Below are 72,089 nucleotides of genomic sequence, written 5' to 3'. Positions count from 1 at the left end.
TACTATAAATGTATACTATTTTGACGCTAGCATCGAAAATTAATAAAAATACATTTTTCTTTGAATGAAAATTGAAAATTGACTTACTTTAATTTTTTTTTTTTTTTTTTTAATTACAGGGGATGCTGGTTACCCTTGTTATGAATGGTTTTTGACACCCTATAATAACCCTCAACTCAGGAAACATATTCGGTTTAATGAAGCACACAAGACCACAAGGGGTGTCATTGAAAGGACTTATGGATTATTGAAAATGAGGTCGATGTCTGGACAGATCTGGTGGTGCAATGCAGTATTCTACTGAAAAAGTAGCTAGAATCATATTAGTTTGCTGTGTTTTGCATAATATTGCCACAAAAAGAAAATGCCCCATTGTGGAAGATATTGCCATGCCTTTCAATGATTTTCCCGAAGAAATTTGCAGAGAGAACACAAATAGACGTGGCATGGCCACAAGGGATATGGTTTTTTAGGGATTTCTAACCAATATTTTGATAATTGATCTTTATCAAAGAATTATTTATTTGTATGCAAATTGTGTGCGGCAGTTATGGGTTGTTTTTTTTTTCAAATAAAATATTTTAGAAAAATCATCATCTTGTTATTTCTTTTTAGTCCATTTTATAAACAACTGAGTTAACATTATTTGCATAGATCACACCCAAAAAAAACATGAAACAGACGTTTCTTTTCGTAACAATAATCTAATAACTATTTATTTAAAGAACAAAAAGCAACAATAATAAGATTTATAAACATTTCATCCTAATCAAACTAATATAGTTACATAACCAAAATAGTACAACATTTTTCTTTAAAACGGTTACATATTAGACATACTATTCTACATTTAACTAGTGATTTTGTAACATAGTAATGTGATGAAATATAAATAAATTACAATTTTTTAAAATATCTATATTAGTAGTGATGTTTTAAAAAATCAATTATCCATGACGATAAGTATTTCACATGTGCTCAGTCATCATGCAAAATGTATTGTTCCACCCAAAATAATATGTAATTGTTGTTAGTAATGGTTAGTTGGATAAACAATATTCTTCATTTTCAAAATATTTAAAAAAACAATAGAATTAACCAAAAATAGTGCGATATAGTAAAAATAGTCATGCGTCAAATTGATTGACAAGTATAGTTGTGATGTTAGATACTAAAATGTCGCTACAGGAGCCTTTCACTGCTGGAGAAATAGTCATCCTGGTATATGCTATGGAACACTATTTTCCTCATCGTATGGGAGGAGTTAGATTGGTAAAGCAGGACAGTCGTGATCATATTATATATGAAATGATAAGAAGGATGTATAGAGTATCAGAGATAAAAAGGACAAGATGTCAATGCCTACGAAAGTACAGCGATTTGAGGCGTAGAGAGACTAACTATTATAATTCAATTAAACGTCTAATAAGAAACTGTAAGTATAACTTTTAAGCGTTATTGATAGTATTCTTAATAACTGCGCCATCTTTTACCTTTCTCCCTTGATTTAATTGAAATAATAGTCTATTAAACTTAAAGGAACATGGAACACAACATTTGTCTTTCAGTATTCAGATAGAACATGAAATTTTAATCCACTTTCTAATTTGGTCCTATTATCAGATTTTATTCATAGAAACATAGATATTGACGGCAGATAAGAGCCATAGGCCCAGCAAGTCTGCCCGACCTTACCTAACAGTATAAACTTATCTAGTTCGTAGGATAGCCTTATGCTTGTCCCATGCATTTTTAAAGTCCCCCACAGTGTTTGTTGCTACTACCTCTTGAGGAAGTTTATTCCATACATCAATCACTCTTTCTGTAAAGAAGTGCTTCCTCAAATTACTCCTGAATCTACTACCCTTTAGCTTGAGCTCATGACCCCTTGTTCTTGAATTTTCCATTTTATGTAAAATACCCACAGCCTCAGTTTTACTAAACCCTTTAATGTACTTGAAAGTTGCTATCATATCACCTCTTTCCCTTCTCTCCTCTAAGCTATACATATTTAGGTCATTGAGCCTATCCTGGTAAGTTTTATTTTTTAGACCATGTACCATTTTGGTAGCCCTCCTTTGCACAGATTCAAGTTTGTTAATATCCTTCTGAAGGTATGGCCTCCAGAACTGCACACAATACTCAAGATGAGGCCTAACTAATGATCTATAAAGTGGCATAAGAACCTTACTATTTCTGCTGCAAATACCTCTACCAATACATCCAAGCATTCTGCTAGCCTTACTCGCTGCATTACTACATTGTTTACTAAGTTTTTTAAATCATCTGAAATAATAATTCCCAAGTCCTGTTCCTCGTCTGTAACAGTCAGTAAAGTGTCATTGAGTCTGTAATTAACATTTGGATTTTTCTTCCCTAAATGCATTATTTTACACTTTGCTGTGTTAAACTTTAGATCCCAGTCGTTTGTCCAATCCTCCAATTGTTGTATATCACTTCTCATTTTGTCTACCCCCCCTGGAACATCCACTCTGTTACAAATTTTTGTATCATCTGCAAAGAGACATACTTTCCCCTGTAGCCCTTTGCTGATATCGCAGATAAATATGTTAAACAAAACAGGCCCCAGAACTGACCCCTGAGGAACACCACTAGTAACAGCCCCCTCTGCTGAATGAACTCCATTTACTAAGACACTTTGTTTTCTGTCCTTAAGCCAGCATTCCACCCAGTTCACAATTTTTGAATCTAGACCAAGGAGATATAGTTTGTGAATAAGTTTATTGTGTGGGACGGTGTCAAATGCTTTGCTGAAATCTAGATATGCTACATCAACTGCTCCTCCCTTGTCTAATACTTTTGTTACATAATCAAAGAAGTCAATTAGATTACTCTGACATGATCTCACTGAAGTAAAACCATGCTGATTTTGGTCATCTAAATTGTTTGTCTTTATGTAAGTCATAATTCTTTCTTTTAAGAGGCTTTCCATTAATTTCCCTACTACTGAAGTTAAACTAACTGGCCTGTACTTGCCAGATTCTTCTCTACTGCCCTTTTTATGAAGAGGTATTACATTTGCTATTCTCCAATCATCTGGGACAGTTCCTGTTAATAGTGACTGATTAAACAGATCAGTTAATGGGACAGTTAGCACTGATCGAAGTTCTTTTAAAACCCTTGGATGAATATTATCAGGACCCACTGCCTTTGTAACATTTATTTTTGATAAGGCTAACAAAACCTCATCCTCTGTAAAAAGATTACTGTTACGGTTACCCTTAGTCTCGCTGAGAGATGGACCGCTTAGTAGCCTGGATCCCTATTGCTAAAGAGGGGAGAAGCTGCTTTCCATAGTATTCTATATGAGTCTCGCAAATATAGAATAATCTCCCTTAGCTGCAGTACAGCTAGGATACCCTTCTGCCCACAAAAACGAGTCAACGCTGCGATTGAGGGTCAAACAAGAACTCAGGACTGGGATGCCCAGCCTGCTTTTTATTAAGGTTACATGCACACAGGGCACTCCCAGGGGGAGAGGGGGGGGAAGCACAAAATCCCCCATCACACATTTAGATAGAGAGCACTGTCCTTTGACAGGCCACAATAGGATTACAGTACTTAAGATAACAAGTTTACAAGTTCATCTTATCAATTAGCAGTCTGGCTCCAGAGGTGATTAGACAATAGTTTCTAAAAGCTGAAAAAAAAGAGTTAACTCTTTATGAAATGATACTTGTTACGGTTTTCTTGGAGCCCTTCTTAGGCGCTGGCTTGCTGGTTCAGGCATTGCTGCTGGGAAATAAGCTCTTCACAACAAAATAACTAATGCTTCTGTAACAGTGCTCCCTTTCTGTGGAACACTCTGGCAGACACGGTCTGACCCCTTTTCGGGGCAGACTAAGGCTGTCCAGACCGCTGGTTATGCGGGGCTGAGGTTGGTTTGTCTGGACAACCCGTCGGCGTTGCCATTCTGTTTCCCAGGTCTGTAAGTAATGGTGAAATTGAAGGGTTGCAACGATAAGCTCCAACGTAATAGCCTGCCGTTATCTCCAGAGACCCGGTTCAGCCACACCAACGGGTTATGGTCGGTGACCAGAGTGAACTCCTGACCATATAAATAGGGAGTCAATTTCTTTAATGCCCACACCAAAGCCAAACACTCCTTTTCGACCGCTGCATAGCTGACTTCGCGGGGCAGGAGCTTCCGGCTGATGTAGGCAACTGGATGCTCCCCTCCATCTTCGCCTACTTGGCTGAGGACGGCTCCCAGCCCGAACATGGAAGCATCTGTATGGACGATAAAACGTTTGTTAAGGGCTGGGGCCGCCAGGACAGGAGCGTTAATTAGAGCATTTTTGAGAGCCTGGAAAGCCGTTTCACAGTGGGGAGACCACAGGACCTGTCGAGGTAAGTTCTTCTTGGTCAAGTCAGTCAGGGGTTTGGCAAGTGTGCTGTAGTCTGGTACGAACCGTCTATAGTACCCTGCCGTGCCCAGGAAGGCTAGGACCTGAGTCTTAGTGATGGGGGTGGGCCAATTGGCGACAGCTTCTATTTTGGCCGGCTCTGGTCGCTGTTTTCCACACCCCACCCGGTGACCCAGGTACTGTACCTCGGCCATCCCAAAGTGGCATTTCTCTGGCTTCAGAGTCAGGCCAGCAGCCCGGATCTGATCCAGAACCATTCCCACATGAGCTAAGTGGTCCTCCCAGGACTCACTGTGGATCGCTATGTCGTCCAGGTAGGCGCAAGCAAAACTCTGGAAGCCATCCAGGAGCCTATCCACCAAGCGCTGGAATGTAGCTGGGGCATTCTTCATCCCAAACGGCATTACCCTAAACTGATATAAGCCGAATGGGGTGACGAATGCCGACTTGGGGATAGCCTCCGGGGCCAGGGGAATCTGCCAGTAACCTTTGCAGAGGTCAATAGTGGTCAGGTAATTTCCCCTGGCTATACGATCGAGTAGCTCGTCTACCCTGGGCATAGGGTAAGCGTCCGTCACGGTATTTTCATTGAGCCTCCGATAGTCTACGCAGAACCGGGTGGTCCCATCTTTCTTGGGCACCAAGACAACTGGGGAGGCCCAGGGACTATCGGAGGGCTCAATTACCCTGAGCTGGAGCATCTCATCGATCTCCTTCTTCATTCCTGTCCTAACTGCTTCGGGGATTCGGTACGGAGCCTGTCGCAAGGGAGCTTGTCCCGGAGTATCTACCTGGTGGGTGGTTAAAGTAGTGTACCCTGGCTTCGGGGAGAAGGTGAGGTGTTTGGACTGGAGGAGTTGGTTGAGCTGCTCCCTTTCAGTGGGGCTAAGTCGGTCCCCTATCTGAACCTGTGCCACTATACCTGTGGGGAGGCTCTTTTCTAATAGGTCTGGAATGGGTAAACTGTCGGGGTCTTCCTGAGGGGAACAACATACGGCCGTCACGTTCTCTGGTCACTCAAAATATTCCTTGAGCATGTTTACATGGAATGTCTTTCTAAGATTGTTGTCGTGGCAGCTAGCTATCACATAAGTGGTGTCTCCCCTTTTCTCTACGATCTGGTAGGGACCCTGCCAGGACGCCTGCAATTTGTCTGTCTTCACCGGCTTAAGTACTAACACCTTTTGTCCTATGGTGAAGATTCTCTTTCGGGCCCCCCGATCGTACCATACTTTCTGTCTTCTCTGGGCCAACTGGAGATTAGCCCGCACGGATTTGGCTAATTGCTCCATTCGGTCCCTGAGTTCCAGCACGTATGGCACAATGGGGACACCGTCAGCCTCCATCTCTCCCTCCCAGTGCTCCCGGATCAGGTTTAGGGGTCCCCGTACCTTTCTTCCGTAGAGCAACTCGAAGGGAGAGAACCCTGTCGTTTCCTGGGGCACCTCCCGATAAGCAAATAGGAGGTGCGGCAGGAAGCGTTCCCAGTCTCGGTATTCCTGAGTGAACGTCTTGAGCATTTGCTTGAGGGTCCCATTGAACCTCTCACACAGCCCGTTCGTCTGGGGGTGGTATGGGGAGCTCAGGAGGGACTTAATTTTGCAAACCTGCCAGAGTTGTTGGGTCAATTCAGCCGTAAATTGGGTGCCTCGGTCGGATAGGATTTCTTTTGGAAATCCTACCCGGGAGAACACCTGTACTAGTGCATTCGCTACCGTATCCGCTTGTATGTTGGATAGGGCGACAGCCTCTGGGTACCTGGTAGCGTAGTCCACTACGGTAAGAATGTATCGCTTACCGGAGGGACTAGGGGTAGCCAGTGGTCCCACTAGGTCAATAGCAACCCGGCTGAAGGGTTCCTCTACAATGGGCATATTTACTAGCTGGGCTTTAGGGTGATCGCCTCGCCTTCCTACTCGTTGACACACATCGCAGGTGTTACAGTAAGTTCTAACGTCAGCGTGCACCCCTGGCCAAAAGGACGTGTGAGTAATGCGGTGTAGGGTACGGGTAACGGCTAGGTGGCCTGCTAAGGGGATGTCGTGGCCTATTTTGAGGATTTCTTGACGGTATTTGTGGGGCACTACCAGCTGTCGCCTACGCTGTCCCCTTTTCTCTGTCCAGCGGTATAGTTTCCCTTTTTCCCATAAGAATGTTTCGTTATCTGCCCCGCCCCCTCCGGTCTCTGCTCGTTCCCGGTACTTTTGTAAGGTCGGGTCAGTCTTAGACTCTGCCTCGAAAGCATCTGGGGTGTCCCAGGGTATGGGGCCTAACCTGTCAGGCAAGGTCGGGGTAGGTCTTACCTGTGTCTCCCGCACTGGTGAGAGCTCTCGCTCCGTCCGGGCTTGGGCCCGTGTAGTCACTGGGTCCGCCTCGTTGTTGCATACTGGAGCATAGGCAGAAGTCATGGGGCCCAAATCGTTGCCCAGTAGTACTTCGGCAGGTAAATTATCCATTAGGCCCACGTTCACAGCCCCCTTTCCCGCTCCCCAATCAAGATGTACTTTAGCTGTTGGAATTTTGTACACATCCCCCCCCGCCACTCTAACGGCCACAGTCTGTCCGGATCGCTTGTGCTCTGGCACCAAATGACTCTGTACCAGCGTGATAGTAGCCCCTGTGTCTCGCAATCCCTCGGTAGATCGCCCCTCGAGCCATACCCTCTGCCGATGGTGCTGGCGGTTATCTGAGGCAGCATATACAGGGTCTGCCTCGTGAAGCGGCCCCACATATCCCTCCATAGGGGCCTCTTGGTTAACACAGAGGGCCCGGGCCGGACGATAGGACCCAGAGGGGTAATTGTAATTCCTGGGTGTCTGGTGCGTATTAAGGGGGCAGCTAGCCATGAAATGCCCTGGTTGCTTGCATCGGTGGCAAGTCGGTCTGGGACGCTCAGAGCTGTTATTGGGTGGTCCTGAGTGTCGGACGGGCCCTGTGGGCACCGGGGCTCGGAATTCAGCACGAGGGGGTGTACGGTAAACCTCTCTGGGTTCGACCCGTGCTGGAGCTCGGTAGTTCATGGGTTCGTGAAGACGGGAGTCATAATGTTCATCGGCCAATTTGGCTGCTTCTTCTAAGGTAGAAGGCCGCCTGTCTCGCAGCCATTCCTTCCCTTGCTGTTCCATGCCATTATAAAAATGTTCTAAGAGAAACAATTGTAAAATTTCCTCCCCAGTCACCGCTTTACATCCGCTCAGCCAGTGATTTGCCGCTCTCCGCATTCGGTGCGCCCATTCCATATGGGTATCGTTAGGCTTCTTTTCCGTGCCCCGAAACTGTCGGCGATACGTGTCCGGAGTTACAGCGTACCGTCGCAACAGTGTCTCCTTAACTAGCTCATACTGTGTCACTTCCTCAGCACCCAGAGTACGAAAGGCTTCCAGGGCTCGCCCGGATAGTTTCCCAGACAATATCGTGGGCCACTCTCTGTTGGGAATCTGGTGCAGGGCACATTGCCTTTCGAAGTCCGCCAAATATTCATCAATCCCTGTCTCGCTCTCTAGGAAGGGTCGAAATGCCGCATAGGGTATCTTGGGCCTCCCAGCATTTTCGACAGGGATGATTACCTGCGGGGCTTCAGCATTGCGGTGTGCGTTCGCTAGGTTGAGTTCGTGGGCTCGAGTCTCTCGTATATCCTCGTCCGCCTCCGCCATCAACTGCTGTACCAATTCCATGGAGGGGTTCGGCCCGTATAATGAGAGCCTTTCCCGAACAATCCTGGTTTTTTCGTCACTAATCGTGGTCGGTGTTTCCGCCATTGTGAAGCTCTGATCCAGTTCGGTCAATTCTGCGATCAGCTCTCTCCTCGGCCGGTTGCTGGCGTACCCCCCTCTGCTTTCAAGTAAATCCTTTAGGGTTGTACGCTTCAATTTTTCGTAAGCGCTCTCCATCCGTTCTGTACCTCTCCTAGGAAATCCAGGAAAATCCCGCCGCTGCCGCCAAATGTTACGGTTACCCTTAGTCTCGCTGAGAGATGGACCGCTTAGTAGCCTGGATCCCTATTGCTAAAGAGGGGAGAAGCTGCTTTCCATAGTATTCTATATGAGTCTCGCAAATATAGAATAATCTCCCTTAGCTGCAGTACAGCTAGGATACCCTTCTGCCCACAAAAACGAGTCAACGCTGCGATTGAGGGTCAAACAAGAACTCAGGACTGGGATGCCCAGCCTGCTTTTTATTAAGGTTACATGCACACAGGGCACTCCCAGGGGGAGAGGGGGGGAAGCACAAAATCCCCCATCACACATTTAGATAGAGAGCACTGTCCTTTGACAGGCCACAATAGGATTACAGTACTTAAGATAACAAGTTTACAAGTTCATCTTATCAATTAGCAGTCTGGCTCCAGAGGTGATTAGACAATAGTTTCTAAAAGCTGAAAAAAAAGAGTTAACTCTTTATGAAATGATACTTGTTACGGTTTTCTTGGAGCCCTTCTTAGGCGCTGGCTTGCTGGTTCAGGCATTGCTGCTGGGAAATAAGCTCTTCACAACAAAATAACTAATGCTTCTGTAACAATTACTGTTAAGCTTGTTTCTATTTTTCGTAGCATCCCTTAATGTAGACATTGTATCTTCACAATCTTTAGTGAAAACAGAACAGACGTAATCATTGAGACAGTCTGCAATCTGCTTATCTCCTTCTATTATTCTACCATCAACTGATTTCAATTTTACTATTCCTACCTTATTTTTTCTTCTTTCACTGATATATCTAAAGAATGTTTTGTCCCCATGTTTTACTGACTGTGCTATCTTCTCTTCTGCATGAGCTTTAACCTTCCTAATTAACTGCTTAGTCTTTTTTTGTTGGAGTCTCCATATTTTCATATCATCATCTGCTTGTGTGTGTCTGTAATTTTTATAAGCTATCTTTTTTGTCTTTACAGCATGTGCTACTTCTTTGGAAAACCAAATTGGTTTCCGCTTTCTTTTATTTTTACAGACATGTCTAATACAGTGTGCGGTTGCATCTAAAATGGCACCTTTCACAAATTCCCACTGTTCTTGAACCCCTGTAATAAGAGTTTTCCCCTTTAAATAGTTTTTTAGGTATTCTCCCATTAATGAAAAATCTGCCGTCCTAAAGTCTAAAACTTTTGTTTTAGTCTGGGTGGACAGTTCCTGAACATGAATACTAAACCAAACAGAGTGATGATCACTGGATCCTAAGTTCTCACCTACAGACACATCTGAAACTGTATCACTGTTTGTAAGTATTAGATCTAATATAGCTTCCTTACGAGTTGGTTCCTTGACTAATTGCTCAAGTGATTCCCCTAGCAGAGATTCAAGAATATACCTGCTTCTAGCCGATCTAGCAAAAGGAATCTTCCAGTCTATATCTGGCAAATTAAAGTCCCCCAGTACTATAACCTTACCCTTCATGGTCATTTTGGTTATTTCATCTAATAACAGATTGTCCAGTTTTTCATCCTGCAATGGAGGCCTATATACAACCCCTATTCTAAAAACATTTTTATCTCCTATTTCCAAAGTCATTCTCTTGTTATCTTTATTTGAAAATCAATAATGCTAGTTTAGATGCTTGAACAATTTTGTTTTACAAAATGGGTTGTCCTTGATGATTGGTGGATAAATTCATCCACCAATGAAAAACTAATGTACAGAGTTGTGAATAAAAACAAATAAATATATGACTTATTTTTCAAATAAAGATATCAAGAGAATGAATATAAAATGATAATAGGAGTTAGATAGAAAGATGATTAAAATTTCATGTTCTATCTGAATACTGAAAGACAAATTTTGTGTTCAGTGTTCCTTTAAGTTTAATAGACTGTACATTTATTTTTTATAACCTTGTTTATAATAACTTATTGTTTTTCTAAATGTATCCACCAATAAGTAAGCTATATACTTGTTGATTAACCGAAAATGGACTGTCTACTAAGCTTTAAATTAATTATATTTACATAAAGATATCACAAGAGCAAATATAAATTGATAATAGCATTCAATAAGCGATTGAATCATATATTTTTATTATTATTAATCATGAAATAAAATGTTTGTGTTTAGTATACCTTCAACTTGCATATATGAAATGAAAATTAACATGCATTATTCTATAAAATAATAAAATGTAAATTTATTTTTATAAACAGATATGAAAAAATCAAAATCAAAGTCCAAAAAAATTCCACGTTATTTACGAGAAATAAGGATTGAAACTCCAAATAGTGGGATAACTTCACCACCCCTTCCTTTGACATTTATGGACGTACCTATGACTCCAAAAAATAGCAGAGCAGTGAAAACAATGTCTGTCAACACTCAAAAAGGTACATTACTATAGAACACAAGGTTTTAGAAATTGAAAATAAAAGAAGTAATAAATCAATAATTGCATCAAAATCATAATAAAATTTTTTAAATTATTAAATCTGTTCTATTTCATAATCTAATGCACATGTAGATATTCCGGGATGTTCTTATGAAGATAATCCATCGTTTGAACAACAACAAAATTATTACTTTGATCTTGATGTAGATGACACATGCCCAAACGATGATGATACTAATTTTGGAAGAGGTATTAGATATTTTTTCTTTAAATTTTTTTTATTACAAAACTGAAATATTCCAAAAATAATGTGATATTAATTTTCATGTTTTCTAAATTTATAAAAAGGTCAATTATTTGACAAAGCTGTACAAGTGGAAATCGAATTGGATGGCATGGGCTCACCAAAAAGTAATATGATGGAACAAAATATGGTTCCTCCTATAAAAAATATAATAGACAAAGGTATATTATTTATTTCCCATTGTCAAAAATCGAAAATATTTCAAAGCAATTACTGATAAATTAAAAAGTTTATTTATATTACTATAGCCTCTGGTTCAAGCGATGTTTACATATTAGATAAAAAAAATTGTGCAGACAGAAAATTATATGGATATCATACCTCCAAAAGAAAAAGAAGGTATATACAGATATCTATATAAAGTGTATATATTGTTTATATTTTGTTATGTGATTAATATGTAAATTTAATTTTTTTTATTTATTTGAAGGTATGGAATTTTTTGAAGTGAAAATAGATGAAAGCACACAAACTTTTATGGATGATAATTTCAAAATTAAATTGGCAAAAATAAGGTCAACAATGGGAATGTTGATGGAGCAAGTTGATTTTTTGTACAAAAAATATGGCATTTAAAAACTTTTTTTAAAATAATGCTTTCAATTATATTGTATATTTTGCTAAAACCTTTTACTTTATGAACCTTTTAAAAAAAAAAATTATGTGGATTGTATTTTTGAAAAAAAATTTGTTTACCACGTAATAAAAAAGAATTTTTTTTGAAAAAAATAATAAAAAATTATTTTCATTGAAAAAATAAATTGGATTCCTTGTATTTTTCAAACTTTATTAAAAAAAGTGCTCTTTAAATAACAAATGTAATTTTTTTTAATATATATTAATGGAACTCAAAAATAAAGATTTATATGTAACAAAAATAAAAAATTTATAAAAAAAAGTGCAAAATCACAAACAGTGTGAATTAAATGTATAAATATATAAAAAATTAAAGGCTAGCAATCATGTACTGGCCTATTGGGGTCTGAAGGACCCTCTCTTTCCCTAATAATGGACAGAAGAGCATTGAGTGTGTGTTCTGCGAGGTGTAAAGAACGATTTATCTGTTCATTGTGTTCCTCATCCATTCGCCTCTGCCAATCAAACCTCTCTCTGTCTAATTGCAATTGACTTTCTGCTAATGATGAACTTCGGTCCAGGTGTGTGATTATTACATTTTGTAACTCTCTATGATCCACCCTATATTGTCTAGCAAGAGAGATCATTTCATTGAGACATACATCCTCAAGCTGTCCATCGATTTCAGAGTTGCCAGGTACCACTGGTCTTTCCTGAGCTTGTGGTGGTGCTGACTGTACATTTTCTTGAAGTGTAGGTTCCTGAACTTCTGATTCATCAGGAACAAGTTGATGTATTTCCATCGTTTGTGCATCCAACATCTCATCCAAATATTCCGGGGTCTCACTTCCACAATTCCTGGATTGCTGTTCCTCCACTTCTGGTATTTCAGGTTCTACAGCAGCCATATTTAAAATTACCTTCCTTAATGATTCTTCTGTATCTGTGAAAATTTAAGTTATTGTAAATTTAGAATTATTTAAAAAAAAAAAATCAAATGTAGAGATATATATTTAACTACATACAAATGAAGAAATAAATATATATTAATATATTTAAAAATGTATATATATATATATATATATATATATACTGTATATATATATATATATATATTTATAATACATATATATATATATATATATATATATATATATATATATATATATATATACACATCAAACAGAATAGCACTCCAAAGGTGTTATATAAATTTTTTAAGTTTATTAATTAACGTTTTTGGGTCACAAACAACCCGTCCTCAGGCTTACACATGCGTCTTTGTAAGTCTGTGGATGGGTAGTTTGTGGCACGCAAATGTTGAATAATAAAGTTAACACTTGATATAAAACCTTTGTACTGCTACTCAGTTTGCTGTTTATACTTATACTTGATCAGCACCCAAGGCATTTTGTTACATATTATCCAGAGTGCACATTGTCTATATTAATATATATATATATATATATATATATATATATATTTTATTATATATCGATATATATATATAAATATATATATATATATATAGATATATATATATTTTTTATATATATAAATATATATATATATATATATAAAAAAAAAACATTGAAATATCTTTTAATATGTTTCATTGTCGATATAGATGCCTATAAAAAAAAATACAAAATTTGAAAAACATATTATTCTTATCTATTAAAAGTACAGATACTCACCATCAAACAACCGTGGAGAACTTCCCGTCATGGTCCTAAAAAGATGTCCAAGGTCAGCTGTGATTAAAAATAAAATAAAAATATATTAACATTTAATTTTTTTTTTTTTTAATACAAAAAATAAGACGGCAGTTATATCAATGTTATCTATATGGCCTACATGAGCTAGCTCTCCCCCGCTTTGAAAAAACTAAAAAAAATGAGGCCTTCAAGGGATTAGAAATTTTCATATAAACCTTATTAGGTTTGCTTTCCAATAGAATACCAATAACAGAAAAAAAAAACAAAGGTATTCAAGTGTCTAGAAAAATAGAGTTCAAACCTAAAATATGTCTATACAGCCTTTATAATAGAGTCAATTTAATGTAATCTCAAAATAATAAAAATTTCAGACATTAATGTTTAGACTACTTCTAAAAAAATAAAGTATGACCAGTGGAGAATTAAAAAAATTGTGCAATATTTTGAATTAAAAAAATTATGCACAATTGATAATTAATGTTTTACGCACCAAAAATTTACATGGCGGTGTTTTAAACATATATAAAAATAATGAATGTGTCTATAGTTATCAAATGAAAAATATGACAATTTAAAAAATTAAGAAATATTATAATCTTTTTTTTTTTACCTGTACCTCTACCAACACTTGTTTCAGGGGTGCTGGTCCTGATATCTGGAAGTGTATCAGCTCATAACAAGGTATGGCTAGATGTTGAAGTGCTGCGAATCAATTGTCCAGTAAGGACACCACCACTTGTCATCGACGTTCCAGAGGAGGTTGACGGAATGGCTGAAGCATGATCATCACCACAGGAACAGAGAGAAGCAGGCACTACATCCAGGTATCCATAAAACTGAAATCCTTTATTAGAGCAAGGTTAAAAAAGTTAACAGCTACATCTGCTGTATATCACGCATTAAGGTACAAGGTACAAGGCAGGAGTATGTGAGACATATAGGCTGTCTGACTAGTTTCGAGTCCCTACGGGACTCTTATTCATAGACATGTAGAGGAAATGGAGTGGCCAGTACTTAAAGGGGAGACTTGAATTTGATAGGCTTCTGTCTCTTGTTCAAATAATTGATTTAGCAGCCAAATCTCAGTTTGCTAAATCAATTATTTGAACAAGAGACAGCAGCCTATCAAATTCAAGTCTCCCCTTTAAGTACTGGCCACTCCATTTCCTCTACATGTCTATCTATGAATAAGAGTCCTGTAGGGACTAGAAACTAGTCAGACAGCCTATGTGTCTCACATACTCCTGCCTTATACCTTGTACCTTAATGCGTGATATACAGCGGATGTAGCTGTTAACTTTTTTAACCTTGATCTAATAACGGATTTCAGTTTTATGGATACCTGGATGTAGTGCCTGCTTCTCTCTGTTCCTGTTTGTACATAGTGGCTGGGTTTCGCCACTGCTACGGCACTCCGTTGGATCTCTATGGGAAGATTTTTTACAGACCGGCGTCACTTCCGGTTCCTTTGCCGGGCCCCTGGTAGTTGCTTGGAACGCCGCTTTTGTGTTTGTTACATCTCATGATCATCACCACCCCTAAATGTGACCGATTGCGGTTGAGCTGTTAAAAGATAAATGATAAATAAAATTATAAGTAATTCATGTTTATATAACTCCAAGAATAATACACAATTAAAATTTTAAATATTTATAGTGGTTATTGAAAGGGACAGTGTAGCACACACAAAATTATCCAGGTTGAATAAATTTAATTTAATAGTAAACAAAGGTTAATATCTTTATATTAACAAATGTATAATAGTAAACAAAGGTTAATCCTAATTTTATTTAAAGGCATTAAAACATTTTAAAGACACTCAAGGTTGTTTGTATTGAAAAGATTTGTAAAAGCTTGTTGACACATAATTGAATTTATTACCTTATTAAGAATTAATTGTAAAAGAAAGAGTTGTCTGCTCATTTGCTAATTAAATGACAAGTTCAAAGACTACTTATACCAGCTTGTTGATACATAATTGAATTTATTTCCTTATTAGGATAAATTGTTACAGAAAGAGTGCTTTCTTCATGTGCTAATGAAATGACAAGTTAAAAGACAGAATTCCATTCACTATAATTCTTTTGTTTTTTAAAAGATTACATAACCTCAGGACTATTCTTTTATGTAAAGCCGCCAAAGTCTAAACTATTGTTTTAATACTAGCATTGTAGACAAACACTGATTAATCCAATGTAACACCTGATGATAAAATTGTTTATTTTATATTTTGTGACAGTAATTACTGTGTGATCCCCTCTATGTACTTTGCTGCAGCATATGTAGGTACCATATATACAGCTATATATATAATATAAGGAGACCTGACTCTCATACACAGATATATATTTTATATTATGTGACAGTAATTACTGTGTGATTCCCTCTCTGTACTGCGCTGCAGCATATGTAGGTACCATATATACAGCTATATATATAATAAGGAGACCAGACTATCATACACAGATATTTATTTTATATTATGTGACAGTAATTACTGTGTGATCCCCTCTCTGTACTGCAGCATATGTAGGTACCATATATACAACTATATATATAATATAAGGAGACCAGACTCTCATACACAGATATTTATTTTATATTATGTGACAGTAATTACTGTGTGATCCCCTCTCTGTACTGTACTGCAGCATATGTAGGTACCATATATACAGCTATATATATAATATAAGGAGACCAGACTCTCATACACAGATATTTATTTTATATTATGTGACAGTAATTACTGTGTGATCCCCTCTCTCTACTGTACTGCAGCATATGTAGGTACCATATATACAGCTATATATATATAATATAAGGAGACCAGACTCTCATACACAGATATTTATTTTATATTATGTGACAGTAATTACTGTGTGATCCCCTCTCTGTACTGTGCTGCAGCATATGTAGGTACCATATATACAGCTATATATATAATATAAGGAGACCAGACTCTCATACATAGATATTTATTTTATATTATGTGACAGTAATTATTGTGTGATCCCCTCTCTGTACTGCACTGCAGCATATGTAGGTACCATATATACAGCTATATATAATAATATAAGGAGACCAGACTCTCATACAGATATTTATTTTATATTATGTGACAGTAATTACTGTGTGATCCCCTCTCTGTACTGCACTGCAGCATATGTAGGTACCATATATACAGCTATATATATATATATATATATATATATATATATATATATATATATATATATATATATATATATATATATATATAATATAAGGAGACCAGACTCTCATACTACACAGATATTTATTTTATATTATGTGACAGTAATTACTGTGTGATCCCCTCTCTGTACTGCACTGCAGCGTATGTAGGTACCATATATACAGCTATATATATAATACTATAAGGAGACCAGACTTTCATACACAGATATTTATTTTATATTATGTTACAGTAATAACTGTGCGATCCCCTCTCTGTACTGTGCTGCAGCATATGTAGGTATCATATATACAGCTATATATATAATATAAGGAGACCAGACTCATACACAGATATTTATTTTATATTATGTGACAGTAATTACTGTGTGATCCCCTCTCTGTACTGTGCTGCAGCATATGTAGGTACCATATATACAGCTATATATAAAATATAAGGAGACCAGACTCTCATACACATATATTTATTTTATATTATGTGACAGTAATTACTGTGTGATCCCCTCTCTGTACTGCGCTGCAGCATATGTAGGTACCATATATACAGCTATATATATAATATAAGGAGACCAGACTCTCATACACAGATATTTATTTTATATTATGTGACAGTAATTACTGTGTGATCCCCTCTATGTATTGTGCTGCAGCATATGTAGGTACCATATATACAGCTATATATATAATATAAGGGGACCAGACTCTCATACACAGATATTTATTTTATATTATGTGACAGTAATTACTGTGTGATCCCCTCTCTGTGCTGTAATGCAGCATATGTAGGTACCATATATACAGCTATATATATATAAGGAGACCAGACTCTCATACACAGATATTTATTTTATATTATGTGACAGTAATTACTGTGTGATCCCCTCTCTGTGCTGCAACATATGTAGGTACCATATACACAGCTATATATATAATATAATGAGACCAGACTCTCATACACAGATATTTATTTTATATTATGTGACAGTAATTACTGTGTGATCCCCTCTCTGTACTGCGCTGCAGCATATGTAGGTACCATATATACAGCTATATATATAATATAAGGAGACCAGACTCTCATACACAGATATTTATTTTATATTATGTGACAGTAATTACTGTGTGATCCCCTCTCTGTACTGTACTGCAGCATATGTAGGTACTATATATACAGCTATATATATAATATAAGGAGACCAGACTCTCATACACAGATATTTATTTTATATTATGTGACAGTAATTACTGTGTGATCCCCTCTCTGTATTGCAGCATATGTAGGTACCATATATACAGCTATATATATAATATAAGGGGACCAGACTCTCATACACAGATATTTATTTTATATTATGTGACAGTAATTACTGTGTGATCCCCTCTCTGTACTGTGCTGCAGCATATGTAGGTACCATATATACAGCTATATATATGATAACATAAGGAGACCAGACTCTTATATACAGATATTTATTTTATATTATGTGACAGTAATTACTGTGTGATCCCCTCTCTGTACTGTGCTGCCGCATATGTAGGTACCATATATACAGCTATATATATATAATATAAAGAGACCAGACTCTCATACACAGATATTTATTTTATATTATGTGACAGTAATTACTGTGTGATCCCCTCTCTGTACTGTGCTGCAGCATATGTAGGTACCATATATACAGCTATATATATAATATAAAGAGACCAGACTCTCATACACAGATATTTATTTTATATTATGTGACAGTAATTACTGTGTGATCCCCTCTCTTTACTGCAGCATATGTAGGTACCATATATACAGCTATATATATATATAATATAAGGAGACCAGACTCTCATACACAGATATTTATTTTATATTATGTGACAGTAATTACTGTGTGATCCCCTCTCTTTACTACACTGCAGCATATGTAGGTACCATATATACAGCTATATATATAATATAAGGAGACCAGACTCTCATACACAGATATTTATTTTATATTATGTGACAGTAATTACTGTGTGATCGCCTCTCTGTACTGTGCTGCAGCATATGTAGGTACCATATATACAGCTATTTATATAATATAAAGAGACCAGACTCTCATACACAGATATTTATTTTATATTATGTGACAGTAATTACTGTGTGATCCCCTCTCTTTACTGCAGCATATGTAGGTACCATATATACAGCTATATATATATATAATATAAGGAGACCAGACTCTCATACACAGATATTTATTTTATATTATGTGACAGTAATTACTGTGTGATCCCCTCTCTTTACTACACTGCAGCATATGTAGGTACCATATATACAGCTATATATAAATATAAGGAGACCAGACTCTCATACACAGATATTTATTTTATATTATGTGACAGTAATTACTGTGTGATCCCGTCTCTGTACTGTACTGCAGCATATGTAGGTACCATATATACAGCTATATATATAATATAAGGAGACCAGACTCTCATACACAGATATTTATTTTATATTATGTGACAGTACTGTGTGATCCCCTCTCTGTACTGTGCTGCAGCATATGTAGGTACCATATATACAGCTATATATATATATATATAATATAAGGAGACCAGACTCTCATACATAGATATTTATTTTATATTATGTGACAGTAATTACTGTGTGATCCCCTCTCTGTACTGCGCTGCAGCATATGTAGGTACCATATATACAGCTATATATATAATATAAGGAGACCAGACTCTCATACACAGATATTTATTTTATATTATGTGACAGTAATTACTGTGGGATCCCCTCTCTGTACTGTGCTGCAGCCTATGTAGGTACCATATATACAGCTATATATATAATATAAGGAGACCAGACTCTCATACACAGATATTTATTTTATGTTATGTGACAGTAATTACTGTGTGATCCCCTCTCTGTACTGCGCTGCAGCATATGTAGGTACCATATATACAGCTATATATATAATATAAGGAGACCAGACTCTCATACGCAGATATTTATTTTATATTATGTGACAGTAATTACTGTGTGATCCCCTCTCTGTACTGCGCTGCAGCATATGTAGGTACCATATATACAGCTATATATATATAATATAAGGAGACCAGACTCATACACAGATATTTATTTTATATTATGTGACAGTAATTACTGTGTGATCCCCTCTCTGTACTGTGCTGCAGCATATGTAGGTACCATATATACAGCTATATATATAATATAAGGAGACCAGACTCTCATACACAGATATTTATTTTATATTATGTGACAGTAATTACTGTGTGATCCCCTCTCTGTACTGCAGCATATGTAGGTACCATATATACAGCTATATATATAATATAAGGAGACCAGACTCTCATACACAGATATTTATTTTATATTATGTGACAGTAATTACTGTGTGATCCCCTCTCTATACTGCGCTGCAGCATATGTAGGTACCATATATACAGCTATATATAAATATAATATAAGGAGACCAGACTCTCATACACAGATATTTATTTTATATTATGTGACAGTAAGTACTGTGTGATCCCCTCTCTGTACTGTGCTGCAGCATATGTAGGTACCATATATACAGCTATATATATAATATAAGGAGACCAGACTCTCATACACAGATATTTATTTTATATTATGTGACAGTAATTACTGTGTGATCCCCTCTCTATACTGCGCTGCAGCATATGTAGGTACCATATATACAGCTATATATAAATATAATATAAGGAGACCAGACTCTCATACACAGATATTTATTTTATATTATGTGACAGTAATTACTGTGTGATCCCCTCTCTGTACTGCAGCATATGTAGGTACCATATATACAGCTATATATATAATATAAGGAGACCAGACTCTCATACACAGATATTTATTTTATATTATGTGACAGTAATTACTGTGTGATCCCCTCTCTGTACTGTGCTGCAGCATATGTAGGTACCATATATACAGCTATATATATAATATAAGGAGACCAGACTCTCATACACAGATATTTATTTTATATTATGTGACAGTAATTACTGTGTGATCCCCTCTCTGTACTGTACTGCAGCATATGTAGGTATCATATATACAGCTATATATATAATATAAGGAGACCAGACTCTCATACACAGATATTTATTTTATATTATGTGACAGTAATTACTGTGTGATTCCCTCTCTGTACTGCACTGCAGCATATGTAGGTACCATATATACAGCTATATATAATAATATAAGGAGACCAGACTTTCATACACAGATATTTATTTTATATTATGTGACAGTAATTACTGTGTGATCCCCTCTCTGTACTGCGCTGCAGCAAATGTAGGTACCATATATACAGCTATATATATAATATAAGGAGACCAGACTCTCATACACAGATATTTATTTTATATTATGTGACAGTAATTACTGTGTGATTCCCTCTCTGTACTGCGCTGCAGCATATGTAGGTACCATATATACAGCTATATATATATATAATATAAGGAGACCAGACTCTCATACACAGATATTTATTTTATATTATGTGACAGTAATTACTATGTGATCCCCTCTCTGTATTGTTGCATATGTAGGTACCATATATACAGCTATATATATAATATAAGGAGACCAGACATCCATACACAGATATTTATTTTATATTATGTGACAGTAATTACTGTGTGATCCCCTCTCTGTACTACAGCATATGTAGGTACCATACATACAGCTATATATATAATATAAGGAGACCAGACTCTCATACACAGATATTTATTTTATATTATGTGACAGTAATTACTGTGTGATCCCCTCTCTGTACTGCACTGCAGCATATGTAGGTACCATATATACAGCTATATATATAATATAAGGAGACCAGACTCTCATACACAGATATTTATTTTATATTATGTGACAGTAATTACTGTGTGATCCCCTCTCTGTACTGTGCTGTAGCATATGTAGGTACCATATATACAGCTATATATATAATATAAGGAGACCAGACTCATACACAGATATTTATTTTATATTATGTGACAGTAATTACTGTGTGATCCCCTCTCTGTACTACAGCATATGTAGGTACCATACATACAGCTATATATATAATATAAGGAGACCAGACTCTCATACACAGATATTTATTTTATATTATGTGACAGTAATTACTGTGTGATCCCCTCTCTGTACTGCACTGCAGCATATGTAGGTACCATATATACAGCTATATATAATAATATAAGGAGACCAGACTCATACACAGATATTTATTTTATATTATGTGACAGTAATTACTGTGTGATCCCCTCTCTGTGCTGCACTGCAGCATATGTAGGTACCATATATACAGCTATATATAATAATATAAGGAGACCAGACTCATACACAGATATTTATTTTATATTATGTGACAGTAATTACTGTGTGATCCCCTCTCTGTACTGTGCTGTAGCATATGTAGGTACCATATATACAGCTATATATATAATATAAGGAGACCAGACTCATACACAGATATTTATTTTATATTATGTGACAGTAATTACTGTGTGATCCCCTCTCTGTACTGCACTGCAGCATATGTAGGTACCATATATACAGCTATATATATAATATAAGGAGACCAGACTCTCATACACAGATATTTATTTTATATTATGTGACAGTAATTACTGTGTGATCCCCTCTCTGTACTGCACTGCAGCATATGTAGGTACCATATATACAGCTATATATATATAATATAAGGAGACCAGACTCTCATACACAGATATTTATTTTATATTATGTGACAGTAATTACTGTGTGATCCCCTCTCTGTACTGTGCTGCAGCATATGTAGGTACCATATATACAGCTATATATATAATATAAGGAGACCAGACTCTCATACACAGATATTTATTTTATATTATGTGACAGTAATTACTGTGTGATCCCCTCTCTGTACTGCACTGCAGCATATGTAGGTACCATATATACAGCTATATATATAATATAAGGAGACCAGACTCTCATACACAGATATTTATTTTATATTATGTGACAGTAATTACTGTGTGATTCCCCCCTCTGTACTGTAGCATATGTAGGTACCATATATACAGCTATATATATAATATAAGGAGACCAGACTCTCATACACAGATATTTATTTTATATTATGTGACAGTAATTACTGTGTGATCCCCTCTCTGTACTGCACTGCAGCATATGTAGGTACCATATATACAGCTATATATATATAATATAAGGAGACCAGACTCTCATACACAGATATTTATTTTATATTATGTGACAGTAATTACTGTGTGATCCCCTCTCTGTACTGCGCTGCAGCATATGTAGGTACCATATATACAGCTATATATATAATATAAGGAGACCAGACTCTCATACACAGATATTTATTTTATATTATGTGACAGTAATTACTGTGTGATCCCCTCTCTGTGCTGCAGCATATGTAGGTACCATATATACAGCTATATATATAATATAAGGAGACCAGACTCTCATACACAGATATTTATTTTATATTATGTGACAGTAATTACTGTGTGATCCCCTCTCTGTACTGCACTGCAGCATATGTAGGTACCATATATACAGCTATATATATAATATAAGGAGACCAGACTCTCATACACAGATATTTATTTTATATTATGTGACAGTAATTACTGTGTGATCCCCTCTCTGTACTGCGCTGCAGCATATGTAGGTACCATATATACAGCTATATATATATATATAATATAAGGAGACCAGACTCTCATACACAGATATTTATTTTATATTATGTGACAGTAATTACTGTGTGATCCCCTCTCTGTACTGCACTGCAGCATATGTAGGTACCATATATACAGCTATATATATATAATATAAGGAGACCAGACTCTCATACACAGATATTTATTTTATATTATGTGACAGTAATTACTGTGTGATCCCCTCTCTGTACTGCACTGCAGCATATGTAGGTACCATATATACAGCTATATATATAATATAAGGAGACCAGACTCTCATACACAGATATTTATTTTATATTATGTGACAGTAATTACTGTGTGATCCCCTCTCTGTACTGCACTGCAGCATATGTAGGTACCATATATACAGCTATATATATATATTACAAGGAGACCAGACTCATACACAGATATTTATTTTATATTATGTGACAGTAATTACTGTGTGATCCCCTCTCTGTACTGCACTGCAGCATATGTAGGTACCATATATACAGCTATATATATAATATAAGGAGACCAGACTCTCATACACAGATATTTATTTTATATTATGTGACAGTAATTACTGTGTGATCCCCTCTCTGTACTGATCTGCAGCATATGTAGGTACCATATATACAGCTATATATATAATATAAGGAGACCAGACTCTCATACACAGATATTTATTTTATATTATGTGACAGTAATTACTGTGTGATCCCCTCTCTGTACTGTGCTGCAGCATATGTAGGTACCATATATACAGCTATATATATAATATAAGGAGACCAGACTCTCATACACAGATATTTATTTTATATTATGTGACAGTAATTACTGTGTGATCCCCTCTCTGTACTGCACTGCAGCATATGTAGGTACCATATATACAGCTATATATATATATAATATAAGGAGACCAGACTCTCATACACAGATATTTATTTTATATTATGTGACAGTAATTACTGTGTGATCCCCTCTCTGTACTGCGCTGCAGCATATGTAGGTACCATATATACAGCTATATATATAATATAAGGAGACCAGACTCTCATACACAGATATTTATTTTATATTATGTGACAGTAATTACTGTGTGATCCCCTCTCTGTACTGTGCTGCAGCATATGTAGGTACCATATATACAGCTATATATATATAATATAAGGAGACCAGACTCTCATACACAGATATTTATTTTATATTATGTGACAGTAATTACTGTGTGATCCCCTCTCTGTACTGCACTGCAGCATATGTAGGTACCATATATACAGCTATATATATATAATATAAGGAGACCAGACTCTCATACACAGATATTTATTTTATATTATGTGACAGTAATTACTGTGTGATCCCCTCTCTGTACTGCGCTGCAGCATATGTAGGTACCATATATACAGCTATATATATATATATATATATATAATATAAGGAGACCAGACTTTTATACACAGATATTTATTTTATATTATGTGACAGTAATTACTGTGTGATCCCCTCTCTGTACTGCACTGCAGCATATGTAGGTACCATATATACAGCTATATATATAATATAAGGAGACCAGACTCTCATACACAGATATTTATTTTATATTATGTGACAGTAATTACTGTGTGATCCCCTCTCTGTACTGAGCTGCAGCATATGTAGGTACCATATATACAGCTATATATATAATATAAGGAGACCAGACTCTCATACACAGATATTTATTTTATATTATGTGACAGTAATTACTGTGTGATCCCCTCTCTGTACTGCAGCTGCAGCATATGTAGGTACCATATATACAGCTATATATATAATATAAGGAGACCAGACTCTCATACACAGATATTTATTTTATATTATGTGACAGTAATTACTGTGTGATCCCCTCTCTGTACTGTGCTGCAGCATATGTAGGTACCATATATACAGCTATATATATAATATAAGGAGACCAGACTCTCATACACAGATATTTATTTTATATTATGTGACAGTAATTACTGTGTGATCCCCTCTCTGTACTGTGCTGCAGCATATGTAGGTACCATATATACAGCTATATATATAATATAAGGAGACCAGACTCTCATACACAGATATTTATTTTATATTATGTGACAGTAATTACTGTGTGATCCCCTCTCTGTACTGTGCTGCAGCATATGTAGGTACCATATATACAGCTATATATATATAATATAAGGAGACCAGACTCTCATACACAGATATTTATTTTATATTATGTGACAGTAATTACTGTGTGATCCCCTCTCTGTACTGCGCTGCAGCATATGTAGGTACCATATATACAGCTATATATATATAATATAAGGAGACCAGACTCTCATACACAGATATTTATTTTATATTATGTGACAGTAATTACTGTGTGATCCCCTCTCTGTACTGCGCTGCAGCATATGTAGGTACCATATATACAGCTATATATATAATATAAGGAGACCAGACTCTCATACACAGATATTTATTTTATATTATGTGACAGTAATTACTGTGTGATCCCCTCTCTGTACTGTGCTGCAGCATATGTAGGTACCATATATACAGCTATATATATAATATAAGGAGACCAGACTCTCATACACAGATATTTATTTTATATTATGTGACAGTAATTACTGTGTGATCCCCTCTCTGTACTGCTGCTGCAGCATATGTAGGTACCATATATACAGCTATATATATAATATAAGGAGACCAGACTCTCATACACAGATATTTATTTTATATTATGTGACAGTAATTACTGTGTGATCCCCTCTCTGTACTGCGCTGCAGCATATGTAGGTACCATATATACAGCTATATATATAATATAAGGAGACCAGACTCTCATACACAGATATTTATTTTATATTATGTGACAGTAATTACTGTGTGATCCCCTCTCTGTACTGTGCTGCAGCATATGTAGGTACCATATATACAGCTATATATATAATATAAGGAGACCAGACTCTCATACACAGATATTTATTTTATATTATGTGACAGTAATTACTGTGTGATCCCCTCTCTGTACTGTGCTGCAGCATATGTAGGTACCATATATACAGCTATATATATATAATATAAGGAGACCAGACTCTCATACACAGATATTTATTTTATATTATGTGACAGTAATTACTGTGTGATCCCCTCTCTGTACTGCTGCTGCAGCATATGTAGGTACCATATATACAGCTATATATATAATATAAGGAGACCAGACTCTCATACACAGATATTTATTTTATATTATGTGACAGTAATTACTGTGTGATCCCCTCTCTGTACTGTGCTGCAGCATATGTAGGTACCATATATACAGCTATATATATAATATAAGGAGACCAGACTCTCATACACAGATATTTATTTTCTATTATGTGACAGTAATTACTGTGTGATCCCCTCTCTGTACTGCGCTGCAGCATATGTAGGTACCATATATACAGCTATATATATAATATAAGGAGACCAGACTCTCATACACAGATATTTATTTTATATTATGTGACAGTAATTACTGTGTGATCCCCTCTCTGTACTGTGCTGCAGCATATGTAGGTACCATATATACAGCTATATATATAATATAAGGAGACCAGACTCTCATACACAGATATTTATTTTATATTATGTGACAGTAATTACTGTGTGATCCCCTCTCTGTACTGCGCTGCAGCATATGTAGGTACCATATATACAGCTATATATATAATATAAGGAGACCAGACTCTCATACACAGATATTTATTTTATATTATGTGACAGTAATTACTGTGTGATCCCCTCTCTGTACTGTGCTGCAGCATATGTAGGTACCATATATACAGCTATATATATAATATAAGGAGACCAGACTCTCATACACAGATATTTATTTTATATTATGTGACAGTAATTACTGTGTGATCCCCTCTCTGTACTGCGCTGCAGCATATGTAGGTACCATATATACAGCTATATATATAATATAAGGAGACCAGACTCTCATACACAGATATTTATTTTATATTATGTGACAGTAATTACTGTGTGATCCCCTCTCTGTACTGCGCTGCAGCATATGTAGGTACCATATATACAGCTATATATATAATATAAGGAGACCAGACTCTCATACACAGATATTTATTTTATATTATGTGACAGTAATTACTGTGTGATCCCCTCTCTGTACTGCGCTGCAGCATATGTAGGTACCATATATACAGCTATATATATATAATATAAGGAGACCAGACTCTCATACACAGATATTTATTTTATATTATGTGACAGTAATTACTGTGTGATCCCCTCTCTGTACTGTGCTGCAGCATATGTAGGTACCATATATACAGCTATATAATAATATAAGGAGACCAGACTCTCATACACAGATATTTATTTTATATTATGTGACAGTAATTACTGTGTGATCCCCTCTCTGTACTGCGCTGCAGCATATGTAGGTACCATATATACAGCTATATATTAATATAAGGAGATCCAGACTCTCATACACAGATATTTATTTTATATTATGTGACAGTAATTACTGTGTGATCCCTCTCTGTACTGTGCTGCAGCATATGTAGGTACCATATATACAGCTATATATATAATATAAGGAGACCAGACTCTCATACACAGATATTTATTTTATATTATGTGACAGTAATTACTGTGTGATCCCCTCTCTGTACTGTGCTGCAGCATATGTAGGTACCATATATACAGCTATATATATAATATAAGGAGACCAGACTCTCAGTTGACAGTAATTACTGTGTGATCCCCTCTCTGTACTGCGCTGCAGCATATGTAGGTACCATATATACAGCTATATATATAATATAAGGAGACCAGACTCTCATACACAGATATTTATTTTTATATTATGTGACAGTAATTACTGTGTGATCCCCTCTCTGTACTGTGCTGCAGCATATGTAGGTACCATATATACAGCTATATATATAATATAAGGAGACCAGACTCTCATACACAGATATTTATTTTATATTATGTGACAGTAATTACTGTGTGATCCCCTCTCTGTACTGTGCTGCAGCATATGTAGGTACCATATATACAGCTATATATATAATATAAGGAGACCAGACTCTCATACACAGATATTTATTTTATATTATGTGACAGTAATTACTGTGTGATCCCCTCTCTGTACTGCACTGCAGCATATGTAGGTACCATATATACAGCTATATATATAATATAAGGAGACCAGACTCTCATACACAGATATTTATTTTATATTATGTGACAGTAATTACTGTGTGATCCCCTCTCTGTACATATGCTGCAGCATATGTAGGTACCATATATACAGCTATATATATAATATAAGGAGACCAGACTCTCATACACAGATATTTATTTTATATTATGTGACAGTAATTACTGTGTGATCCCCTCTCTGTACTGTGCTGCAGCATATGTAGGTACCATATATACAGCTATATATATAATATAAGGAGACCAGACTCTCATACACAGATATTTATTTTATATTATGTGACAGTAATTACTGTGTGATCCCCTCTCTGTACTGTACTGCAGCATATGTAGGTACCATATATACAGCTATATATATAATATAAGGAGACCAGACTCTCATACACAGATATTTATTTTATATTATGTGACAGTAATTACTGTGTGATCCCCTCTCTGTACTGTGCTGCAGCATATGTAGGTACCATATATACAGCTATATATATATAATATAAGGAGACCAGACTCTCATACACAGATATTTATTTTATATTATGTGACAGTAATTACTGTGTGATCCCCTCTCTGTACTGCGCTGCAGCATATGTAGGTACCATATATACAGCTATATATATAATATAAGGAGACCAGACTCTCATACACAGATATTTATTTTATATTATGTGACAGTAATTACTGTGTGATCCCCTCTCTGTACTGTGCTGCAGCATATGTAGGTACCATATATACAGTTATATATAAGGAGACCAGACTCTCATGCACAGATATTTATTTTATATTATGTGACAGTAATTACTGTGTGATCCCCTCTCTGTACTGCGCTGCAGCATATGTAGGTACCATATATACAGCTATATATATAATATAATGAGACCAGACTCTCATACACAGATATTTATTTTATATTATGTGACAGTAATTACTGTGTGATCCCCTCTCTGTACTGTGCTGCAGCATATGTAGGTACCATATATACAGCTATATATATATAATATAAGGAGACCAGACTCTCATACACAGATAATTATTTTATATTATGTGACAGTAATTACTGTGTGATCCCCTCTCTGTACTGTGCTGCAGCATATGTAGGTACCATATATACAGCTATATATATATAATATAAGGAGACCAGACTCTCATACACAGATATTAATTTTATATTATGTGACAGTAATTACTGTGTGATCCCCTCTCTGTACTGCACCATATGTAGGTACCATATATACAGCTATATATATATATATATATATATATATATAATATAAGGAGACCAGACTCTCATACACAGATATTTATTTTATATTATGTGACAGTAATTACTGTGTGATCCCCTCTCTGTACTGCACTGCAGCATATGTAGGTACCATATATACAGCTATATATATAATATAAGGAGACTGAACTTTCATACACAGATATTTATTTTATATTATGTGACAGTAATTACTGTGTGATCCCCTCTCTGTACTGCGCTGCAACATATGTAGGTACCATATATACAGCTATATATATAATATAAGGAGACCAGACTCTCATACACAGATATTTATTTTATATTATGTGACAGTAATTACTGTGTGATCCCCTCTCTGTACTGCGCTGCAGCATATGTAGGTACCATATATACAGCTATATAATAATATAAGGAGATCAGACTCTCATACACAGATATTTATTTTATATTATGTGACAGTAATTACTGTGTGATCCCCTCTCTGTACTGCGCTGCAGCATATGTAGGTACCATATATACAGCTATATATATATAATATAAGGAGACCAGACTCTCATACACAGATATTTATTTTATATTATGTGACAGTAATTACTGTGTGATCCCCTCTCTGTACTGTGCTGCAGCATATGTAGGTACCATATATACAGCTATATATATAATATAAGGAGACCAGACTCTCATACACAGATTTTTATATTATGTGACAGTAATTACTGTGTGATCCCCTCTCTGTACTGTGCTGCAGCATATGTAGGTACCATATATACAGCTATATATATATAATATAAGGAGACCAGACTCTCATACACAGATATTTATTTTATATTATCTGACAGTAATTACTGTGTGATCCCCTCTCTGTACTGCGCTGCAGCATATGTAGGTACCATATATACAGCTATATATATAATATAAGGAGACCAGACTCTCATACACAGATATTTATTTTATATTATGTGACAGTAATTACTGTGTGATCCCCTCTCTGTACTGTGCTGCAGCATATGTAGGTACCATATATACAGCTATATATATAATATAAGGAGACCAGACTCTCATACACAGATATTTATTTTATATTATGTGACAGTAATTACTGTGTGATCCCCTCTCTGTACTGTGCTGCAGCATATGTAGGTACCATATATACAGCTATATATATAATATAAGGAGACCAGACTCTCATACACAGATATTTATTTTATATTATGTGACAGTAATTACTGTGTGATCCCCTCTCTGTACTGTGCTGCAGCATATGTAGGTACCATATATACAGCTATATATATATAATATAAGGAGACCAGACTCTCATACACAGATATTTATTTTATATTATGTGACAGTAATTACTGTGTGATCCCCTCTCTGTACTGTGCTGCAGCATATGTAGGTACCATATATACAGCTATATATATAATATAAGGAGACCAGACTCTCATACACAGATATTTATTTTATATTATGTGACAGTAATTACTGTGTGATCCCCTCTCTGTACTGCGCTGCAGCATATGTAGGTACCATATATACAGCTATATATATAATATAAGGAGACCAGACTCTCATACACAGATATTTATTTTATATTATGTGACAGTAATTACTGTGTGATCCCCTCTCTGTACTGTGCTGCAGCATATGTAGGTACCATATATACAGCTATATTATATAATATAAGGAGACCAGACTCTCATACACAGATATTTATTTTATATTATGTGACAGTAATTACTGTGTGATCCCCTCTCTGTACTGCGCTGCAGCATATGTAGGTACCATATATACAGCTATATAATAATATAAGGAGACCAGACTCATACACAGATATTTATTTTATATTATGTGACAGTAATTACTGTGTGATCCCCTCTCTGTACTGCACTGCAGCATATGTAGGTACCATATATACAGCTATATATATAATATAAGGAGACCAGACTCTCATACACAGATATTTATTTATATTATGTGACAGTAATTACTGTGTGATCCCCTCTCTGTACTGCAGCATATGTAGGTACCATATATACAGCTATATATATAATATAAGGAGACCAGACTCTCATACACAGATATTTATTTTATATTATGTGACAGTAATTACTGTGTGATCCCCTCTCTGTACTGTGCTGCAGCATATGTAGGTACCATATATACAGCTATATAATAATATAAGGAGACCAGACTCTCATACACAGATATTTATTTTATATTATGTGACAGTAATTACTGTGTGATCCCCTCTCTGTACTGTGCTGCAGCATATGTAGGTACCATATATACAGCTATATATATAATATAAGGAGACCAGACTCTCATACACAGATATTTATTTTATATTATGTGACAGTAATTACTGTGTGATCCCCTCTCTGTACTGTGCTGCAGCATATGTAGGTACCATATATACAGCTATATATATATAATATAAGGAGACCAGACTCTCATACACAGATATTTATTTTATATTATGTGACAGTAATTACTGTGTGATCCCCTCTCTGTACTACGCTGCAGCATATGTAGGTACCATATATACAGCTATATATATAATATAAGGAGACCAGACTCTCATGCACAGATATTTATTTTATATTATGTGACAGTAATTACTGTGTGATCCCCTCTCTGTACTGTGCTGCAGCATATGTAGGTACCATATATACAGTTATATATAAGGAGACCAGACTCTCATGCACAGATATTTATTTTATATTATGTGACAGTAATTACTGTGTGATCCCCTCTCTGTACTGCGCTGCAGCATATGTAGGTACCATATATACAGCTATATATATAATATAATGAGACCAGACTCTCATACACAGATATTTATTTTATATTATGTGACAGTAATTACTGTGTGATCCCCTCTCTGTACTGTGCTGCAGCATATGTAGGTACCATATATACAGCTATATATATATATAATATAAGGAGACCAGACTCTCATACACAGATAATTATTTTATATTATGTGACAGTAATTACTGTGTGATCCCCTCTCTTTACTGCACCATATGTAGGTATCATATATACAGCTATATATATATAATATAAGGAGACCAGACTCTCATACACAGATAATTATTTTATATTATGTGACAGTAATTACTATATGATCCCCTCTCTGTACTGTGCTACAGCATATGTAGGTACCATATATACAGCTATATATATATAATATAAGGAGACCAGACTCTCATACACAGATATTTATTTTATATTATGTGACAGTAATTACTGTGTGATCCCCTCTCTGTACTGCACTGCAGCATATGTAGGTACCATATATACAGCTATATATATAATATAAGGAGACTGAACTTTCATACACAGATATTTATTTTATATTATGTTACAGTAATAACTGTGCGATCCCCTCTCTGTACTGTGCTGCAGCATATGTAGGTACCATATATACAGCTATATATATAATATAAGGAGACCAGACTCTCATACACAGATATTTATTTTATATTATGTGACAGTAATTACTGTGTGATCCCCTCTCTGTACTGTGCTGCAGCATATGTAGGTACCATATATACAGCTATATATATAATATAAGGAGACCAGACTCTCATACACAGATATTTATTTTATATTATGTGACAGTAATTACTGTGTGATCCCCTCTCTGTACTGTGCTGCAGCATATGTAGGTACCATATATACAGCTATATATATAATATAAGGAGACCAGACTCTCATACACAGATTTTTATATTATGTGACAGTAATTACTGTGTGATCCCCTCTCTGTACTGTGCTGCAGCATATGTAGGTACCATATATACAGCTATATATATAATATAAGGAGACCAGACTCTCATACACAGATATTTATTTTATATTATCTGACAGTAATTACTGTGTGATCCCCTTTCTGTACTGCGCTGCAGCATATGTAGGTACCATATATACAGCTATATATATAATATAAGGAGACCAGACTCATACACAGATATTTATTTTATATTATGTGACAGTAATTACTGTGTGATCCCCTCTCTGTACTGTGCTGCAGCATATGTAGGTACCATATATAAAGCTATATATATAATATAAGGAGATCAGACTCTCATACACAGATATTTATTTTATATTATGTGACAGTAATAACTGTGTGATCCCCTCTCTGTACTGTGCTGCAGCATATGTAGGTACCATATATACAGCTATATATATAATATAAGGAGACCAGACTCTCATACACAGATATTTATTTTATATTATGTAACAGTAATTACTGTGTGATCCCCTCTCTGTACTGCAGCATATGTAGGTACCATATATACAGCTATATATATATATAATATAAGGAGACCAGACTTTCATACACAGATATTTATTTTATATTATGTAACAGTAATTACTGTGTGATCCCCTCTCTGTACTGCACTGCAGCATATGTAGGTACCATATATACAGCTATATATATAATATAAGGAGACCAGACTCTCATACACAGATATTTATTTTATGTGACAGTAATTACTGTGTGATCCCCTCTCTGTACTGCGCTGCTGCATATGTAGGTACCATATATACAGCTATATATATAATATAAGGAGACCAGACTCTCATACACAGATATTTATTTTATATTATGTGACAGTAATTACTGTGTGATCCCCTCTCTGTACTGTGCTGCAGCATATGTAGGTACCATATATACAGCTATATATATAATATAAGGAGACCAGACTCTCATACACAGATATTTATTTTATATTATGTGACAGTAATTACTGTGTGATCCCCTCTCTGTACTGCAGCATATGTAGGTACCATATATACAGCTATATTTATATAATATAAGGAGACCAGACTCTCATACACAGATATTTATTTTATATTATGTGACAGTAATTACTGTGTGATCCCCTCTCTGTACTGTGATGCAGCATATGTAGGTACCATATATACAGCTATATATATAATATAAGGAGACCAGACTCTCATACAGAGATATTTATTTTATATTATGTGACAGTAATTACTGTGTGATCCCCTCTCTGTACTGTGCTGCAGCATATGTAGGTACCATATATACAGCTATATATATAATATAAGGAGACCAGACTCTCATACACAGATATTTATTTTATATTATGTGACAGTAATTACTGTGTGATCCCCTCTCTGTACTGTGCTGCAGCATATGTAGGTACCATATATATACAGCTATATATATATAATATGAGACCAGACTCTCATACACAGATATTTATTGTATATTATGTGACAGTAATTACTGTGTGATCCCCTCTCTGTACTGCACTACAGCATATGTAGGTACCATATATACAGCTATATATATAATATAAGGAGACCTGACTCTCATACACAGATATTTATTTTATATTATGTGACAGTAATTACTGTGTGATCCCCTCTCTGTACTGTGCTGCAGCATATGTAGGTACCATATATACAGCTATATATATATATATATATATATATAATATAAGGAGACCAGACTTTCATACACAGATATTTATTTTATATTATGTGACAGTAATTACTGTGGGATCCCCTCTCTGTACTACGCTGCAGCATATGTAGGTATCATATATACAGCTATATATATAATATAAGGAGACCAGACTCTCATACACAGATATTTATTTTATATTTTGTGACAGTAATTACTGTGTGATCCCCTCTCTGTACTGCGCTGCAGCATATGTAGGTACCATATATACAGCTATATATAATAATATAAGGAGACCAGACTCTCATACACAGATATTTATTTTATATTATGTGACAGTAATTACTGTGTGATCCCCTCTCTGTACTGTACTGCAGCATATGTAGGTACCATATATACAGCTATATATATAATATAAGGAGACCTGACTCTCATACACAGATATTTATTTTATATTATGTGACAGTAATTACTGTGTGATCCCCTCTCTGTACTGTACTGCAGCATATGTAGGTACCATATATACAGCTATATATATATAATATAAGGAGACCAGACTCTCATACACAGATATTTATATTATGTGACAGTAATTACTGTGTGATCCCCTCTCTGTACTGCGCTGCAGCATATGTAGGTACCATATATACAGCTATATATATAATATAAGGAGACCAGACTCATACACAGATATTTATTTTATATTATGTGACAGTAATTACTGTGTGATCCCCTCTCTGTACTGCAGCATATGTAGGTACCATATATACAGCTATATATATAATATAAGGAGACCAGACTCTCATACACAGATATTTATTTTATATTATGTGACAGTAATTACTGTGTGATCCCCTCTCTGTACTGCAGCATATGTAGGTACCATATATACAGCTATATTTATATAATATAAGGAGACCAGACTCTCATACACAGATATTTATTTTATATTATGTGACAGTAATTACTGTGTGATCCCCTCTCTGTACTGCGCTGCAGCATATGTAGGTACCATATATACAGCTATATATATAATATAAGGAGACCAGACTCATACACAGATATTTATTTTATATTATGTGACAGTAATTACTGTGTGATCCCCTCTCTGTACTGCAGCATATGTAGGTACCATATATACAGCTATATATATAATATAAGGAGACCAGACTCTCATACACAGATATTTATTTTATATTATGTGACAGTAATTACTGTGTGATCCCCTCTATGTACTGTGCTGCAGCATATGTAGGTACCATATATACAGCTATATATATATAATATAAGGAGACCAGACTCTCATACAGAGATATTTATTTTATATTATGTGACAGTAATTACTGTGTGATCCCCTCTGTGTACTGCGCTGCAGCATATGTAGGTACCATATATACAGCTATATATATAATATAAGGAGACCAGACTCTCATACACAGATATTTATATTATGTGACAGTAATTACTGTGTGATCCCCTCTCTGTACTGTACTGCAGCATATGTAGGTACCATATATACAGCTATATATATATAATATAAGGAGACCAGACTTTCATACACAGATATTTATTTTATATTATGCGACAGTAATTACTGTGTGATCCCCTCTCTGTACTGCTCTGCAGCATATGTAGGTACCATATATACAGCTATATATATAATATAAGGAGACCAGACTCTCATACACAGATATTTATTTTATATTATGTGACAGTAATTACTGTGTGATCCCCTCTCTGTACTGTACTGCAGCATATGTAGGTACCATATATACAGCTATATATATAATATAAGGAGACCAGACTTTCATACACATATATTTATTTTATATTATGTCACAGTAATTACTGTGTGATCCCCTCTGTACTGTGCTGCAGCCTATGTAGGTACCGTATATACAGCTATATATATAATATAAGGAGACCAGACTCTCATACACAGATATTTATTTTATATTATGTGACAGTAATTACTGTGTGATCCCCTCTCTGTACTGTGCTGCAGCATATGTAGGTACCATATATACAGCTATATATATAATATAAGGAGACCAGACTCTCATACACAGATATTTATTTTATATTATGTGACAGTAATTACTGTGTGATCCCCTCTCTGTACTGCAGCATATGTAGGTACCATATATACAGCTATATATATAATATAAGGAGACCAGACTGTCATACACAGATATTTATTTTATATTATGTGACAGTAATTACTGTGTGATCCCCTCTCTGTACTGTGCTGCAGCATATGTAGGTACCATATATACAGCTATATATATAATATAAGGAGACCAGACTCTCATACACAGATATTTATATTATGTGACAGTAATTACTGTGTGATCCCCCCTTTGTACTGCGCTGCAGCATATGTAGGTACCATATATACAGCTATATATATAATATAAGGAGACCAGACTCTCATACACAGATATTTATTTTATATTATGTGACAGTAATTACTGTGTGATCCCCTCTCTGTACTGCACTGCAGCATATGTAGGTACCATATATACAGCTATATATATATAATATAAGGAGACCAGACTCATACACAGATATTTATTTTATATTATGTGACAGTAATTACTGTGTGATCCCCTCTCTGTACTGCGCTGCATCATATGTAGGTACCATATATACAGCTATATATAATAATATAAGGAGACCAGACTCCCATACACAGATATTTATTTTACATCATGTGACAGTAATTACTGTGTGATCCCCTCTCTGTACTGTACTGCAGCATATGTAGGTACCATATATACAGCTATATATATAATATAAGGAGACCAGACTCTCATACACAGATATTTATTTTATATTATGTGACAGTAATTACTGTGTGATCCTCTCTCTGTACTGTACTGCAGCATATGTAGGTACCATATATACAGCTATATATATAATATAAGGAGACCAGACTCTCATACACAGATATTTATTTTATATTATGTGACAGTAATTACTGTGTGATCCCCTCTCTGTACTGCAGCATATGTAGGTACCATACATACAGCTATATATATAATATAAGGAGACCAGACTCTCATACACAGATATTTATTTTATATTATGTAACAGTAATTACTGTGTGATACCCTCTCTGTACTGTGCTGCAGCATATGTAGGAACCATATATACAGCTATATATATAATATAAGGAGACCAGACTCTCATACACAGATATTTATTTTATATTATGTGACAGTAATTACTGTGTGATCTCCTCTCTGTACTGTGCTGCAGCATATGTAGGAACCATATATACAGCTATATATATAATATAAGGAGACCAGACTCTCATACACAGATATTTATTTTATATTATGTGACAGTAATTACTGTGTGATACCCTCTGTACTGTACTGCAGCATATGTAGGTACCATATATACAGCTATATATATATAATATAAGGAGACCAGGCTCATACACAGATATTTATTTTATATTATGTGACAGTAATTACTGTGTGATCCCCTCTCTGTACTGTGCTGCAGCATATGTAGGTACCATATATACAGCTATATATAATAATATAAGGAGACCAGACTCTCATACACAGATATTTATTTTATATTATGTGACAGTAATTACTGTGTGATCCCCTCTATGTACTGCGCTGCAGCATATGTAGGTACCATATATACAGCTATATATAATAATATAAGGAGACCAGACTCTCATACACAGATATTTATTTTATATTATGTGACAGTAATTACTGTGTGATCCCCTCTATGTACTGTGCTGCAGCATATGTAGGTACCATATATACAGCTATATATATAATATAAGGAGACCAGACTCTCATACACAGATATTTATTTTATATTATGTGACAGTAATTACTGTGTGATCCCCTCTATGTACTGTGCTGCAGCATATGTAGGTACCATATATACAGCTATATATATAATATAAAGAGACCAGACTCTCATACACAGATATTTATTTTATATTATGTGACAGTAATTACTGTGTGATCCCCTCTATGTACTGTGCTGCAGCATATGTAGGTACCATATATACAGCTATATATATAATATAAGGAGACCAGACTCTCATACACAGATATTTATTTTATATTATGTGACAGTAATTACTGTGTGATTCCCTCTCTGTACTGCACTGCAGCATATGTAGGTACCGTATATACAGCTATATATATAATATAAGGAGACCAGACTCTCATACACAGATATTTATTTTATATTATGTGACAGTAATTACTGTGTGATCCCCTCTCTGTACTGCGCTGCAGCATATGTAGGTACCATATATACAGCTATATATATAATATAAAGAGACCAGACTCTCATACACAGATATTTATTTTATATTATGTGACAGTAATTACTGTGTGATCCCCTCTCTGTACTGTGCTGCAGCATATGTAGGTACCATATATACAGCTATATATATAATATAAGGAGACCAGACTCTCATACACAGATATTTACTTTATATTATGTAACAGTAATTACTGTGTGATCCCCTCTGTGTACTGCGCTGCAGCATATGTAGGTACCATATATACAGCTATATATAATAATATAAGGAGACCAGACTCTCATACACAGATATTTATTTTATATTATGTGACAGTAATTACTGTGGGATCCCCTCTCTGTACTGTGCTGCAGCATATGTAGGTACCATATATACAGCTATATATATATATAATATAAGGAGACCAGACTCTCATACACAGATATTTATTTTATATTATGTGACAGTAATTACTGTGTGATCCCCTCTCTCTACTGCGCTGCAGCATATGTAGGTACCATATATACAGCTATATATATATAATATAAGGAGACCAGACTCTCATACACAGATATTTATTTTATATTATGTGACAGTAATTACTGTCTGATCCCCTCTGTGTACTGCGCTGCAGCATATGTAGGTACCATATATACAGCTATATATATAATATAAGGCGAACAGACTCTCATACACAGATATTTATTTTATATTATGTGACAGTAATTACTGTGTGATCCTCTCTCTGTACTGTGCTGCAGCATATGTAGGTACCATATATACAGCTATATATATAATATAAGGAGACCAGACTCTCATACAGATATTTATTTATATTATGTGACAGTAATTACTGTGTGATCCCCTCTCTGTACTGCACTGCAGCATATGTAGGTACCATATATACAGCTATATATATAATATAAGGAGACCAGACTCTCATACACAGATATTTATATTATGTGACAGTAATTACTGTGTGATCCCCTCTCTGTACTGCACTGCAGCATATGTAGGTACCATATATACAGCTATATATATATAATATAAGGGGACCAGACTCTCATACACAGATATTTATTTTATATTATGTGACAGTAATTACTGTGTGATCCCCTCTCTGTATTGTTGCATATGTTGGTACCATATATACAGCTGCTAATAATAATATAAGACCAGATTTTTTTTTTTAAATCAAAGTTTTTTTATTGAGGTATTTCAATATCAGGTATCTTACATTACTTGACAGGCTCAAGGTGTATCAAATTATAGATATAAATGATAGTAAAACAGTCATCACACTAATATCTCAATGTCTATCATCCTGCACAAGTAACACTAAAAGCATGTACATATTCTCCTATGAGAGAAACGATATATACACAATAAAGTGAGAACTAGTACAATAAAAATACCTCGTTTCTATTTTGTTACTCATTAAACTTAGCTTATTCACTTTTTCCTGAAAAACTTAAACACCTCTTAGAATGAGAACTTATAAACAATGATAAAACCTGTACACTCACAATCATTTTAACAAAAAGTTGCTGTTAGAAAAACATTTTTATAATTGGTCTGACTCCAAATAATTAACTGGTAAACATTACTAAGTTATGAAGTTTTCACTAAGTTTAGAGGGAAAAGAAAGGGAGTAATTTTTCTTCCTTTTCTTCATGAGATCAGATTTTAATGTAGAAATATTTTATTTCCTCCCACTCTTATAAACAATGTGCACAATACACAAACATCACTGGCTCGTAGGCAGCAGCGTTATTATTATGGTCAGTGTTTCTAGAACACGATTCTGACATGGGCACAATCTCTTACCCAGAATGCAGCATGAAGAGGCTCAGTGAAGGTGGTAGTGAAGGTGTATAAGTGTTTGATTGGGTCACAAAGCTCATAAAAGGTCAGGCGCCCAGCCTTATAGTCCAGTAGTATTCCTATTCCGTTAAATGAGATGCAGTGACGTAATTTTGTGCGTATTGAGTTATGTTTCACTGAAAGATATTTACCAATTTTACACAAACTCCAGGACTTGTTATTCTTTCCGATTAAGGAATGATCTCCTCCCCTCTCCATACTGGCATAACAGACCCCGACAAACCAGTGGGCATATTCAACGAACTCCACTTCCCAGTAATGTCGTCCTGAGGAAAAGCTCCTGGTGCTTAATACCTGAGGAGTATCTGTAAATCTCTCTGGTGTTTCTGCTCGCTGCTGGTTTATACGTGAGTAGGATACTGTTTTCAGGTCATCTGACACAATAACATTATTATGAGCTGTGTTTATATCCAGTAATATGTCTGATGGCACCTGCATATACAGCTGGCTCTTTACATCATGCATAATATCAGCTAAACCTGTGTATAAGGACACTGAGATCAGACCCTCATCCAAATCCTCCCCAGCAGGGACCTTCTCAGCACCACAAAAGTCAGCTCTGTTTGATTCCCGTTCTTGTAGGACAGTAAATGGGTCAGTCATGCTGCACAGCTCCTCAACGTGACAAATCTTCCTGGTCAGCTGGTTATTCTCTTTTTCCAGCTGCTGGATCACTTTAGAGATTGTGAGTAAAGCCTGCTCCTGCTGCCGGGTGATGTCACTCAGGACTTTCTTCTCTAGCTTATCCAGTTTTTCCCTGATATTCCGAATCTGGGTAGTGATTCGCCCTGTTACACCAGCGGCTTTCTCTGGCATTCCTCTCCTGTGCTCTTGCAGACTCTGGACTCTTTTCTTAGCCTCCTCTCTCTTTGTGGTCAGTTTCTGCAGAACATCTCTCAGTCTCTTTTTCTTCTTCTCATAAGCCTCATTCAGCGGCTCCTTCTGGTGTCCCCTGTGCTCTCCGGCCACAGAGCAGGTCACACAGATACAGGCAGCATCCTTAATGCAGTAAAACTCCAGCAGCTTCTTGTGTTTAGAGCATTTTTTGTTTCTCCAGGAAGTGGTGGGTTCAGTTAGGACGTGTTCCTCAGACTTGCTGTGTTCCCTCAGGTGGAAATCACAAAATGATGCCTCACACAGCAGACAGGACTTAGTAGCAGGTACAGGAGAGTTAAAACAATAGGTACAGTAGATTCTAGAGTCTATCCCTTGATTAGAGTTGAAACATTCTACTATATTACGTAGCTTCCGGTTCCTCTGCAGCCCAGGTCTGTTACTGAATCTCTTTCTGCACATAGGACAGGTATAAAGCCCAGACCCCTCCTGGGTACACATCACATTCTCAATACAGCCCAGGCAGAAGTTATGGCCACATCTCAGAGATACAGGATCTGTATAAATACTCAGGCAGATGGTGCAGGTCAGCTCCTGTCTCAGACCAGCAGAAGCCATGCTTGTATCCTGCAGCAGGAAATGGAACTGAAGGTCTTTTAGTCTTCAGCACAGGGAGGGGTTAATGTTTCATTACCCTATCAGTGATCTTAGAAAGTTCAAACTATCCTGATGGGGGAGGGAAGAACTAACAGTCACTTTTTTGAGAAGGGTCTAGCTGCAGGTTGGAGCTCCACTCTAGACAGGAAACATGTGACCTCCACTCTAGACAGGAAACATGTGACCTCCCCTCTAGACAGGAAACATGTGACCTCCACTCTAGACAGGAAAAATGTGACCTCCACTCTAGACAGGAAACATGTGACCTCCACTCTAGACAGGAAACATGTGACCTCCACTCTAGACAGGAATCATGTGACCTCCACTCAAAGCTTTTTTTTTTTTTAAATCAACTTTAATGTAACAAACAACCTATAGACAATCATTCTGAAAACAAAACATTTTGCAGCTTTCTTGTTCTTAAAGGGACACTAAACCCAAACATTTTCTTTCATGATTCAGATAGAGAATATAATTTTAAACAACATTCCAATTTACTTCTATTATCTAATTTTCTTTATTCTTTAGTTATCCTTTGTTGAAGAAATAACAATGTATATGGGTGAGCCAATCACACGAGGCATCTATGGGCAGCAACCAATCAGCAGCTACTGAGCCTATCTAGATATGCTTTTCAGCAAAGTATAACAAGAGAATGAAGCAAATTAGATAATAGAAGTAAATTAGATAATAGAAGTAAATTAGAAAGTTGTTTAAAATGACATGCTCTTTCTAAATCATGAAAGACAAAAATGTGGGTTTCATGTCCCTTTAATGTTCACTCACAGTGGGTTATGCTGATTGTCACTTATAAGGTAATCACTGTGAGTGTCATTTATAAGGTAATCACTGTGACTGTCATTTATAAGGTAACCACTGTGACTGTTATTTATAAAGTAACCACTGTGAGTGTCATTTATAAAGTAACCACTGTGACTGTAACTTATAAGGTAGCCACTGTGACTGTTATTTATAAAGTAACCACTGTGACTGTCATTTATAAGGTAACCACTGTGAGTGTCACTTATAAGGTAACCACTGTGACTGTCATTTATAAGGTAAACACTGTGACTGTCATTTATAAGGTAACCACTGTGAGTGTCATTTATAAAGTAACCACTGTGACTGTCATTTATATGGTAACCACTGTGACTGTCATTTATAAGGTAACCACTGTGACTGTCATTTATATGGTAACCACTGTGACTGTCATTTATATGGTAATCACTGTGACTGTCATTTATATGGTAATCACTGTGACTGTCATTTATAAGGTAACCACTGTGACTGTCATTTATAAGGTAACCACTGTGACTGTCATTTATATGGTAAGCACTGTGACTGTTATTTATATGGTAATCACTGTGACTGTCATTTATAAGGTAACCACTGTGACTGTCATTTATAAGGTAATCACTGTGACTGTCATTTATAAGGTAATCACTGTCACTGTCATTTATAAGGTAACCACTGTGACTGTTATTTATATGGTAACCACTGTGTCTAACATTTATAAGGTAATCACTGTGACTGTCATTTATAAGGTACCCACTGTGACTCATTTATAAGGTAATCACTGTGACTGTCATTTATATGGTAACCACTGTGACTGTCATTTATAAGGTAATCACTGTGACTGTCATTTATAAGGTACCCACTGTGACTCATTTATAAGGTAATCACTGTGACTGTCATTTATAAGGTAACCACTGTGACTGTCATTTATAAGGTAACCACTGTGAGTGTCATTTATAAGGTAACCACTGTGACTGCCATTTATAAGGTACCCACTGTGACTCATTTATAAGGTAATCACTGTGACTGTCATTTATAAGGTAACCACTGTGAGTGTCATTTATAAGGTAACCACTGTGACTGTCATTTATAAGGTAATCACTGTGACTGTCATAAGGTAATCACTGTGAGTGTCATTTATAAGGTAACCACTATGACTGTCATTTATAAGGTAATCACTGTGAGTGTTATTTATAAGGTAACTACTGTGACTGTCATTTATAAGGTAATCACTGTGACTGTCATTTATAAGGTAACCACTGTGACTGTCATTTATAAGGTAATCACTGTGAGTGTCACTTATAAGGTAACCACTGTGACTGTCATTTATAAGGTAGCCACTGTGACTGTCACTTATAAGGTACCCATTGTGACTGTCATTTATAAGGTAATCACTGTGACTGTCACTTATAAGATAACTACTGTGACTGTCATTTATAAGGTAATAACTGTGACTGTCACTTATAAGGTAATCACTGTGACTGTCATTTATAAGGTAACCACTGTGACTGTCATTTATAAGGTAGCCACTGTGACTGTCATTTATAAGGTAATCACTGTGAGTGTCACTTATAAGGTAACCACTGTGACTGTCATTTATAAGGTAGCCACTGTGACTGTCACTTATAAGGTACCCACTGTGACTGACATTTATAAGGTAATCACTGTGACTGTCACTTATAAGATAACCACTGTGACTATCATTTATAAGGTAATAACTGTGACTGTCACTTATAAGGTAATCACTGTGACTGTCATTTATAAAGTAACCACTGTGACTGTCACTTATAAGGTAATCACTGTGACTGTTATTTATAAGGTAACCACTGTGACTGTCATTTATAAGGTAACCACTGTGACTATCATTTATAAGGTAATCACTGTGACTGTCACTAATAAGGTAATCACTGTGACTGTCATTTATAAGGTAATCACTGTGACTGTTATTTATAAGGTAACCACTGTGACTGTCACTTATAAGGTAACCACTGTGACTGTCATTTATAAGGTAGCCACTGTGATTGTTATTTATAAGGTAACCACTGTGACTGTCATTTATAAGGTAATCACTGTGACTGTCATTTATAAGGTAGCCACTGTGACTGTCATTTATAAAGTAACCACTGTGACTGTCATTTATAAGGTAATCACTGTGACTGTCACTTATAAGGTAATCACTGTGACTGTCATTTATAAGGTAACCACTGTGACTGTCATTTATAAGATAATCACTGTGACTGTCACTTATAAGGTAACCACTGTGACTGTCACTTATAAGGTAATCACTGTGACTGTTATTTATAAGGTAATCACTGTGACTGTCATTTATAAATTAATCACTGTGACTGTCATTTATATGGTAATCACTGTGCCTTTCACTTATAAGGTAACCACTGTGACTGTCATTTATAAGGTAGCCACTGTGATTGTTATTTATAAGGTAACCACTGTGACTGTCATTTATAAGGTAATCACTGTGACTGTCATTTATAAGGTAGCCACTGTGACTGTCATTTATAAAGTAACCACTGTGACTGTCATTTATAAGGTAATCACTGTGACTGTCACTTATAAGGTAATCACTGTGACTGTCATTTATAAGGTAACCACTGTGACTGTCATTTATAAGATAATCACTGTGACTGTCACTTATAAGGTAATCACTGTGACTGTCATTTATAAGGTAACCACTGTGACTGTCATTTATAAGATAATCACTGTGACTGTCACTTATAAGGTAACCACTGTGACTGTCACTTATAAGGTAATCACTGTGACTGTCACTTATAAGGTAATCACTGTGACTGTCATTTATAAGGTAACCACTGTGACTGTCATTTATAAGATAATCACTGTGACTGTCACTTATAAGGTAACCACTGTGACTGTCACTTATAAGGTAATCACTGTGACTGTTATTTATAAGGTAATCACTGTGACTGTCATTTATAAATTAATCACTGTGACTGTCATTTATATGGTAATCACTGTGCCTTTCACTTATAAGGTAACTACTGTGACTGTCATTTATAAGGTAACCACTGTGACTGTCACTTATAAGGTAACCACTGTGACTGTCATTTATAAGGTAATCACTGTGACTGTCACTTATAAGGTAACCCCTGTGACTGTCATTTATAAGGTAACCACTGTGACTGTAACTTATAAGGTAGCCACTGTGACTGTCACTTATAAAGTAACCACTGTGAGTGTCATTTATAAGGTAACCACTGTGACTGTCACTTATAAGGTAACCACTGTGACTGCCATTTATAAAGTAACCACTGTGACTGCCATTTATAAGGTAACCACTGTGACTGTCATTTATAAGGTAACCACTGTGACTGTAACTTATAAGGTAATCACTGTGATTGTCATTTATAAGGTAACCACTGTGACTGTCACTTATAAGGTAACCACTGTGACTGTCATTTATAAGGTAATCACTGTGACTGTCATTTATAATGTAACCACTGTGACTGTCATTTATAAGGTAATCACTGTGACTGTCATTTATAAGGTAACCACTGTGACTGTCATTTATAAGGTAATCACTGTGACTGTCACTTATAAGGTAATCACTGTGAGTGTCATTTATAAGGTAACCACTGTGACTGTCATTTATAAGATAATCACTGTGAGTGTCATTTATAAGGTAACCACTGTGACTGTCATTTATAAGGTAATCACTGTGAGTGTCACTTATAAGGTAACCACTGTGACTGTCATTTATAAGGTAATCACTGTGACTGCCACTTATAAGGTAACCACTGTGAGTGCGCATGACGTGGTGACAGTGGAAGCGGAGCTCACTTGCGCAGCCTGGCCTGGACTGAGAGGGAATGCGGTATTCTTCCTGGATCCACCGCATGATTGAGACTCACACAGACTACACAGTGCAGTGTGCACTACAACGTGACCACTGTGAAACAGCATATGCCTTTCTCCCTTCAATACATCTTCATTAGGCATTAAAATACTTAAACGGATTAGTCACTAAATACTTGTACATTTACTGTTTGTCTATCTGTCATACATGCAAAGAATAAGTATTTATTGCTGAATCTATACAACTATGTGACTTAAAACACAACTGAAAATATGTTGTATGCATTTAATACATTCAGAAACAATACAAGTATATACTTTATAATGATTGTATCATGTGACTTTATCCCCTAGGATACAATTCCTAAACCTATCATAACTACTGTTGTATTTTTTAAGTACTTTTAAAGGCCAGTTTGTATATTCATTACATATTTATCCAAGCAGATATTTTGCTTACATAACTGTCAATCACCAAAGAAGATGTTTAAGGTTAAACAACTACCTACTGACAAACTATCATACAGTGAAGGATATTTTTTTTCTGATATAAACACTTTAATCATCTGACTTGCAAAATAATGTCTTAATATATATATGTGTGTGTGTGTGTGACCAAAGTGAATGCAAGCCCTGGTGAACATCTACTTAAAAAGACATTATTTTTTTAATTTTTTACACCCTGCCCCAAAAATATTATGTCTAAAAAAAAGGCCTTAAACCTGGGGTGGGGGTGGGGGGGGCAGCAGAATTTTGAGTGCCTAGGGCAGCACAAAACCTAAATACGCCCCTGCCTCACTCCCTCAAATACAGCTTGCTCATTGTATCAGCCCCCTCACACTGTAGTTCCTATACAGACTCTCAGCCCCTCTCTGTCTCACACCCCAGCCCCTGTACAGACTCTAAGCCCCTCTCTGTCTCACACCCCAGCCCCTGTAAGACTCTAAGCCCATCCCCTGTACAGAATATGAGCTTTTTTCTCTTGGTATTCTTAGTTTAACCTAAACATAGGTAGACTCATATGCTAATTTCTAAGCCTTTGAGGGATGCTTCTTGTCACATGCTTTTTAACAACACAAAGAGACAGAAAGTACACGTGGGCCAGATAACACTGTGTTAAAACAAAACAATGCTAAATTTAAGACAATAGATAATAAACAGTCACAGTCGTGATCAGGGGGCTGGAAGAAGGTTCCTAGATACAAGGTAATCACAGAGGTAAAAAGTGTTTGTTATGCAAAGCTGGGGAATGGGTAATAACAGGATTATCTATCTTTTAAAACAATAACAATTCTATAGTAGTCTGTCCCTTTAATTGGATAAGTTAGGTTGTATTTTTTTTTACTCTGGCGGTTACTCTTCCAGCTAGATATGTGTTTTGGATTACTAAATAGGTGTTAAGATATACCAAATAAAATAGATATAACTATAAAGTGCTAGTTTATCTACAAAGCTCAATGCATTTAGCCCCCCATTTATCTATAGCTGTAAACATAAGTGAACCTCATAGTTAATATATATGTTGCATGTATGACATTAATATATAAATTATTTTTTCAGTACAATGACCTATTCTAATAGAATACTTAATTGTTTAGGTAAACTCATTTCATTTTATTAAAATGCTGACTACCACTAGATGACAAATGATGACAGAATATGTCACAATATGAAATATTACCAAGTTGTTGTAGAATAGACAATGACAGCAGCCAATGGGTTACCTTATATTCTTATCATAGCTTCATCACACACTTGGAAACAATTATGCAGAATTGGTTTGAAGCAGAGGCGTAACTAGAAACCATAGGGCCCAGGTGCAAGAATCTAAGAAGGGCCCCCCTACCCCCCCCCCCCAAAAAAAAGGTGCATTTGATACATATCTTTTTTACATTTAACACAGGAAAAATATGTGAATCAGATTACATGTCTGCAAAAGAAAGGCAGTGTAGGGCACAATTGGGCCTGGAGCAAAGCTAAGGGTTAAAGCCGTAGGGAGAGATAGGAGAAGAGGGCTGGCTAGGGAGGTTAGTTGCAACAATGTTGCATGCAAGGGAGGGGCCCACTACTCACCTTAAAAGTGGGGATCATCAGCTTCCTGGCCCTCTTCTTCCTGGAATCCGGTGCAGACGAGTTCTTTCTGTTATTGTTCAGGGTAATTCTTAATTTCTGTGAACAATGCAGCGATCCAGACGATCCAAACTCCCTCCTCAGCGCTTCCACGAGTTGGTGTTTGAGAAACCTGGATCAGACAAACAGAAAAAACAGATAAGTGCACAAGATGACATTGAAGAGCTAGATGACATAATTCTACTTACACAGTATACTACAGAGGCTAGGCCTAGTGCTACTAGAGCACAGAATAAACAGATAAGTGCACAAGATAATATTGAAGAGCTAGATGACATAATTCCACTTATACAGTACACTACTGAGGCTAGGCCTAGTGCTACTAGAGCACAGAATAAACAGATAAGTGCACTAGATGATATTGAAGAGCTAGATGACATAATTCCACCTACACAATACACTACTGAGACTAGGCCTAGTGCTACTAGAGCACAGAATAAACAGATAAGTGCACTAGATAATATTGAAGAGCTAGATGACATAATACCACCTACACAGTACACTACAGAGGCTAGGCCTAGTGCTACTAGAGCACAGAATAAACAGATAAGTGCACTAGATGATATTGAAGAGCTAGATGACATAATACCACCTACACAGTATACTACTGAGGCTAGGCCTAGTGCTACTAGAGCACAGAATAAACAGATAAGTGCACTAGATAATATTGAAGAGCTAGATGACATAATACCACCTACACAGTACACTACAGAGGCTAGGCCTAGTGCTACTAGAGCACAGAATAAACAGATAAGTGCACTAGATGATATTGAAGAGCTAGATGACATAATACCACCTACACAGTACACTACTGAGGCTAGGCCTAGTGCTACTAGAGCACAGAATAAACAGATAAGTGCACAAGATAATATTGAAGAGCTAGATGACATAATACCACCTACACAGTATACTACTGAGGCTAGGCCTAGTGCTACTAGAGCACAGAATAAACAGATAAGTGCACTAGATAATATTGAAGAGCTAGATGATATAATACCACCTACACAGTACATTACTGAGGCTAGGCCTAGTGCTACTAGAGCACAGAATAAACAGATAAGTGCACTAGATGATATTGAAGAGCTAGATGACATAATACCACTTACACAGTACACTACTGAGGCTAGGCCTAGTGCTACTAGAGCACAGAATAAACAGATAAGTGCACAAGATGATATTGAAGAGCTAGATGACATAATTCCACCTACACAGTACACTACTGAGGCTAGGCCTAGTGCTACTAGAGCACAGAATAAACAGATAAGTGCACTAGATGATATTGAAGAGCTAGATGACATAATTCCACCTACACAATACACTACTGAGACTAGGCCTAGTGCTATTAGAGCACAGAATAAACAGATAAGTGCACAAGATGATATTGAAGAGCTAGATGACATAATTCTACTTACACAGTATACTACTGAGGCTAGGCCTAGTGCTACTAGAGCACAGAATAAACAGATAAGTGCACAAGATGATATTGAAGAGCTAGATGACATAATTCCACTTACACAGTACACTACTGAGGCTAGGCCTAGTGCTACTAGAGCACAGAATAAACAGATAAGTGCACAAGATGATATTGAAGAGCTAGATGACATAATTCCACCTACACAGTACACTACTGAGGCTAGGCCTAGTGCTACTAGAGCACAGAATAAACAGATAAGTGCACTAGATGATATTGAAGAGCTAGATGACATAATACCACCTACACAGTACACTACAGAGGCTAGGCCTAGTGCTACTAGAGCACAGAATAAACAGATAAGTGCACTAGATGATATTGAAGAGCTAGATGACATAATTCCACCTACACAATACACTACTGAGACTAGGCCTAGTGCTATTAGAACACAGAAAAAAAAGATTAGTCACACAGTTAGTAGGCTAGATATACATGCAGCAAGTGAGGGAGTTGAAGGAGATGATTCAGCCTATGCATCAGTTGCAATGGCTAGGCCTGATGAACTATCAGCCTGTCTCCAATCTACTAGGCCTCAGGCTTTCAGTCCCCCTTCGGCCACACCGCATGTTCAGGCTGGAGCCTATTCGGATACCGTGGTATCCCCAATAGCAAGGCCTATTGGCTAGATGACATAATACCACCTACACAGTACACTACTGAGGCTAGGCCTAGTGCTACTAGAGCACAGAATAAACAGATAAGTGCACTAGATGATATTGAAGAGCTAGATGACATAATACCACCTACACAGTACACTACAGAGGCTAGGCCTAGTGCTACTAGAGCACAGAATAAACAGATAAGTGCACTAGATAGTATTGAAGAGCTAGATGACATAATACCACCTACACAGTACACTACTGAGGCTAGGCCTAGTGCTACTAGAGCACAGAATAAACAGATAAGTGCACTAGATGATATTGAAGAGCTAGATGACATAATACCACCTACACAGTACACTACAGAGGCTAGGCCTAGTGCTACTAGAGCACAGAATAAACAGATAAGTGCACTAGATAATATTGAAGAGCTAGATGACATAATACCACCTACACAGTACACTACAGAGGCTAGGCCTAGTGCTACTAGAGCACAGAATAAACAGATAAGTGCACTAGATGATATTGAAGAGCTAGATGACATAATACCACCTACACAGTACACTACTGAGGCTAGGCCTAGTGCTACTAGAGCACAGAATAAACAGATAAGTGCACTAGATGATATTGAAGAGCTAGATGACATAATACCACTTACACAGTACACTACTGAGGCTAGGCCTAGTGCTACTAGAGCACAGAATAAACAGATAAGTGCACTAGATGATATTGAAGAGCTAGAAGACATAATACCACCTACACAGTACACTACAGAGGCTAGGCCTAGTGCTACTAGAGCACAGAATAAACAGATAAGTGCACTAGATAATATTGAAGAGCTAGATGACATAATTCCACTTACACAGTACACTACTGAGGCTAGGCCTAGTGCTACTAGAGCACAGAATAAACAGATAAGTGCACTAGATGATATTGAAGAGCTAGATGACATAATACCACCTACACAGTACACTACTGAGGCTAGGCCTAGTGCTACTAGAACACAGAAAAAACAGATTAGTCACACAGTTAGTAGGCTAGATATACATGCAGCAAGTGAGGGAGTTGAAGGAGATGATTCAGCCTATGCATCAGTTGCAATGGCTAGGCCTGATGAACTATCAGCCTGTCTCCAATCTACTAGGCCTCAGGCTTTCAGTCCCCCTTCGGCCACACCGCATGTTCAGGCTGGAGCCTATTCGGATACCGTGGTATCCCCAATAGCAAGGCCTATTTCAGACAGGGGGCCCGGCCCACGTGGCAATCACAACCCCCGCTTTAGTTAGGGAAACACACTTAGCAACCGACTCACCGGTTGCTCACGGCCCCTCGTTGGTGTCCCCTGTGGCTCACTCGGCCCCCGTTTTTGTCTCCCGGAGCGGCTCCATCTTCAATACATCCGACGCGGAGCATCTTCTTCCTTCTGATGACTACCGACGAATGAAGGTTCCTTTAAATGGCGTCATCAAATATGGCGTCCCTTAGATTCCGATTGGCTGATAGAATTCTATCAGCCAATCGGAATTAAGGTTGAAAATATCCTATTGGCTGTTGCAATTAGCCAATAGGATTGAGCTTTCTGTCACGGCCGTGCCTGGATTTGAACCTGAGACTCCTGGTTCCCAGCCTGTTATTCTTTTCCTGTGCCACCAGAGGTATCTGTTTATGTTTGCAGCTTTTTGGAGACCTCACCTGTTACCTGCAGTGGATTACTCTCTGGCTCCACCTGCTTGCCAGCTGCAGGTAGTTTTCTAATCAGCTCTGCTATAAAGGGCTGATTCACTAATCATTTGGTGCCTTGACATTGTGATTGAATTCCTTTGTTTTTGCCTCTGTTCTGTTTCCTGAATTCCTGTTTTGTTGTTGGATACCTGGCATCTGAACTCGGCTTGCTGATTGACCATTCTTCTGGATTCCCCTTTTCGCTTTATGAAAGATTGGACTGCTTTCCTGGCTACTGACCCTTGGCTTATTCTGACAATTCTTTTGTATCCTGTATGCTTACTTGGCTACTGTGTCTACCACCATACTGTGAGTACTGTAAGCTTAACTGGCTGCTGAGTCTAAGCAACTATACTGTGACATCGGTTTATCCTGAAGCCAAGTACCTCTGCTGTGAGTACCTGTATACTTCCTTGGCTGTTGGTACTAAACTCCTCTGCTGTAAGAACTGTATGCTAATCTGCTTGCTGAGTCTAAGCAACTAAACTGTGACATCTGTTTATCCTGAAGCCAAGTACCTCTGCTGTGAGTACCTGTATACTTCCTTGTCTGTTGGTACTAAACTCTGCTGTAAGAACTGTATGTTAATCTGCTTGCTGAGTCTAAACAACTATACTGTGACATCTGTTTATCCTGGAGCCAAGTACCTCTGCTGTGAGTACCTGTATACTTCCTTGGCTGTTGGTACTAAACTCCTCTGCTGTAAGAACTGTATGTTAATCTGCTTGCTGAGTCTAAACAACTATACTGTGACATCTGTTTATCCTGGAGCCAAGTACCTCTGCTGTGAGTACCTGTATACTTCCTTGGCTGTTGGTACTAAACTCCACTGCTGTAAGAACTGTATGTTAATCTGCTTGCTGAGTCTAAGCAACTATACTGTGACATCTGTTTATCCTGAAGCCAAGTACCTCTGCTGTGAGTACCTGTATACTTCCTTGGCTGTTGGTACTAAACTCCACTGCTGTAAGAACTGTATGTTAATCTGCCTGCTGAGTCTAAGCACCTATACTGTGACATCTGTTTATCCTGAAGCCAAGTACCTCTGCTGTGAGTACCTGTATACTTCCTTGGCTGTTGGTACTAAACTCCACTGCTGTAAGAACTGTATGTTAATCTGCCTGCTGAGTCTAAGCAACTATACTGTGACATCTGTTTATCCTGAAGCCAAGTACCTCTGCTGTGAGTACCTGTATACTTCCTTGGCTGTTGGTACTAAACTCCACTGCTGTAAGAACAGTATGTTAATCTGCCTGCTGAGTCTAAGCACCTATACTGTGACATCTGTTTATCCTGGAGCCAAGTACCTCTGCTGTGAGTACCTGTATACTTCCTTGGCTGTTGGTACTAAACTCCACTGCTGTAAGAACTGTATGTTAATCTGCTTGCTGAGTCTAAGCAACTATACTGTGACATCTGTTTATCCTGAAGCCAAGTACCTCTGCTGTGAGTACCTGTATACTTCCTTGGCTGTTGGTACTAAACTCTGCTGTAAGAACTGTATGTTAATCTGCTTGCTGAGTCTAAGCAACTATACTGTGACATCTGTTTATCCTGAAGCCAAGTACCTCTGCTGTGAGTACCTGTATACTTCCTTGGCTGTTGGTACTAAACTCCACTGCTGTAAGAACTGTATGTTAATCTGCTTGCTGAGTCTAAGCACCTATACTGTGACATCTGTTTATCCTGAAGCCACATACCTCTGCTGTGAGTACCTGTATACTTCCTTGGCTGTTGGTACTAAACTCCACTGCTGTAAGAACTGTTTGTTTATCTGCTTGCTGAGTCTAAGCAACTCTACTGTGACATCTGTTTATCCTGAAGCCAAGTACCTCTGCTGTGAGTACCTGTATACTTCCTTGGCTGTTGGTACTAAACTCCACTGCTGTTAGAACTGTATGTTAATCTGCTTGCTGAGTCTAAGCAACTATACTGTGACATCTGTTTATCCTGAAGCCAAGTACCTCTGCTGTGAGTACCTGTATACTTCCTTGGCTGTTGGTACTAAACTCTGCTGTAAGAACTGTATGTTAATCTGCTTGCTGAGTCTAAGCAACTATACTGTGACATCTGTTTATCCTGAAGCCAAGTACCTCTGCTGTGAGTACCTGTATACTTCCTTGGCTGTTGGTACTAAACTCCACTGCTGTAAGAACTGTATGTTAATCTGCCTGCTGAGTCTAAGCAACTATACTGTGACATCTGTTTATCCTGAAGCCAAGTACCTCTGCTGTGAGTACCTGTATACTTCCTTGACTGTTGGTACTAAACTCCACTGCTGTAAGAACTGTATGTTAATCTGCTTGCTGAGTCTAAGCAACTAAACTGTGACATCTGTTTATCCTGAAGCCAAGTACCTCTGCTGTGAGTACCTGTATACTTCCTTGGCTGTTGGTACTAAACTCCACTGCTGTAAGAACTGTATGTTAATCTGCTTGCTGAGTCTAAGCAACTATACTGTGACATCTGTTTATCCTGAAGCCAAGTACCTCTGCTGTGAGTACCTGTATACTTCCTTGGCTGTTGGTACTAAACTCCACTGCTGTAAGAACTGTATGTTAATCTGCCTGCTGAGTCTAAGCAACTATACTGTGACATCTGTTTATCCTGAAGCCAAGTACCTCTGCTGTGAGTACCTGTATACTTCCTTGGCTGTTGGTACTAAACTCCACTGCTGTAAGAACTGTATGTTAATCTGCTTGCTGAGTCTAAGCACATATACTGTGACATCTGTTTATCCTGAAGCCACATACCTCTGCTGTGAGTACCTGTATACTTCCTTGGCTGTTGGTACTAAACTCCACTGCTGTAAGAACTGTTTGTTTATCTGCTTGCTGAGTCTAAGCAACTCTACTGTGACATCTGTTTATCCTGAAGCCAAGTACCTCTGCTGTGAGTACCTGTATACTTCCTTGGCTGTTGGTACTAAACTCCACTGCTGTAAGAACTGTATGTTAATCTGCTTGCTGAGTCTAAGCAACTATACTGTGACATCTGTTTATCCTGAAGCCAAGTACCTCTGCTGTGAGTACCTGTATACTTCCTTGGCTGTTGGTACTAAACTCTGCTGTAAGAACTGTATGTTAATCTGCTTGCTGAGTCTAAGCAACTATACTGTGACATCTGTTTATCCTGAAGCCAAGTACCTCTGCTGTGAGTACCTGTATACTTCCTTGGCTGTTGGTACTAAACTCCACTGCTGTAAGAACTGTATGTTAATCTGCCTGCTGAGTCTAAGCACCTATACTGTGACATCTGTTTATCCTGAAGCCAAGTACCTCTGCTGTGAGTACCTGTATACTTCCTTGGCTGTTGGTACTAAACTCCACTGCTGTAAGAACTGTATGTTAATCTGCTTGCTGAGTCTAAGCACATATACTGTGACATCTGTTTATCCTGAAGCCAAGTACCTCTGCTGTGAGTACCTGTATACTTCATTGGCTGTTGGTACTAAACTCCAGTGTTGTAAGAACTGTATGTTAATCTGCTTGCTGAGTCTAAGCAACTCTACTGTGACATCTGTTTATCCTGAAGCCAAGTACCTCTGCTGTGAGTACCTGTATACTTCCTTGGCTGTTGGTACTAAACTCCACTGCTGTAAGAACTGTATGTTTATCTGCTTGCTGAGTCTAAGCAACTATACTGTGACATCTGTTTATCCTGAAGCCAAGTACCTCTGCTGTGAGTACCTGTATACTTCCTTGGCTGTTGGTACTAAACTCCACTGCTGTAAGAACTGTATGTTTATCTGCTTGCTGAGTCTAAGCAACTATACTGTGACATCTGTTTATCCTGAAGCCAAGTACCTCTGCTGTGAGTACCTGTATACTTCCTTGGCTGTTGGTACTAAACTCCACTGCTGTAAGAACTGTATGTTAATCTGCTTGCTGAGTCTAAGCAACTCTACTGTGACATTTATCATTTGTTTGTTACAAACCTGCTTAAAGGGACATTTATCATTTGTTTGTTACAAACCTGCTTAAAGGGACATTTATCATTTGTTTGTTGCAAACCTGCTTAAAGGGACATTTATCATTTGCTTGTTACAAACCTGCTTAAAGGGACATTTACCATTTGTTTGTTACAAACCTGCTTAAAGGGACATATATCATTTGTTTATTGCAAACCTGCTTAAAGGGACATTTACCATTTGTTTGTTACAAACCTGCTTAAAGGAACAATTATCATTTGTTTGTTACAAACCTGCTTATAGGGACATTTATCATTTGTTTATTGCAAACCTGCTTAAAGGGACATTTACCATTTTTTACCACCAACTACCAAAGGTTGCTTTACCGAGATACTGGCATATGCTCGGCCTGTTCCTGAACCCAAGTTGCCTTACCGAGATACAGACGTATGCTCGGCCTGTTCCTGAACCCAAGTTGCCTTACCGAGATACTGGCGTATGCTCAGCTCCTTCCTGAACCCAAGTTGCCTTACCGAGATACTGGCGTATGCTCGGCTCCTTCCTGAAACCAAGTCGCCTTACCGAGATACTGGCGTATGCTCGGCTCCTTCCTGAACCCAAGTTGCCTTACCGAGATACTGGCGTATGCTCGGCTCCTTCCTGAAACCAAGTTGCCTTACCGAGATACTGGCGTATGCTTGGCCCGTTCCTGAATCCAAGTTGCCTTACTGAGATACTGGCATATGATACCAAGTACCCTTGCTCTAATACCCGTGTATGCCCACTTTGATCCTAATATCAAGTATTCGTAAGGGTCGTCTGTGTCTGTTGAAGGACTTCTGCTTGAACTGTTCTTTTACAAAGACTTTCATTTGTTTATTATCAGTTTGGAATATAACCTCAATGTGCTTTACCTCTTGTTTTCCTTGCATTACGTTAGTAAAGTTACTTTAAGAAAAGCCCTTCTTTGTTCTGTGTTTCCATTCTGGTATACTGAGTCCTACTCACCTCTTCACATCCTCTCAGCTTAACTCAGTCATCACCTTGCACATGCTCCATACCCCTGAACCTGCTCAGCCGAGCATGACAGAATGTCAAGGCCACACATTGGAGCTTGCAGAGGTGGTACCAGTTTTGAAATCCCTACTAGAACAAGTGACAAACATGGCATGGCTAATGCAACAGTTTTTTCAAGACCTTCCTGATAAGGTGCAACGTATAACACAGTCCTATGCCTCAGACATTCAGACTTTATTTGACACTCAGAGAGATTTTTTTCTAAATGTTTTTTGCCAATTAACTCCAGAGAAATCTTCCACAGTTCTGATTTCCTCTGTACCTCCCAGAGCTACCTCAGTGACTTTTAAAGGAAAGTCTTCTAAAACTACTGCAGAGAGTAACATCAAAGCTGCTACAGCACCCCTTTCGCCTACAGAGATTACAAGAAGGAGAACTCAAGGGCTCTGTTTTTATTGTGGGGGCTCTAGCCATATCATCTCCTACTGTCCAGTGAGACCTCCTAAGAGATCTACCCAAGACTCCTCAGCTACTAGTTCTGCTTCATCTGCTGTGGTGACAGCTGGGAAGAGTACCTCAAACCAAACAACAAAGATGGCAGAGGACCGGTTACATAATATCCTGGTGCAACAACTCCCAGATGAAACTGGTACTTCTCACATAAGATCTGACTTTGCTTCTTCTCTGGAAGTTTCTGTTCCCTCTTTTCAAAAGGGTTCCATTACATCCAGTCACCAGCAGGAGTCTGGTTCATCTGTTTCCTTAACCTTCCAAAACCCTGTGACTCAGGTATCACCAGTTCTAGCTGGAACCTTACCACCCACAGTATCATCTGGCAATGAGGAAGATAATTCAGATGGTTTTTCTACAAGTTATGAATATTCAAACTCGGAAGAGTCAGAACCCCAAACTGCAGTCCGGGGAGGGAACCGGGGTAATTTGCATAAATGCTCCAGAATAAAATCTAAAGGATCCACTGTTGCAACTCTTTGCCAGGACTTTCTTCGGAGAGCCCCAGGGACCGATATTATACCTCCTGAATGTATCCTTGCCTCTGATGGGACTGTGGTCCGTAGAGTGGACCTTCTAGGATACGAAGAAGCTAAGGCTGCTCAGAGAGCATCCTTGGGAAGGGGGAACTGTCACAGCCGTGCCTGGATTTGAACCTGAGACTCCTGGTTCCCAGCCTGTTATTCTTTTACTGTGCCACCAGAGGTATCTGCAGTGGATTACTCTCTGGCTCCACCTGCTTGCCAGCTGCAGGTAGTTTTCTAATCAGCTCTGCTATAAAGGGCTGATTCACTAATCATTTGGTGCCTTGACATTGTGATTGAATTCCTTTGTTTTTGCCTCTGTTCTGTTTCCTGAATTTCTGTTTTGTTGTTGGATCCCTGGCATCTGAACTTGGCTTGCTGATTGACCATTCTTCTGGATTCCCCTTTTTGCTTTATGAAAGATTGGACTGCTTTCCTGGCTACTGACCCTTGGCTTATTCTGACAATTCTTTTGTATCCTGTATGCTTACTTGGCTACTGTGTCTATCACCATACTGTGAGTACCTGTATACTTCCTTGGCTGTTGGTACTAAACTCCACTGCTGTAAGAACTGTATGTTAATCTGCCTGCTGAGTCTAAGCACCTATACTGTGACATCTGTTTATCCTGAAGCCAAGTACCTCTGCTGTGAGTACCTGTATACTTCCTTGGCTGTTGGTACTAAACTCCACTGCTGTAAGAACTGTATGTTAATCTGCTTGCTGAGTCTAAGCAACTATACTGTGACATCTGTTTATCCTGAAGCCAAGTACCTCTGCTGTGAGTACCTGTATACTTCCTTGGATGTTGGTACTAAACTCCACTGCTGTAAGAACTGTATGTTAATCTGCTTGCTGAGTCTAAGCAACTATACTGTGACATCTGTTTATCCTGAAGCCAAGTACCTCTGCTGTGAGTACCTGTATACTTCCTTGGCTGTTGGTACTAAACTCCACTGCTGTAAGAACAGTATGTTAATCTGCTTGCTGAGTCTAAGCAACTATACTGTGACATCTGTTTATCCTGAAGCCAAGTACCTCTGCTGTGAGTACCTGTATACTTCCTTGGCTGTTGGTACTAAACTCCACTGCTGTAAGAACAGTATGTTAATCTGCTTGCTGAGTCTAAGCAACTATACTGTGACATCTGTTTATCCTGAAGCCAAGTACCTCTGCTGTGAGTACCTGTATACTTCCTTGGCTGTTGGTACTAAACTCCACTGCTGTAAGAACTGTATGTTAATCTGCCTGCTGAGTCTAAGCAACTAAACTGTGACATCTGTTTATCCTGAAGCCAAGTACCTCTGCTGTGAGTACCTGTATACTTCCTTGACTGTTGGTACTAAACTCCACTGCTGTAAGAACTGTTTGTTAATCTGCCTGCTGAGTCTAAGCAACTATACTGTGACATCTGTTTATCCTGAAGCCAAGTACCTCTGCTGTGAGTACCTGTATACTTCCTTGGCTGTTGGTACTAAACTCCACTGCTGTAAGAACTGTTTGTTAATCTGCCTGCTGAGTCTAAGCAACTAAACTGTGACATCTGTTTATCCTGAAACCAAGTACCTCTGCTGTGAGTACCTGTATACTTCATTGGCTGTTGGTACTAAACTCCACTGCTGTAAGAACTGTATGTTAATCTGCCTGCTGAGTCTAAGCAACTATACTGTGACATCTGTTTATCCTGAAGCCAAGTACCTCTGCTGTGAGTACCTGTATACTTCCTTGGCTGTTGGTACTAAACTCTGCTGTAAGTACTGTATGTTAATCTGCTTGCTGAGTCTAAGCAACTCTACTGTGACATCTGTTTATCCTGAAGCCAAGTACCTCTGCTGTGAGTACCTGTATACTTCCTTGGCTGTTGGTACTAAACTCTGCTGTAAGAACTTTATGTTAATCTGCTTGCTGAGTCTAAGCAACTCTACTGTGACATTTATCATTTGTTTGTTACAAACCTGCTTAAAGGGACATTTATCATTTGCTTGTTACAAACCTGCTTAAAGGGACATTTACCATTTGTTTGTTACAAACCTGCTTAAAGGAACATTTATCATTTGTTTGTTACAAACCTGCTTATAGGGACATTTATCATTTGTTTATTGCAAACCTGCTTAAAGGGACATTTACCATTTTTTACCACCAACTACCAAAGGTTGCTTTACCGAGATACTGGCATATGCTCGGCCTGTTCCTGAACCCAAGTTGCCTTAGCGAGATACAGACCTATGCTCGGCCTGTTCCTGAACCCAAGTTGCCTTACCGAGATACTGACATATGCTCGGCCTGTTCCTGAACCCAAGTTGCTTTACTGAGATACTGACGTATGCTCGGCCTGTTCCTGAACCCAAGTTGCCTTACCGAGATGCTGACATATGCTCGGCCTGTTCCTGAACCCAAGTTGCTTTACTGAGATACTGGCGTATGCTCGGCCTGTTCCTGAACCCAAGTCACCTTACCGAGATACTGGCGTATGCTCGGCTCCTTCCTGAACCCAAGTCGCCTTACCGAGATACTGGCGTATGCTCGGCTCCTTCCTGAACCCAAGTCGCCTTACCGAGATACTGGCGTATGCTCGGCTCCTTCCTGAACCCAAGTTGCCTTACCGAGATACTGGCGTATGCTCGGCTCCTTCCTGAATCCAAGTTGCCTTACTGAGATACTGGCATATGATACCAAGTACCCTTGCTCTAATACCCGTGTATGCCCACTTTGATCCTAATATCAAGTATTCGTAAGGGTCGTCTGTGTCTGTTGAAGGACTTCTGCTTGAACTGTTCTTTTACAAAGACTTTCATTTGTTTATTATCAGTTTGGAATATAACCTCAATGTGCTTTACCTCTTGTTTTCCTTGCATTACCTTAGTAAAGTTACTTTAAGAAAAGCCCTTCTTTGTTCTGTGTTTCCATTCTGGTATACTGAGTCCTACTCACCTCTTCACATCCTCTCAGCTTAATTCAGTCATCACCTTGCACATGCTCCATACCCCTGAACCTGCTCAGCCGAGCATGACACTTTCATTCTATTGGCTGATCCAATCAGCCAATAGAATGCAAGCTCAATCCTATTGGCTGATTGGATCAAGATGGAGACTATACGAACAATATTACCAATGATCCAGGAGGGTCAATATATGACTACCGTGGACTTGAAGGATGCTTACCATCATCAGTTTCTAAGGTTTGCCTTCCTGGACAAACATTATCAGTTCGTGGCTCTTCCCTTCGGGTTGGCCACAGCACCCAGAATCTTCACAAAGTTTCTAGGGTCTCTTCTGGCGGTTCTCAGACCGCGAGGCATAACAGTGGCGCATTATCTGGACGATATTCTGTTGCAGGCGTCAACTTATCAACTGACAAAATCTCACATGGACACAGTGTTGTCTTTCCTGAGAACTCACTGTTGGAAGGTGAACATAGATCCAGACGATCCAAACTCCCTCCACAACGCTTCCACGAGTTGGTGTTTGAGAAACCTGGATCAGAAAAACAGAAAAAACAGATAAGTACACAAGATGATATTGAAGAGCTAGATGACATAATACCACCTACACAGTACACTACTGAGACTAGGCCTAGTGCTATTAGAACACAGAAAAAACAGATTAGTCACACAGTTAGCAGGCTAGATATACATGCAGCAAGTGAGGGAGTTGAAGGAGATGATTCAGCCTATGCATCAGTTGCAATGGCTAGGCCTGATGAACTATCAGCCTGTCTCCAATCTACTAGGCCTCAGGCTTTTAGTCCCCCTTCGGCCACACCGCATGTTCAGGCTGGAGCCTATTCGGATACCGTGGTATCCCCAATAGCAAGGCCTATTTCAGACAGGGGCCCGGCCCACGTGGCAATCACAACCCCCGCTGTAGTTAGTGAAACACACTTAGCAACCGACTCACCGGTTGCTCACGGCCCCTCGTTGGTGTCCCCTGTGGCTCACTCGGCCCCTGTTTTTGTCTCCCGGAGCGGCTCCATCTTCAAGACATCCGACGCGGAGAATCTTCTTCCTTCCGATGACTACCGACGAATGAAGGTTCCTTTAAATGACGTCATCGAATATGGCGTCCCTTAGATTCCGATTGGCTGATAGAATTCTATCAGCCAATCGGAATTAAGGTTGAAAATATCCTATTGGCTGTTGCAATTAGCCAATAGGATTGAGCTTTCATTCTATTGGCGGATCCAATCAGCCAATAGAATGCGAGCTCAATCCTATTGGCTGATTGGATCAAGATGGAGACTATACGAACAATATTACCAATGATCCAGGAGGGTCAATATATGACTACCGTGGACTTGAAGGATGCTTACCTTCATGTTCCTATCCACAAGGATCATCATCGGTTTCTAAGGTTTGCCTTCCTGGACAAACATTATCAGTTCGTGGCTCTTCCCTTCGGGTTGGCCACAGCACCCAGAATCTTCACAAAGGTTCTAGGGTCTCTTCTGGCGGTTCTCAGACTGCGAGGCATAACAGTGGCGCCTTATCTGGACGATATTCTGTTGCAGGCGTCAACTTATCATCTGACAAAATCTCACATGGACACAGTGTTGTCTTTCCTGAGAACTCACTGTTGGAAGGTGAACATAGAGAAGAGTTCACTAGTTCCACAGACAAGGGTCCCCTTCTTGGGAACTCTGATAGACTCGGTAGACATGCAGATATTTCTGACGGAGGTCAGAAAATCAAAGATTCTAAATACTTGCCGAGCACTTCAGTCCATTCCTCGGCCATCAGTGGCTCAGTGTATGGAGGTAATTGGATTAATGGTAGCTGCAATAGACATCATTCCGTTTGCTCGCTTTCATCTTAGACCACTGCAGCTGTGCATGCTTGGACAGTGGAATGGGGATTATGTGGATTTATCTCCTCAGATAAATCTAGATCAAGAGACCAGAGACTCTCTTCTTTGGTGGTTGTTGCCGGATCATCTGTCCCAGGGGACTTGTTTCCGCAGACCCTCGTGGGTGATAGTGACAACGAACGCCAGCCTTCTGGGCTGGGGCGCAGTCTGGAATTCCCTGAAGGCTCAGGGTGTTTGGACTCAGGTGGAGTCTCTACTTCCAATCAATATTCTGGAACTGAGAGCAATTTTCAATGCGCTTCAGGCGTGGCCTCAGCTGGCTTTGAACAAATTCATCAGATTCCAGTCGGACAACATCACGACTGTGACATATATCAATCATCAGGGAGGAACAAGGAGTTCCTTAGCAATGATAGAAGTATCCAAGATAATCCGATGGGTGGAGACCACCCCTTGTTATCTGTCGGCAATCTACATCCCAGGAGTAGAAAATTGGGAAGCAGATTTTCTAAGTCGTCAGACTTTTCATCCGGGGGAGTGGGAGCTCCATCCGGAGGTGTTTGCTTCATTGATTCACAGATGGGGCAGACCGGAAATGGATCTGATGGCATCTCGTCAGAATGCCAAGCTTCCACGTTACGGATCCAGGTTGAGGGATCCCAGGCCGAACTCATAGATGCCTTGGCAGTGCCTTGATCGTTCAGCCTAGCTTATGTGTTTCCACCATTTCCTCTCCTTCCACGTGTGATTGCTCGAATCAAACAGGAGAGAGCTTCAGTAATCCTGATAGTGCCTTCGTGGCCACAGAGGACTTGGTATGCGGATTTAGTGGACATGTCCTCCCTGCCACAGTGGAAACTTCCTTTGAGACAGGACCTTCTCATTCAAGGTCTTTTCCAACATCCAAATCTAATTTCTCTGTAGCTGACTGCATGGAGATTGAACGCTTGATTTTATCTAAGTGAGGATTCTCTGATTCAGTCATCAATACTTTGATACAGGCTAGAAAGCCTGTCACTAGAAAAATCTATGATAAGATATGGCGTAAATATCTTTATTGGTGTGAATCCAAGGGTTACTCATGGAGTAAAGTTAGGATTCCCAGGATTCTGTCTTTTCTCCAAGAAGGATTGGAGAAAGGGTTATCAGCAAGTTATTTAAAGGGACAAATTTCTGCTTTGTCAATTTTGTTTCACAAACGTTTGGCAGATGTGCCAGATGTTCAGTCTTTTTGTCAGGCTCTATCTAGAATTAAGCCTGTATTTAGACCAATTACTCCGCCCTGGAGTTTAAATTTAGTTCTTCAAGTTCTTCAAGGGGTTCCGTTTGATCCTATGCATTCCATAGATATTAAATTATTATTTTGGAAAGTTCTGTTTTTGGTTGCTATTTCTTCTGCTCGAAGAGTTTCTGAGCTTTCAGCGTTACAGTGTGATTCGCCTTATCTCATATTTCATTCTGATAAGGTGGTTTTACGTACCAAACCTGGTTTTCTTCCTAAGGTTGTTTCAAATAAGAATATTAATCAGGAAATTGTTGTTCCGTCCTTGTGTCCTAATCCTTCTTCTAAGAAGGAGCGTCTGTTACATAACTTGGACATGGTCCGTGCCTTAAAATTTTACTTACAGGCAACTAAGGATTTCCGTCAGTCATCTTCATTATTCATTGTTTATTCCGGAAAGCGTAGGGGTCAGAAAGCTACGGATACCTCTCTTTCGTTTTGGCTGAGAAGTATCATCCGTCTGGCATATGAGACTGCTGGACAGCAGCCTCCTGAAAGAATTACGGCTCATTCTACTAGGGCTGTGGCTTCCACATAGGCCTTTGTTGAACAGATTTGCAAGGCTGCGACTTGGTCGTCCCTTCATACTTTTTCCAAATTTTATACTTTTGCTTCTTCTGAGGCTGTTTTTGGGAGAAAAGTTCTTCAAGTAGTGGTGTCTTCTGTTTAGGTCTCTGTCTTGTCCCTCCCGTTTCATCCGTGTCCTGTAGCTTTGGTATTGTATCCCACAAGTAAGGATGAAATCCGTGGACTCGTTGTATCTTGTAGAAGAAAAGGAAATTTATGCTTACCTGATAAATTGATTTCTTCTACGATACGACGAGTCCACGGCCCTCCCTGTCAATTTAAAACAGATTATATTTTTTATTATTTACAACTTCAGTCACCTCTGCTTTTACTTTCTCTTCCTAAAACCTTCGGTTGAATGACTGGGGGTGGAGGGGAGGAGCTATATATACAGCTCTGCTGTGGTGCTCTTTGCCACTTCCTGTTAGCAGGAGGATAATATCCCACAAGTAAGGATGAAATCCGTGGACTCGTCGTATCGTAGAAGAAATCAAATTATCAGGTAAGCATAAATTTCCTTTTTTAGTTAGTATTTTATTTGGGAGTTGGTTGTGTGGGTGGTGGGTTTTACTGTTGGGGTTTTTTTTGTATTTTTTTTAAAGGTAAAAGAGCTGATTACTTTGGGGCAATGCCCCGCAAAAGGCCCTTTTAAGGACTATTGGTAGTTTAGTTTAGGTTAGGGGTTTTTATTATTTTGGGGGCTTTTTTATTTTGATAGGGCTATTAGATTAGGTGTAATTAGTTTAAATATCTGTAATTTGTTTATTATTTTCTGTAATTTAGTGGGGGTTTTTTTGTACTTTTAATTTCATTTAGGTAATTTAATTGTATTTAATTTAGTAAATGTATTTAATTATAGTGTAGTGTTAGGTGTTATTGTAACTTAGGTTAGGTTTTATTTTACAGGTACTTTTGTATTTATTTGAGCTAGATAGTTATTAAATAGTAATAACCATTTTATAACTATTCTACCTAGTTAAAATAAATACAAACCTGCCTGTAAAATAAAAATAAACCCTAAGCTAGATACAATGTAACTATTAGTTATATTGTAGCTATCTTAGGGTTTATTTTACAGGTGTCAGGGTTTTCTCCCTGTTGTGCTTGCCATGTGCTGCTGGCAGCCATTTTATTGTGGGGGATGCTCTTTCAAGGAGCGCTTGCAGAAGCCTCCTGTTCCGTAGTCTCCTACGTGTTCGTTCCCACCCATGCCTCCCTCTCCTCCCATGCCTCTTGGTCCCGAGTCACCAGGTACTGCTGAGCCAATGCAGCTGGGATTCACTCTTCTCTCCGCGGAGGAGAGGGCCTTTAGGAGGAAGGAGGGGCTCTGCCTCTATTGTGGGTTACAGGGCCACCTTTTGAAGTCTTGTCCTACACGGCCGGGAAACACTCACACCTAAGGTCCTGTCAGGGGCAGACCTTGGGTGGTTTATCCTCGTCCCCGGAACCACTTAAGGAGAAACCTTTGGTCATGGTTGTCCTTTCCTGGGTGGACTCCTCCATAGTCACTCAGGCTCTTATTGACTCCGGTGCTGCGGGCTATTTCATTGACAGTGCTTTTGTATCAAAGCACTCCATTCCTGTTTTGCCTTCCACTTGCTATTGAGGCCATTGATGGCTGGCCCCTTCAGCCCGCACTCGTTACTCACGAAACTGCTCCGTTGTCCATGGCTGTTGGGTGATAAACTCTCCGCATTTTCCGGTTGTTCTGGGTTATCCCTGGCTCCAAAAACACAATCCCAGTCTCAACTGGCGCAGGTCTGAAATTTTGTCGTGGTCCCCGCAATGTATTTCCACTTGTCTTCGGAAACCAGTTAAAGTCTTGTGCACTTCTTCGGTATCTCAATTACCAGAGGAGTACCGAGAGTTCCTAGACGTGTTTCAGAAGGTGCGTGCCAGTATGTTGCCTCTTCACCGGTCTTACGATTGTGCCATTGACCTGCAACCGTAGCCATTCCTCCTCGGGGCCTGGTGTACCCTCTGTCTGTTGCAGAGAATTGTGCTATGGAGGAGTATGTTGCCGATGCTCTGTCGCAGGGGATCATCCGCAAATCCTGCTCTCCTGCAGGGGCTGACTTCTTCTTTGTGAAGAAAAAGAGTGGCATGTTAAGACCATGTATCGATTATAGGGGTCTTAATCGTCTTACCATTAAGAATGCTTACCCTATTCCGCTTATTACGGAACTCTTTGACCACCTCAAGGGAGCTACGGTCTTTACTAAACTTGATTTGAGAGGAGCGTACAATCTCGTTAGGATTATGGAGGGCCACAAATGGAAAACAGCATTTAACACCAGGACTGGGCATTATGAGTATCTTGTAATGCCCTTTGGCTTATGTAATGCTCCTGCTGTTTTTCAGGAATTTATTAATGATGTCCTACGAGATATGTTGCAACAGTGTGTTGTGGTGTACATAGATGACATCCTCATACACTCACCCACACTTGAGGCTCATCGTTCTGATGTTACACGGGTTCTTCAGACACTACTGAAGAATGGCCTGTTTTGTAAACTCGAGAAATGTGAGTTCCATCAAACTCAAGTAACCTTCCTAGGTTATGTTATCTCTGTTGCAGGGTTCTCCATGGATCCTGAAAAGTTATCTGCAGTTCTGCAGTGGCCTCGCCCAGTTGGTCTTCGGTCTATTCAACGTTTTTTGGGGTTCGCCGATTACTATAGAAAGTTTATTAAAAACCTTTCCTCCTTAGTCAAACCTATCACAGACATGACCAGTAAAGAGAATGATCCACTCCATTGGTCACCTACTGCCATTAAGGCCTTTGATAGTCTTAAGAATGCCTTTGCTGCCACTCCAGTTCTGGCTAATCCTAACCCTGTCCTGCCTTTCATTCTTGAGGTCGATGCGTCTGAGACTGGAGTAGGTTCCCTCTTGTCTCAACGTCCTACGCCTGCCGGTTCCTTGCATCTGTGTGGTTTCTTCTCTAAGAAATTGTCTCCAGAGGAGTGCAATTATGAAATTGGCGACAGGGAATTACTGGCCATAATTTTGGCACTTAGGGAATGGAGGCATCTTCTCGAGGATACACGCGTGCCAGTGCTCATTCTTACTGACCACAAGAATTTAACTTATCTATCTGAAGCAAAACGTTTGTCCCCCCGACAGGCCAGATGGGCGCTATTTTTGTCTCGGTTTAATTATGTGGTATCTTACCTGCCTGGTAGTAAGAATGTTAGGGCTGATGCCCTCTCTCGACAATTTTCGGCCTCTGTCCAAGGAGGAGTCTGTACCTACTCCTGTTATACCTCCTGACCATATTTTTGCTACCATATGTAATAATTTGACTTCTCCCTTGGGGGAGGAGATCCTGGCTGCACAAACCAATGCACCTCCTGAGAAATTTAGTGGTAAGTGTTTTGTTCCTGAGAATCTTCAAACTAAACTTTTGCACACTTACCACTATCCTAAAACCGCAGGTAACCCAGGCAAGAACCAAATGATTTGGTCTGTCACTCGACAATTCTGGTGGCCAGGTCTTCGTTCTGATGTTGCTGCATATGTTGCCTCCTGCTCAGTTTGTGCACAGAATAAGACTCCTCGACGTCTTCCTGTGGGTCTTCTTCAACCTATTGCTAATGGTGAGCGTCCTTGGACACATCTTTCCATGGACTTCATTGTCGAGCTCCCTATTTCCAATGGCAATACTGTTATCCTTATGGTGGTTGACCGTTTTTCTAAAATGTTACATTGCATTCCCTTGATGAAGTTGCCTACCGCTCAGGAGCTTGCTTCAATTTTTGCCCGGGAGGTCTTCCGTTTACATGAGTTACCCAAGGAGATAGTGTCGGACCGGGGTAGCCAGTTTGTCTCCAGATTTTGGCATTACTTTTGTGCTCAAATGGGGATCCAGCTTTCCTTCTCCTCGGCATATCACCGTCAATCAAATAGGGCTGAGGAACGGTCTAATGAAGCTCTGGAACAGTTCCTCCATTGCTATGTCTCAGATCACCACAATAATTGGTCTGAACTGTTACCTTGGGCAGAGTTTGCTCGTAATAGTGCTATTAATGCTTCCTCCAGGCTATCCCCGTTCATGGCGAATTATGGGTTTCAACCATCCTTGTTGCCCGATTCATTCATGTCTCAGGGTATTCCAGCTTTGGAGGAGCATCTCCAGCAACTCCGTTCCACGTGGGTGCAGATTCAGGATTGCCTTCATCGTTCTATGCAGCGCCAAAAGTTCCAGGCGGATCGTAGGCGTCTGCCCGCACCTTCCTACCAGGTTGGTGAGAGAGTTTGGCTGTCCTCCCGCAACTTGAACCTTCATGTGCCTTCCAATAAATTGGCTTCCCGTTATGTTGGTCTTTTTCGAATACTCTGATGGGTAATCCTGTGGCCTACGCTCTTGACCTTCCTCCTGCTATGCGCATCTCCAATGTTTTTCATGTCTCCCTCTTGTAACCATTGGTTTGTAATCGGTTTACCACTGTGTTGCCTCGTCCCCGTCCTATCTTTGTTGACAAACATGAGGAGTATGAGGTCAGCAGCATTATTGACTCTCGTATGTCCAGGGGCCGTGTACAGTATATGGTTCACTGGAGGGGCTACGGTCCGGAGGAGTGTTCTTGGGTTCCCTCCTCTGATTTTCATGCTCCCGCCCTACTCTGTGCCTTCCATGCCCGTTTCCCCAATAAGCCTTTTGTCCTCCCGCGGGGGAGGGGTCGTTGAGGGGAAGGTACTGTCAGGGTTTTCTCCCTGTTGTGTTTGCCATGTGCTGCTGGCAGCCATTTAACTCACCTCTCTTCCTGACTATGGTGCATTGTGGGGGGATGCTGCTCATTTCCTGCACTTCCTTTTATGGCCAGACTGGTGTGCATCATCCATGTGAGACAGAATGCAGTCTCAGAATTATGATGTCATGTTATTTAAAGGGCCTCTGTTCAGTATGCTTTGCCTTTGCGTTGTCTCAGACCTGTTTGTGAGAGTTCCTGTGTATTACCTGGCTGCCTGACGTCCTTCCTGGTTCCTGATCCCTGGCTTGTTCCTGACTCTGCTGTTTTCCTTGTTCCTGATTCCGGATCGTCTGACTATTCGCTTTGGCTCCTGACTCGGCTCGTCTGGCTACCAGCTCTGGTTTTGACTCCTGGCTTGTTATTTGACTTGTGGACTTTTTATTATTTTTTGCTATTAATAAAGGTGTGATTATTTTTCACTTCTAGTCTCAGTCTGATTCCTGTCACCCTGACAACAGGTAAGTATTTAGTTTTAAATATGAATAATTTATTTATTAATAGTAGGTTTTATATAGATTTATTTTAATTATATTTAAGTTAGGGGTGTTAGGGTTAGACTTAGGTTTAGGGGTTAATACATTTAATATAGTGGCGGCGACGTTGGGGACGGCAGATTAGGGGTTAATAAGATAATTTAGGTGGCGGTGGGCTCCGGGAGCGGCAGGATAGGGGTTAATACGTTTATTAGAGTGGCGGTGGGCTCCAGGAGCGGCAGTTTAGGGGTTAATAACTTTATTTAGTTGCGGCGGGGTCCATGAGCAGCGGGATAGGGTTAAAAAAGTGTAGTATAGTGTGGGTGTTTGGTGACAGTATACCAATAAAGCTGGGAAAAAGCCGAATAGCAGCAAGATCGATGACTTTTAGTTAACAACAGTCCGCTGCTCATCGTGCTGTACTTGGTGCGCGGCTTTTTGGCAGCTTTTTTGGTAACTTTGGAGAACGTATTCAGGTCCGCGGCAGCGAAGTTAGACGATCTAACTTTTTCTTTTTCTTTGGGATTACACTGTATACCAACCACTAGGGCACCCCCTGCACTCCCCTAAGGAATATGAGTGTATGGGTTATAGATGGAACCATAATTTGATGAATAAGGCAGTTCTATACCTATCTCATTGATTTACACTTCATATATTTTACCTTTTCTGAATATGTAACTGGTATTTTAAAAGGATTAAAATCCTTTGGGCCATTAATTTCTGTGTGGATACAAACACGGCGTGAAGCCCTACATAGGATAAACATGTTTTCAGAACCTACTTACTTACAACCAAGGTATTGTTACCATCTTTTGATCACTTAAAGCCTGAAGTTTGTTGCTACATTTAATGCACTG

General features: G+C 38.3%; 1 protein-coding gene across 2 annotated transcripts; it reads right to left on the bottom strand.

The window, feature by feature from the left end:
- Positions 1-14,653: 14,653 nt before the first annotated feature.
- On the bottom strand, positions 14,654-42,919 carry LOC128636166 (E3 ubiquitin/ISG15 ligase TRIM25-like). 2 transcript variants are annotated; one of them, XM_053689215.1, is made up of 2 exons: positions 41,298-42,919; positions 14,654-14,855 (listed from the first exon to the last, which is right to left on the bottom strand). In XM_053689215.1, exons 1-2 carry the CDS (start codon positions 42,804-42,806, stop codon positions 14,733-14,735), a joined length of 1,632 nt encoding a protein of 543 aa, XP_053545190.1. In that variant the 5' UTR covers positions 42,807-42,919; the 3' UTR covers positions 14,654-14,732. The 2 variants fall into 2 exon arrangements, with proteins under 2 accessions (XP_053545190.1, XP_053545191.1); XM_053689216.1 differs by having other exon boundaries at positions 14,673-14,855; positions 41,486-42,919.
- Between the last annotated feature and the right edge of the window lie 29,170 nt (positions 42,920-72,089).

The sequence above is a fragment of the Bombina bombina genome, chromosome 7 (assembly GCF_027579735.1).
Source record: "Bombina bombina isolate aBomBom1 chromosome 7, aBomBom1.pri, whole genome shotgun sequence".
In the NCBI taxonomy this organism is placed as follows: Eukaryota; Metazoa; Chordata; class Amphibia; order Anura; family Bombinatoridae; genus Bombina; species Bombina bombina.
The sequence above is the reverse complement of the archived record's forward strand: the minus strand, read 5'-3'. Positions and strand labels throughout refer to the sequence as shown.

Coding starts and splice junctions, on each gene's coding strand:
- LOC128636166 (XM_053689215.1), bottom strand. CDS start 42,806: ATGGCTTCTGCTGGTCTGAGACAGGAGCTGACCTGCACCATCTGCCTG. Junction 14,856..41,297: donor CTCTTCATGCTGCATTCTGG/GTAAGAGATTGT, acceptor ATCTTTTAACAG/CTCAACCGCAATCGGTCACA.